A 72,089-nucleotide genomic window follows, 5' to 3' on the forward strand; every position below is an offset into this window, starting at 1 on the left:
TTCTCACAGGTCGAGGGGATCGACTATGATGAGACATTTGCTCCTATTGCAAGGCACTCATCTATCAAATCGATGTTGGCACTATCAGCACAGATGGGTTGGAAGATCCATTAGATGGATGTGAAGACTACATTCCTCAATGGCAAGATTGAGGAACAGGTGTACATAGAGCAGCCAAAAGGTTTTGAGACCTTCGATCATGAGTCACATGTGTGCCGACTCAAGAGAGCTTTGTATGGGCTGAAGCAAGCACCTCGTGCTTGGTACACCAGGATCGACAACTACTTCATCGGGATGGGCTTCACAAAGAGTGAATAGGATGCAAACTTGTACCACATCATGGTGGAAGGTAAGAAGTTGATCATTTTTCTTTATGTTGATGATCTGATATTGACAGGTGATGATCAGTTGATCATGTCTTGCAAGGATGACCTTGCAAGAGAGTTCGAGATGAAAGACATGGGTCTCATGCACTACTTTCTAGGCATGGAAGTGTGGCAGAATGATGGGAAAGTGTTTTTGTCTCAAGGCAAGTATGCCAATGAGATACTCAGGAGATTCCACATGGAGAAGTGCAAGCCCATGCAGACTCCTCTAGCAGGTAATTGGAGGAAGGAGGATGCTACTTCAGGAGAAGTAGTAGAAGCTACTGTGTACAGGCAGCTTGTGGGTTCACTGATGTACTTAGTGAACACACGACTAGATTTGTGCTATGCAGTGAACCAGCTGAGTCAAGCTATGGTTCAGCCTACCAAGCTATTTTGGAAGGCAGCGAAGCATGTTTTGAGATACCTCAGAGGCACATCTCAGTATGGATTATGGTACAGACGGTTAGAGGGAGTGAAGCTACAGGGCTTCACAGATGCAGATTGGGTAGGGAGTCCATCATATTGAAAGAGCACATCAGGAGGAATTTTCAACCTTGGTTCAGCTGCAGTTTCTTGGTACAGCAGGAAACAGAGGTTAGTTGCACTCAGCTTAGCAGAGACTGAATACATAGCTGCAAGACAGGCAACATGTGAGGCCATTTGGAAGAAGAAAATTCTAGTTGGCTTGTTTGATCAAAGGATGGATCCAACTGCGATCTATTGTGATAATCAGAGTTGTATCAAACTCTATGAGAATCCAGTATTTCATGACAGGTCCAAGCATATCGACATTCGATATCATCATCTCAGAGATTGTGTGGCGAGGAGGATCATGTTGTTGCAGTATATTTCGATTGAGGAGCAAGATGCTGACATTTTGACTAAGGCATTGTCAAAGTGTAAATTCGAGTTCCATAGAGACAGGATCGAGGTGGCAGATAATCCCTTTCTTGTTGAGAGGGAGTGTTGAAAATAACAATAAGAAATGCTAAAAATAACATTGCTATAGATAGTATTTCAGGATATATTCCAATTTTGATTTGTCCTTGAATTAAAATTGAGAATCAAAATTTGAATTTAGTCTCACCAGCTGTTTGAAAAATAATTAATTAATTCATCTTGAGTTAATTAGTTGGAGAAATTCAAACATGAAGTCTTTGTGAAGTCATGCAACAATTATCCCTTTGATTGAGGAAGTTATCCCTTAATTAAGGAGATAAGGATGAGTTGTATTTGAGTTGTAATTAGTTAGCTCAGTTAACTGAGTTAAGTCTAGTTAAATTAGTTCCAAACAGTTTGTGGAACTGATTGTGAGTTCAGTCAGTTAATGCATGCATGCATGCAACTAGTGTACTCCAGATAATTGAATATTCTCTCATAAATAACTCATGCATGTCAGTTCAGACAAAGACCCAGTTGAGATTAAAGTCAGGGACAATGTACTATCCATTGCAAGAATTTTCCTATGAGAAAATCTTGCATGTAGAAAGAATTCATTCCTTGAGGATTGCGCAGTTTTACAATGTGTAAGAGCAGAGTTCCGACTGGTTGAAGGTGAATCCCCAGAGGAACAACACAAGGAAATAACAGGCTTGGAGGACAAAGGAGAAGGCATATGTGTTGTCTATTCTGTCTATGAGCAGCAGTGAGGGATTGTAGTGAGAGCTGGATAGCTGTGAGAGCTAAAGCTTTGTGTAATCCCGAGATATTTCCAGTTGTATGATAATACTCATAGAGGGGTTTTTAGTTGAGGATTTCCCCAGAGTATTCTTTTGTGTTTCATGTGTGATTGATTCTTCTTCTTTGTTATATGTGTTCTGTTTGATCTTGCTCAACAATTTATTAAGCTTCTGTAAGTTTGATTGTAAAAGTAGATTAAGTATTTTGCTTTAGTACATTGCATAATCAGTTTAATCTATAGTGAGAATTTCTACATGCATACCATTTATTTCTTACCCTTCACTGCAAAACCTTCAGGTTGCTTCATGTAGATCTCCTCTTCCAGATCCCCGTGAAGAAATGTTGTCTTCACATCCATCTGTTCTACCTCAAAATCAAAAGCAACAGAAACAGATAAAAGTAATCTAATAGAAGCTACCTTGGCAACAGGAGAAAAAATATCACCAAAATCAATTCCTGGCACCTGGGAATAACCTTTTACTACCAACCAAGCTTTGTATTTCTCCACCTTTCCTTCTGCATTTGTCTTCTTCATGAACACCCATTTGTTGCCAATGGGTTTCCTTCTAGCCAACAACTCCACCAGATCCCAAGCCTCATTTTTGTGCAAAGACGCCATTTCATCAACCATGGCCTCTTTCCAGAGTTTTCCATCCTCTAAATCTACTACTTCCTTCATAGTTCTGGGATCATCATCGGAAATAGATAAAGAAAAATTTGAACAGAAAGCAGATGGACTATACCTTTCTGGCCGCCTTCTTTCTCGAACTGATCTTCTCACACTTGGAGTTTGTGGCTCTTCATCTTCTGATTCCTCCTCTGTTGTAGAGTCTGATTCTTCCTCCTTAGGCTCAAACTGTATCTTCTCAGGTTCCTTTAGTTGGACTTCATGTTTAATAACATCTTTTACCTCTCTAAACACCACATCTCGGTTGTACACAACCTTCCTTGTTACTGGGTTCCAAATTTTATAACCCTTTAGACCATCCTTATACCCAATAAAGATGCACTTTTCAGATTTACTATCAAACTTGGTTCGTTTCTCCTTTGGAACATGTACATATGCATCACATCCAAATACCCTCAGATGTGAAAGAGAGGGTTTCTTACTAGTCCATACCTCTTGTGGAGTCTTATCCTCCAACGCTGATGAAGGTGATCTGTTGACCAGGTAACATGATGTCTCCACTGCCTCTGCCCAAAATTCTTGTCCTAACTCGACACCACTGAGCATGCTTCTTGCCCTTTCCATCAATGTCTTGTTCATTCTTTCTGCAACTCCATTTTGCTCAGGTGTGTATGGAGTAGTCTTCTGCTGTGCTATACGACACTTCTTACAGAATTCTTCAAATTCCATGCTGCAAAACTTTCCACCATTATCTGTCCTCAACACCTTTATCTTCTTCTCTGTCTGGTTTTCCACCAAAGCCTTAAATTCTTTAAACCTATCAAAGAATTCAGATTTATTCTTAAGGAAATATATCCATGTATTCCTTGAGAAGTCATCTATAAATGATACACAGTACACAGACTTACCCAATGATGGAACCTTCACAAGTCCAAACACATCACTGTGCATAAGTTCTAATATCTGTTTCGCCCTCTTACCACCAGAGGGGAAACTCACCCGATTCTTCTTCCCATATACACAATTTTCACAGAAATCAAAATCTAGAGAGTTATTACTCATACCTTCTACCATACCTTTACCATGAAGTATTCGAAGGCCCTTCTCTCCAATTTGTCCAAGCCTTTGATGCCACGACATGGTCTTTTCTCCAGATACTTTTTGCTCCACTTTCAGGAACCACAGAACTATTGCACCCATCAATAACAATGCTACCTTGCAACTTGTACAGAGTTCCAATTCGAACTCCTCACATCAATACCAGTGCCCCCCAAACCATCTTGCAGGTATCCTTCTCGAACACTGTTTTTACATTTGCATCATCTAGCTTGCTTATAGAAATCAGATTTCTGGCTAATGTAGGAATATGCAGAACACCTGGAAGTGTTCTAACCCTTCCACCTTGCAAATTCAACTTTACTTTTCCGCGACCAATGATTCTAGCCTTCTTGTCATCCCCCAAGAAGACATCACCACCATCATATTTATCATACTCGCAAAACCACTCTCTATGGGGAGTGAAGTGAAAGGATGCACCTAAGTCAATTAACCATGCCTCATGATCTACATGTGTACTTGAAGAAGCCAAGTACACATCCCCACCTTCATCTGAGGTGGTTTTCACCTCTACAGAAGGAGAATCATTAGATCCCTTTCCTTTATCAGGAGCTTTAGATTTATAGTCCCTTTTGTAGTGCTCTTCCTTTCCGCTTTTCCAGCACACCACCTTTACAGGTTTTCCTAGAGATGTAGATCTCCCACTCGATAAATTATTTTTGTTTCTGTTCTGGGACAGTCCTCATATAGATAAGGCATCACCATTCTAGCTCTCCATATTTTTCTGTCTCATCTCCTTTGTCAGCAAGGATGAGACTATTTCATCAAGCTGTACGACAGTTGCATTGCTACCTATTGTAATAACCAGACTATCCCACGAATCTAGTAGAGAACAAAACAAACTGATGCACTTATCTTCATCTAAAATTTTAATATCAAAAGATAATAACTGACTTACCACAGTATTAAATGCGTTCAGATGCTTTGTCACCGAGTCTCCATCTTTCATCCTCATGTTATACATCTTTTTCCACGGGAACAATTTATTCACCAGAGACTTAGATTGGTACAAAGTCCCTAACTTGTCCCACAAAGCCTTCGTCGTAGCTTCCCCTAATACATTCAGCAATACCGAATCTGAGACACACAATCGTATTGTGCTCTTTGCCTTCCGATCCAACTTCTTCCATTCTTCATCGGACATTCCCATTGGTTTAGTACTTGGATCTACCGTGATCCATTGAACTTTATCCACCAACAAATCCTCCATCTTGAGTTTCCATAACTCAAAACTCTGACCATTAAATTTCTTGATCTCTATCTTTCCACTGCTCGCCATCTTCTTTCACCACCAGAATCGATCCCATAGATCTCCCACTGAAGAGGGTCTACCACAAGCCTGAGTGAAACCCCTCAATAATAAAGGCATCCCCTTGAAGCCAAAACAACTCTGATACAAAATGTAGGTTTTAACCCTGTACAGAAATTACCTGCATACGAATTCTAAAACACAGAAAATAAACAATGTGAGAGCATAACACATAAAACACATATACACAGAGATTTTCCCCTGGATCCCAAAACAGGGACTACCAGCTTGATTTTTCATTATGTTCCTTTCAATGTTACAATATATATTTATACATGCTAAAGCATCCAATACCATGGACCGAAAACCATCACGTCCAAAACCATGTGCAAAAAACATGCACAAAACCATAGGTAGGTCCGCCCAACCTAATATAGGGTCTAAGACCAAAATTTTCCGAGGCACTGCCCTGGACCCCATAGAGGGGGGTTACCTGCACCCCTCAAACCCCCTGTGACCCCCCCGCTATGCAATTAGCGCAACGAAGGGGGGGATCTACCCCTCCTCGTTAACTACGTGGGCTACTCGTGGAAAGAATATAACACAACCCAACACTAGATACTGCCAACATATAGGGGTTATCCTCGATGTGAATTTCTAATTAGACCTCACACCATTTGGAGTAGGAGCCCCATCCGTAGTATCGACCCGGCCACCATAACACAAAGGTTCATCTTGGTTTCAATCGATAACATAAGAGGTTATATACATAAACCTTGAATAAGCAAGTAAGTTGACATTGTGAAACACCGATTGCAATGTGTAAAAGGAGACCTTCATGAGGGGGGAGACAAAAAGTGAGCCTCTAGAAGGAATTAATAGTACTAACCTAAGAGAGACACACGAGAAAATAAATATTCGTTACTTATCTAGTGAAATAGTTCACTTAGACATGAAAATAGTTAAACCACATACAACACACCTTCAACAAGATAAGTACCGAGGCAACCAAAATAGTTCAATTTCCGTAGTACATATGAACAAAACATATATAGTAAACATCCAAAGAATATTCCTAAGACATTCATAATACATGCATGAAAATGTGTTGGCTCATCGAGCTTCAATTATAAGGTGAAAGATCCAAGTGCACAGTTACAATAGTGAGACGCTAGTTCCAATAATGGAACATTAAGTCACTTCTTGCTTCTCCAGAGAATAATTTTCTCTCTTATGCCAAGTAGAGAAGCGAAGACTCACTCTCCAAAGCTTAAGATTACAAAAGCCTTTTGCTTGAGTTATGAGGTTGCTTTTATAACAAGGGGGATGACCTTTCATATCCCCATGACTCTCGAGTTACCGTCATGACTCTTGGACTTCAATTATGACCTTTGGAATTCTACGAAATTCTTGAACTTCTAAATGACTTTTTGAATTATCCTAAAGACATTGTCCATATATGACTAAGTGACTCTTCATGTTCCACATATGACTCTTGTGCTTCCACACATTACATTTTGTCCTTTCTTAAGAATACATCATTACATTTCACATGATGTGGCATGGCACATGAACATAAATTGACCACTATGATGACACTTGTACAAGTTACAACTTGAAAATGATGACATGGACTTCCCGATGAGGTGGAAATGCCAAGTTGTCTTCCTTGTTGCTTCATCTTGCATTCTTGATGATAGATATGATCTATGCTTTATCTTCATGAAATATCCATTTTGTTGCTTATATTCACCCTCCAAAGGGTCTTGGATCAACATTGGAATCCTCTAAGTCATCATGCAATGTCTTCTTTCTATTTCAGTCCATGATCTGCTTCATGCTTCCATGATAGCTCTCTTTTGTTCTTCTTCTCCGCAGGTGTTTCTTTATGCTTTCTCCTTGCTATCTTCTCTTTAGTGTCACCTTGTCATGTTGATATTGTACTCTTGTGAATGAAAATCATTCATGATGAGGAAAAATCAATTTAAAACATCTATCCTATCACTACCTAGCTCATGGAATGATATTTTCATGATACGCCTGTGAGAGGGTTAAAAGAAGAAGCTTTGATTAGGAGGGCGCAATTAAACTCATCAAGGTTCATAAGAGGCCTTCAAGGTGTGCTTGTGCACTCAAGCAAGAGAGAGAGAGCTCACGGGGTGCAAGGGTGCACTCCAAAGAGATGAAGGAGTGAGGCTTCATGCCTCTAGGACTTCAAGGTGTACTCATGCACTCAAATAGACAAAGAGGGCGCAAGGGCAGACTCCAAAGAGACAAAGGAGTGAAGCTTTGGGCCTTCAGGCCTTTAAGGTGTGCCCATGTGCTCAAGTAGGGTGAATTTGTGTATACCAAAGGGATTAAGGGAAAAAATTCAAGCCTTCGAGGTGTGCGCATGTGCTCAAAGAGGACACAATTCTTCGTGTCGAAAGAGTGCACTCAAGCTTCAGGCTTTGTGACTACACCATGCGCTCAAAGGGAAGGATGAAGCTTCGTGCTTTGTGAGTGTGAAATATGCTCTAAGGCTTCATGCTTCGTGAGTGCAACATGCGCTCTATGAGGGCACATTTATTCATGCCAAAAGAGTGTGCTCATAGTCTCGAAGTGCGCTTGTGGTTTTAAAGTGTGCTCAGGTTCTCAGAGTGCACTTTTTAGGGAAAGAAGGTCCTTGTTTGTCCAAAGTGTGATTTTTAAGGGAGAGAAGGTCCTTGTCCTTCTGAAGTGTTCTTTTTAAATAGTGTTTGAAGTGCACTTCGTTGTTTCAAAGTGTGCTTCATTGTTTTGAAGTGTGCTCAGGCTTGGAAGGGCATGATTCTCTCCAACAATGTCTACTTGCTCATCTGGAATGTGATTTTCACTGAAGGAGGTAGCACAAGGTTAGGTGACTTTCCCTTAGGAAGTACTAATGCACTATGAGAGGGAGGAGACATTAGAAAAGGGTTAGTGCACAAGTATGGGAGGAAAGATACATCAATAATGATCATGATTAAGTTACGCCTATCACCGAGTAAGAAGTTTATTGCCTTAATAACTTGCATTGGGCTAAAGGACCAAGAAAATCTCTCACACTGACTAAGTGTGGGACCAACAGAGTAGAAGAAATAAATGCATATTAACACGACTCAAACATAGGTCACACACAAATGCCATCAACACAAGCCAATGGAATGCACAAGACTCGTGAATAATAGTCACACATTAAAACAACAACAAAGCGACACCTATTTCTAAGTGCAATAGTTGAAACGACTCATTACAACACTTAGAAGTTAAGACAAATTTGGCGACTATGACCAAAAGGTGCACTAAGTTGTAGGAATGTGTCTAATGCACATTCTAGTGATATGTAAGACAATTTAATGCAAAAGAGTGTGCCATAACTAACTTCGGTGATACACAAAGGTGCAACAGACACATGAGTGAAAAAAACAAAAGTGACACATGTGGCAGGAGGAAAACATGAAGACGACACTTGCAAAATGAAAATGACCTTAAAATAAACACATGCCAGAGAGAAGATAACATGAAAATGACACTTATTTAAGTAAAATCAAGTCAAAAAAAAAACTGCAAATGTGAAAGAGAAAATGTGCAACAGACGGCAGTTCAGAAAAATCACTGAAATAAAAGTACAAACACAACTACAGTGAGGGAGACCATCAACGAAAGTGTGCACTGACTGTCAATATGAATTGAACATAACCCCAGCATTGTATTGAAGGATGATGCTATGCCTATTCAAGCTAACATAAAGGAAGTGTTCTCATGAACTCATCGAAGACTGAGCATGTGTGTGCAAGTGACTTTGGAAGTTAAAACTTGGAAGAAGACTTGAACACTTTACAAAACATCGATTGACCATGGAACGAAAAATTGTAGGATCCTCAATAGGCTTCAAAATTCAAGCGTGGGAAAATTTTTGGAGGGTGTTGATCGCAGCATCAACAAAACCTTTCTATTGAGTAATGTTGATTAATAAGTGGGTTTGTAGATGTGTATGTGGAATTATAAGTTAGCAATACAAATTGGTACTGACAACTTATTGAAAATAGGGGATAGGGTGAGAAAGAGCTACAAGTGAGTTCTTATCAGATAGCAAGACCAACTCTACTCTACATGGAACCTAATTCCAATAAAGGTGAAGTTATCAAGTTTGTGTGAATCCTTGGTTTATCTTAATTTCAAGATCATTTGGAATCAGAAGCTCGAGAGGACAATGTTCAAGTGAGCATATAGTGATAGGATGGAGTATGAGCTCCAATCCATTTGAAGAGATATTCTACAATTACAACTTAGGTATAATTAGAATACCTCTAGTCTTATAACCACAATGGATATGATGATTGAAATTTGGACTCAAATGTGTCGAATTGAAGATGAAATTGCTCATTTGTGAAGACACGTGGAAGAAATCTGATAAGGAAGCCATGTGACAACTCCATTAAATATTTTAGTAATTATCTATGTATGATTTCTAGATACATCCCTAATTTGAACATAATGGGGCCCTCTAAAAAGCCAATCTTCTTGCCTAAAGAAGAATATTGTAAAATCAAAATCTAATTACTATGGAATATAAATTCTGTGACTACCAAGACATTTTCAGAAGATTTACTAATGAAATAGATATGAAATATGTAATGTTATTTTCATTTTAATTTCAGATATTAAATGGGAAGAAGATAGTGATTTGTATAAACCTAAACTCTCTAAATTTTAGAATTTATAATAAAAAGGTTTTCTATTATAATTTATTATATACTCTAAATTCTTATTAATGATAAATAAAATTATAACTTTTAATAAAAAATTTATAAAAATATATTTATTAATTTAATTTATAAAAATAAAATACAAACACAAATTAAAAATTTAAAAATATATTTATTAATTTAAATTATATAAATAAAATACAAATTTAGAATAGTGGCTATATACATGTAACCATGATTGCATGTAGTATAGGGGAGATATATACACGTTGGTCTAATGTAAGAAAAATAGTATGTCAACATTTTTAAATATTGAATTTATATTATAAGTTGCATTGGTCAATGCTAAACTAATAATGGTCAACGAGCAAATTGATGGCTAGAGTCATGCCTTTGCAAGGGCTAATAATGATTTTGTAACCATATTTAAAGTTAATCAATAAGCACATAAAAACTTAACACTTACAGCATAACATGATTCTTAACCACAAATATTTATCCCCACTTTACCATAGATATCATTAACTCAAAAATAGGCTTTGTTACAATACCATGGCCCAATACCATGGCATGTCAATACCACATGCCCAAAAACCATAACTCATTTCACAATCAAAATATTTTATTTTAATTTAATTTTATAACACTTTTTAATTAAATCTAATGAAAAATGAAAAATAAGATTTTTTTTTTTTTTTTATATATATAGAAATGTGAAATTTATACAATCCTAGCCTAGATCCATCTTAACTCAAATCTATCAAGCGTTGAGAGAGATCAAATCTCTTTTCATGTAAAAATATTATATAGCCGAAAGCTTCATAAATATAACCAAAAAAATTATTGCAATATGAAAAATGCCTTACTAATGCACACATTTACCTCATTAATCATGTATAAAAAGGTTATGGGTCAACTTTTACTTAAGAAAAAAAGGAATTATAAGTGAATGTTATAAACAAGGCCGCATAACTAGTGTTACCTGTGGCTTAGTTTACTTATTGAACTTTGAAAAGTATGGACCAACTGCCACATTTGAACAAAGGCTACATTATAGATACTCTCACTTAGTTTAAATATATTTAAATTAAAGTAAAAAACAATAAAGACATACATTGGAATCAAAATCCTGGGATCATACTTTCAACAAAAAAATGTTTCTACTTTATTATAAAGAGAATATTGAAAAATGGTAAAAATATATTGTTATCTTGCATTGGAAATCTGCCAATGCAAATATATCTAAACTAGCACAACCACATTTATATTAATATAAATGTGGTTGATAAACGCCCATAGGCATATAATATAATAATTTATATTAATATTAATATAAATATTATTAATAATATGAATAATATTTTTTTTTTCTAAAGCAAGAGTGTTTTTTTCCTCATTCATTAACTAAAAAGTTAGATCTATGTTACAAATCCCGACATTAATGCCTACAGGAGCAGTCAGTGTCAGCCATGCTTAAAAAATCGGGCCTCGGGCCTGCAAAACTCTAAGATCGCCTACGACCGTAGGATCAGATTCTAAAGATCACGCGGTCGAGGGATAAAATCGGGAACTCAAAAAGCCCATAGTTTAACAAACACCATGGACCTGAAGGGAAATTAAACCCATTTCAAGAGTTCTATTGGGTCCGCCCAGGGAGATAACTCTCGAGCTACTTTGACGTCCAAAACCCATGAGACACCCCAGGATCGCAATACGCTCGGAGGATAATGCTACCAACAAGCTCGATGAACTTTGGCTGTAGATCTTCACTCGCCAGATCCAACAGTTGAGGAGAATATCAGGCGGAGAAGAAGCACGAGGAAAACTCGCCCGATATAGGCGGTTTTCTCTCTCCGCCCGCCTCCACGTGGTGATTGATGAATGGCATCAGAGGCAAACCATGAAAAACCGCTTGGGGACGCCCGATAAACCACTAAACCGCTTAACCTTTGTTTTCTTTGAAAAAGAAAACCGTTCTTTCTCCGCATCCTTCCGTCCATCTGAAATCTCCCCTCACGCCGATGCTGAGGTCTTCTGCTTGATGAACCCTTGTCCTCCATTAGCTTAATTGCCCAATTGTTGCTTCTCCTTCATACTGTGATAATGTTCATTGTCTGTGCATGCCAGACTGTGGCATTCCTCACGCAATTTCCCTACAGGTGCTAGCTCCCACCTATATATAATGTGATCTTTTTTATAGAGCACCCCTTCATTTGCCAACCAGTCCGCTAATCTGTTGGCATTTTTGCGCACATGAACGAAACTTAGGGTTCTCAGTATTCTTAGATGTGATTGAATATGATGATAGACCTGCAAAAGTCGCCAGTGGTTTGAGACTTTCTCTGGTGCTGACCCATTTGCTATTTTTTTAATTGAATTAATAGTTAATTCAGAGTCAGACTCTATATTGAATGATGTTATTGAGAGTTTGCCTTCCTTCCACATATCCAGTCTGCTCCTTAGACACGAGAGTTGGAAGAAGGGGTTTGAGTCTGTTAACAATAACTTTAGAGATGATTTTGTATATTACATTACAAAGGGCTATGGGTCTGAATCAATCTGGAGTCATTGCTTCATCTTGTTTAGGAATTAGGGCTATGAAGGAGGCATTTAGCACTTTTAGGATTATTTTTGAAATTCTTGAATCCTCCACCACCTCCAGTATGCCCTATTTGACTATTTCCCAGCCTGCCTTGAAGAAGTCTACGTTGAAACCATTCGGTCCAGGATCTTTCCCATTGTGCATCTCTTTAATTACTTCTTTTACCTCCTCTTCCATCATTGGCCTGTTGAGATTATAATTATCTTCCCTGGTCACCAGTTTTGGAATGTGCTGCATAAATATTTTAATAAATAGAGATCTGTCTAAGATAGGCTCCTCTGCAATATTTTGAAAATGTTGTAACATAACGGATTCCATATCTTTGTGCGTGCTCAGCTCTTTCCCTTGAGGATCTATGAGCTTTGTAATCCAATTATGAGCCCGTTGTTCCATGGTTGATTTGTGGAAAAACCTTGTATTTCTTTCTCCTTCTTTAAGCCATTGTACTTTTGATTTCGGCTTCTAGAAGATTTCTTCCTGCAGGGAAATTATTAAGGAATTTAGACTTCTGTGATCCATAACTTGTTTAGATAATCTTCGGCAAAATCACATAATCAATTGTTTGTCGACGCGTTTCGAACCAACCAGTGTGGTTCATCGTCAGGACAAGATGAAGATCAAATCGAGCTAAGCCTGATTTGATCTTCATCTTGTCCTGACGATGAACCACACTGGTTGGTTCGAAACGCGTCGACAAACGATTGATTATGTGATTTTGCCGAAGATTATCTAAACAAGATTTCTTCCTGCTGACATTTGATGTCCCATTCCTGTTGGAGGGAGTCAGCATGTAATATCCTATCCTCAGTGAAACCTTCCTTGATGAGAATTTAGTTAATTTATTGTAACTTTTGCTCCACTTCTCTTTTGGCTTTAAAAATGTTGCCAAACTCACTTTTGTTCCATTCTTTGAGTTTGACCTTTATGTGTTTGAGTCTTTGTTGCAGAAGGAACATTTTCGTGCCTTGAATGGGCAAATCTTCCTTCCACCATTTACCAGTATTGGTGATGAAATCAGGGTGAGTAAGCGAAACATTTTCGAACCTGAAAGGTTTGTTCCTCGGAGTGCCAATAAAAGAAGCTTCTAGCTGAATAGGCCAGTGGTCCGATCCTCCAAAAGGAAGGATAAAAGCATTCAAGTTAGGTCCAGAGAGGAAGAGGCTCTCTGAGATAATGAATCTATCTAGTTTCAAGGAAACTTGGGAAGCTCCTCCCCTCTTATTGTTCCATGTGTAGGTTCCATATGTTGTTTCCAAGTCCACTAGCCTCATGTTGTTTAGGAAGTTCTGGAATCCAATAAAGTCTCTTCCTATTGCTATAGTTCCTCCTTTTTTTTTTTTTTTTTTTTTTTTTTTTTTTTTTTTTTCTGTGAGAGATTTCATCATGTTGAAATATCCACCCAGAATCCTGGGCATTACTGGGTATCTCTCTCTTAGCTCCTCTAGTGAAGTGAGAAGCTTGAGTTTGTCTTCAGGTTTTTGAGGACCATAGACATTTGTGACCATATAGATTTCCTTGTCACCCAAAGGTTGGATAACCATTGAAAGGTGGTTCCTGGATGCTTCAACATCTAGAATGCTAAGTTTTTGAGGATTCCAAAGAGTAAGAATCCCACCCGCTGTGTTATTGGATTTGACTTCTAGGTGCTCATAATTACTAAGCCATTTTCTATGTATCTCCCAGACTTTATCTATGGAACATTTTGTTTCCTGTATAAACACCATATCTGGGTTTTCTTCTTTTATTCTGTTGCTGAGATTCCGTTGTTTCCTTTTACTTCCTAGACCCCTAATATTCCAGGTTGTGAGCTTCATAATGATGGGTTTTTAAATGAGTAACTGGTGAGATCTTGCATCTTACCTGAGTTGAGCATGAGTTTCCCACACTCTGTTAGCAGCTCATTTTGTCTCTTCTTGCCTCTTTTCTTGCCTGGGTGCTTGGCCAAGTGTCCTAATGCTTCCTCCATTGATTTGAATCCTCTGTGCTCCTGGCTATCATGGATTCTTTTAACTCCAGAGGTTTTTGTTTGAGATCTCCAGAGGAAGAGCTGTTGTGCTATGTCCAACTCCTCTTGTGGTAGGGAGTCTATCCCTTTGTTGGTTCCCTAATCTAAGATTTTTTCTAGATCAAGATTCTCCCTCTCAAGAATCTCCTGTAGTTCGTGGTCCTCTATCCCAACTTCACTTGGGGTCATCTCCTAGTCCTTGCTTAGTTCCACGTTGCTTGGCATGGTCTCCCTTTGTTCGCTGTTTTCCTGTATTATTTCCATGCTGTCCTCCTTTTCCTTCTCTATAGGATGGTTGTCTGGTGTATCGACCTTTCCAATGTTCCCCCCTTCTTCTTCTAAAATCTCAAAACTGTTGCGACTTGATATCTTATTTTCACTAGGTTTCTTTTGGTACTTTCTTCCCACTCCTTTTCCTCTTCCTCCCATCTTGGTAAATCCTTCAGGATCTTTGCTTGTGTTGGTTCTCGGATTATCCTCCCTTTTGTTTTGTGGGCAGTCTTTAAATAGGTGCCCATGTTCATGAAATTTCCGACATCTAAATGGGACATGTTCATAGTCGCCTATACCCATTCCTCATCATATACTTCTAGGGAAATTTCGTTCAGGAGTGCTCCCGATAGATCCATTTCCACACATATTCTTGCGAAGGAGGTATATTTACCTCGCAGAGTTGCCTCTGATAATTTTAGAAAATGTCCTAATTTATTTCCTATTGATTTTAAGGATTCGAGCAGCCAATAATCTAGAGGTAAGGAGTATATTCTTATCCATACCAGGACCGATGTGAACGTTTCACACTCTGGGACAAAGTTCATCACCCAGGGTCGCATGTATAGGCTTGCAACAGCATAGAAATGGATTCCTCCTTCGAACACTCTATCTTTGTCCTCTAGGCTAGTGAAAACCATTATGAAGAAGCCCTTGGACCCTAGATGTAGATTTATTTCTCCCTTTGGTTTCCAAGTGTTTCTTATCCATGTGTTCAGATTCTTCTCTATAGGCCATATACCCATAAACTTGCATATAATAGCATACGTCACCATATAATCTCTGTGCACCTGCAGTGCAGGATGATTCAGAACCACCCGGGGTTTGATGGTTGACTTAGGTTTGCAGGGTCCTGTTGCAGATTGGTACTCATTTCTCTAACTATTGTCCCCTGGTCTCTCCTCCCTTCTGACCACTCCGTGAGTTTCTTCCTGTTCATCGGATTTGCTGCTTTCCGGGTTTTTTGAGTCTGTCTTCTTTTTTCCTGCCTCCAAGGGTTTCCTGAGTCCATTCAAACTCGTTTCCTTGCTTCTATTTGATACGACATTACTATAGGAGGGAGTGGAACTCCCTCCTCCTGTCCCCTCCATTGTTACCAGCTCGCTCCTCTTGTTGCTTCCTGATCTAAACCCTAGCTCCTTCCCGTCTCATGGATAATGTTTTTTCAATAAACCTAGTCAATAATATGAATAATATTAATAAAAATAACAACTTAAAATAATTTCGAAATTAATAATAGCATACATAAGCAAATGTTATAAAAATAATTGAACACAATTTAATAAAACATTTTATGAAATCAAATAAAATATATTAATAAAAACTAATAACCTAAATATATAACATTATTTATTATAGAAAAATATGATAAAATAAACAATGAGAAATTTTTGTCCACTGAAGATGCAGATCATGGCACAAGCTTAAATAGAGATCACGTCTGCATTGAGAAAGCCCATGTCATTTCCAAGGTTAGTCATTTCCATCATCGTAAATTCAAGGAAGCCTTGGAAATCGAAAAAATGCCCAATAATTTAAATAGAGACGATGGTTGGAATATTAGCAGAAGTTGGGTCCCTGTCCTGTCCTCCTTGTTTGTTTCTGTTTGTGGATTATTTTGTTTTTTAGGGTTTGACATTTCTATTTATGAATTTTTTGTTTCTACATAGGTATTTGCATTTAATGTTAATACTCTTTTGATCCGTTTTCTCACCTTTAAGTAAAAAATTTGTCCTCCCTTTTGATTACTTTGTTTTAATTTTAGTCTCATTTAATTATTATTTTTGTTATAGGATCTTGACTCATCTCTCTCTCTCTCTCTATATATATATATAGAAAGATTGAGAACCATAAATATTAATAAGAAACAAATAATCCAAGTCAACCAAAGATATGGAACAAAGTATATATATATATATATATATATATATATATATATATATATATATATATATATATATATATATAATTATAATATTATTATTTTTAAACTAGCCGTTATAGGATTTTTTTCCCAGGGAAAAAAGCATAATTTTCATTATAGTGGAAAATTACATGTTGTAGATGCCATTGACATATGCAGAACGAGTTACCAAAGTCATCAATAATCAGAAAAGTATATAATAGTCTTGTTATCGGGAAAAGTGTCTATTCGGAACGACCCTATCCCACTAAGGTGTGACAGTGACCTTAGAAACAAACAGAGAAAACTACTTTTGTATTCTTCTTTATGAACTATAAACAAAGAGAAATAGGATGAACCAACCTGTGTCTTGCGCTAGTCCTTTGATCCAATCTCTCTCCTCTTTGACAGCTTCCAGCTACCTGCTCCCTTACTTGCCCAACTTCACCAAGTACCTGCAAGATCACAGAAGAAGGAAACTATACAAAGACATGGGTTCATACTCATAAAAAGCTTAGGATCAGATTTAAGCTAAACATATAAATGTAACAAACATCAATGATACACAAGCATGTAGGAGAAACTCAAATAGTTTTATTGATATAACAAGGAGATCCAGGAGGAGTTACAACCGATGATTCCTGATCCAGCATCAACCTCCCAGCAGAGAAGCCCCTCTTCACCTCCAACAAAGCATAAATCACCCAATACTCTGATATCAATCTCAAAACCAACAACAATTCTTTGCAATGTACAATATTCCAGCCTCTGGATCTCTGGGATGAGGGATCCATATATAGATGTATGCAAAGAGGATGAGTCAGCTCATGAATTGATTAGTGGCTTCTCTCTGTCAGTTCTTGCTTCCACTTGGAGACTGAGAGCCTCTTACTCATCCCTGGTCGAATTTAGTGAGGCAAGTGTCATTGGAGAAGATTCTGGAAGATTCCATTGTCTCTCCACCTCGTGGAATGACTCTGCCACTTGTCATTTCCCGCTCAACGCACCTTGGTAGTGCATTTAGGTGCGTTGCAACGCACCTAGCTAGTGTATTTGGGTGCTTTGCAACGCAGCTATCCAGTGGAGCAGCTGAAATGATCCTGATTTGACTAGTTCTGAGCAGTTTCTGGTGGAGAACTTCTGGGAGAAGCTGTAATTTGTTGACCTTGTTCCTTTAGGAGTTAGAACAACACTTTTAGGGACTTAGGAGCCCTTGGTATATGGACATTTCATGCTTAGAGCTGGAAGGCACAAAAATGTCTATAACAGTTTCCCCCTAAAGTATGAGGCCGTTTATCGGGTGAAATGCTTTATTAGGAGGATCCGAAGTTCTTTCAATGCTGGGAGGAGACCTGTAATAAGATACAATACAATACATTATCTTCATACTGTTTTCATGATCTAGTTGAGGCGGGCATTCCCATGCTCAGTTTTATAAATTCATTTTCATGTGCATAGGACAGACAATCGTCTGATGGTAGACTGATGATTCTGATAGAGTCATCATCCTTTTGGTAGGATGATTATCTGTGCCGCAATGCTGTACATTTCAATGTCTTTATTTTCCTGAATATATATCGCAGCCCGGATGGATGAAACTAGATCCGGGGTCTTCAATCTCGTCCGATCTTCACTCGAAGTACAAGTCGATCCATGTGAGAAATGTTTTGAAGTCGAACATGGAAAGACATCACTTGATTACCAGTCAATGATGTAAACTGTTAACAAGCGCGAGAGGAATCACCGATAATGATAATGACCCTCAAGGTACTGCAGTACAATTCACGTGGTGTGAATAAATGACTTGGCGTCGAACACCACGCAAAATCTTTCGGTCGAAGGTCATTGATGTATACCTGTCGCCGGAAGTGAGAAACTTGCCATTAAGGCATGCAAGCTTCAAAGTACTGAATGGGGTGTTCCTAGATCAACTTCTTGGATAATGAGCTGATGTTGACAAGAAGCGATCCGTCAAAGGAGGGCGTTAATGAATCCCACATCAATGACATGGAACGGGGCAAATGATTTTGATGGAGGTGAAAATGATCTGATGATATATGGTTCAGGATGGCGGTCATGAAGGAATGAAGTATAATGTATGGTAGTGGATGGGACACAGGTGACTTCTCTGGATGACTTCTCTTGAACATGTCGGCGACACTTATGTGATGGATTGGTAGCATTTACCCCAAATGTGGATGGTATGGCATGACCATGGTGATGTGACCGGTGAATGAAACAACCCAACCCGACTCAGGCACGGAGTGGAAGTGTCATGTTCAAGAGCGACTTGCTACCAACAAAGTTTCTTTGAGTTTTCTTCCCAATTTTTCCCCAGTCATTGCTAACCAGTACCTCTTTATTTTTGTCAAGCTTGAGGAGGATAACATATTCTTGTTCTATAATTTGCCCTTCGGGCAAACCCATCGCTATGTTTTAACGAGCCTAGCGATAGTGAAACTCGTTCTCGCCTAAAGACAAGTTTGTCGCTATTTAATCTTTTTAACGAGTCTAACGACAAAGATAACTCAATCCTTTTCATTTTTAGAGAGTCTGAAAAGGTACGTAAAGGTAACTCTGAAATTCCTTTTTCGTCATCTAATCCCTTAAGTCCGAAAAAGTATAAAACAATACAGAAGGGATGAATTTTCGATCGTTTTAACGAGCCGAACAAAACAAGCGCTCGATCTTTTTGTGCAATAATCCCTCAGGTCCAAAAAGATTAAAATCTAGAGGAGGGATAGCACTTCCTGTCGCTTTAACGAGCTGGAAGGCCAAAACTCGACAATCTTTTCATATTTTACGAGTAAGTTGAAAAGAGCTTAAAGAAGACTCATCTTTTGAGGAACGAGTGATAAAATGGGTAGCAGCTGATTCCAGGTAAGGGTTGGAATTTTCCAATCACGGCAGTGTCACAAGGATGGCTAGTGAAATCACTCTTCGCAGCTGTTCCTCAAAATGGGTAAACAATCAAATGGAGGTGAATGATCGGCCAATGGAAAAGTGGAGGTGACGGTGCAAACACGACCAAGGCTTTAATGGCTGAAATGCTTCATTCACGGTGGTTATTTACCGGGGAATAGTTCATTTTTTAACGAGCTTAAACGCCGATGGAAACATTTGCTCAGATCTTATGTTTATTTTTTAACGAGCTTGAACTATGTGCTAAAACTACTCGATTAGATGGTCTTGTTTTGATTTTTACTATAGATAGCTTTGTCCTTCCAAAGATCGTACTGTATTTTCAACTGCTTCATCAAACTAGTTAGAAATGAACAACATTTGCTTTGAAAACGAGATTAAAACGCTAATATTTTACTTTGAACTACGTAAAAGTAATTAAAAAGTGTTTTTTACCTCTCATTTTACCATTTCATTTGAACTTGGTTTGTTGGAGCTTTGGAGGTGTTTTCCCCCTCGATTTTCATCAGTTGATTTCGGGAGATTCTGTGGACGATTCTTGGTGCCGTCTGGACCAGGTAGGAGCTAAACCTGAGCTCTTTCATTTCATGGTTTCCATTTTGCATTTTGTGCCTTATTACCTGCTTTTATGAATCCCTGGGGTTTGAGGGATTCGTTTTGCCATCAACGCACCCTCAGTGCATCGAAACCTGCGTTGAATGCTGGCCTATATGAAGGCAGTTTGACATTCAATGCACCTGGAACACTGCTGCAGGTGCGTTGGGCGCAGAAAGGGAAATTGTTGCACAATTTTTCATGGAATTTTTGCCTGTTTCTCACGAAAATCAGGATCTAACTCCTCTCTTGTTGGTTTTTCAGAGATCTTGGAGCAAGATGACTCTTACATGGCGAGAACGTGAGCATGAAGAAGAGGACATGATTGCCCTACATGATCCAGTTACAGTGAACGCGTTGCGGAACTGTGGTTTGCTGAAGTTCTTCCGTATCTCTAGCATGAGATAGCAGATTAACTTACTGCAGTATTTGCTCGACGCTTGGGATCCTATCAACCAGGTTTTCCAAATTAGGGGCAAATCTATCCCCTTGACTGTAGTAGACATCTATTTCTTGACTGGCTTGTCGAGGCGGGGTGCCCCCATCTCTTTGTCAGGTTCGGCCTGAGGAGGCGATTCCGTGAGAGATTACGTCCGCCGGTATTGCAGAGAAGGATCTCAGCCGAGTAAAGACGGAAAGATCATCATCCGTGATGTCACTGACAGGTCTCTTAGGACTATCCTGTTTACTTTTGGTAGGATGGCCGGTAGTGCGTCTCTTCATGTGGCCAACAGATCCTATATGCAGCATGCCTTGGAATGCCTTCAACCGAAGGTGTTCAACTGGTGCGACGCAGTACTTCTTGTGATGAAGGAACAGTTGACCAAGATAAAGAATGGGAGGTTGAAGAACTTTGGGTACGGTTCTATTTTGACCGCCTTTGCCTTGGAGAAGATACCACTGATGCAGCCGCAGTACATTGCACTTGACTTACCTTCTCCTACCAAACCACGTATGCAGAGATGGGTTGACCATATGTCTAGGCATGCTGGCCAATCTCAGATTTCATTTTCTGATACCTTCTTCAGGTGGTTTGATCGTCAGGAGATGGTTTATGCCGAGTATCCATATGCTGGCATGGGCTTCCGGGGTGATCCAGATTTAGTACTGCCGGATGGCGAGCAGTGGGGTGCTATTGGTAAAATCTCTGACCATATTGCTGTTTACTGTTTTTTGTTTATAATGTCCTTGTGCTTTGTTCTATCAAGACTCTAATAAAACTCACGTGTACATGCAGATGTTGGTCTTGTTCGTCCAGTAGTTTGCCTGAGAGTACCAACTGCTGCCCCAGCAGGAGAGGCCGCCGGAAGAGCTATTCTTCGCGACCTCGATGTGGCCGAGACTCTCACAGCTTTGCAAGAACAGGTTGAGGGCCTCACTCTCGGTATACCAGATGTGAGGACTGACGAGCTACCTTTGCAGTTACAACGGCATACTACTGGTGTGCCCAGACGATGGACTCGTCTCCTACGCATGATCGCACAGGCTGTGACTTGCTATCACGAGCATCATTAGACTAGGGTGCCCCATAGCATGTTGAGTTTTTGGGTCGCGTGACCGATTTTGTCTTGGTTACAGAACATTATATGTAAACCATAAACAACTATATATATTTTTGATTTTCGGAGTTTTTTCCTGGTTGAGTTATATGATCCACAAAACATTGATGACGTGTTTCTTTTTATAAATGTTGCAAATGTCTATCTAACACATAGTTTGCTAATGCGTTGGTTAATGTGTTTAAGTTTCTGGAAATATGTTGGTATTGAATAAGATCAAATTGTCTTTCCAAAATATTAACCCTTAGGAACATGCGATAAATAGCTGGGTTTCGGACGAAATATATACCATTGAGTTGTAGTATTACGAGTTGTGAGTCTAGCCTGACTATTAGTCGGCGTATACCATGAGTGATGGCATCAGAGAGAAGTTCTATCAACGCGCTATAATCAGCTCGTTGATCGACGAATACATACACCTCTGAAACTTACTAACTCGCCGCTTGGATCAAAAATGGCCCAGGCTGCGGAGGACAGGTTCCACGAACTACGACTCGCTCCATCGGCATATCCAACACATGGCTCCAATGGGTTTGACATCTGCAATAAATGTAAAAAGGCGGATTACTCGACCAAAACAAACACTTTAGAGAAAACAAAAATATAACAAAAGCATACTGGTTACTACTATGCGTAGTAACGCTTGAGGTACAACCCATTACAAGGTTGTGCCAGTGGAATTCCGTCATAATCCACCAACTCGTAGGCTCCCTTTGCTAACACCCGTTTAACAATATAGGGGCCCATCCATAAAGACTTAAATTTACCTGCTCCCAATTTGTCGGATTCTTGGTCGTAAAGCAAGACCAAGTCACCTTTTGAGAAGACACGGGGTTTGACATTTTTGTCGAACTGCGCCTTGACTCATTTCTTATGGGCTTCGTTGGCCAAAGCGGCGTCACAACGGGTTTCATCCAATTGGATTAATTCCAAGAAACGAGCCTCTTCTTCTGAATTTCCGGGGAGGAGATCAATTGCGAGTTTGAGAGACGAGATTTCACACTGGACTGGTAAGACTGCTTCCAGGCCATATACCAGTTGGAAGGGTGTGAACTCGGTTGCATTCCTTACCGATGTTCGGTAAGCCCACAAAGCTGAGTACAGGATTAGGTGCCATCTTCTTTTGTGAACTCCGATCATCCTTTGCAGCATGCGTTTCAGGACCTTGTTGATCGCTTCAACTTGTCCGTTGGCCTGTGGATAATATGGAGTAGAGCTGTCGTGAGACATCCCTAGTTTGGCAGCTAATTCAACCATCATGTGATTGCGAAAATGCGATCCATGATCTGTGACTATAGCTTGTGGTACGCCGAATCTGGCGACTACATGATTGAAAAAGAAGAGGGTAGCTGTTTCACCAGTATTATCTAATGTAGGCATCGCCTCGGCCCATTTGGTAAAATAGTCAACTGTGACTATGATATACCCATGCCCCCCGGTCGAGGTGAGGTTATATGTCATGAAATCGATGCCCCATTTGGCGAATGGCCCAACAGCAACTATTGGCTGTAGAGGTGCGGGTGGATTTCTGGTTTTGCTATCATAAATTTGACAAGCATGGCAACTTCTGATTGCGGTTATGCAATCTTTGAACATTGTTGGCCAGAAGTATCCTGCTCGTAAGATTTTTTGTGCTGTAGCATATCCAGATTGATGCCCCCCACACGCACCTGAATGACACTCATTCAGGACTTTTTCGGCCTCCTCATGGGTGAGGCACCTTCTCAGAACCGTATCAATACCACGATGGTAAAGTGTATCATCGACGATCAGGTAGTCTTTTGCTTGGTATCGTATACGTTTTTGTTCAGAGTGGGAGGTGTTTGGCCTAAATTTTTGGGTTTGGAGATAAATGATTATATCCCCATACCACTCATTGCTTGTAGATATCAGAAACAAACGTTCATCCACGATTGATTCTTCGGATGTTTCATCGTTGGACGACGATGGGAGATCGCATAATAATTCTGCGAAAACTAAAGCTTTCTTTGACTTGGATTTCACAAATTCTAGATCAAACTCTTGAAGGATTGCTATCCATTTTGAATATTTGCCCCCCAGCAACTGTCGCGAGAATATATAAGTCATGGGGTTGCAATCTGACAGAATGGTAGTCTTCCGAAAGAGGACATAGTGTCGAAATCTTTGTATCGCTTGAACAGCTGCAAGCGCTAGTTTTTCAACATAAGAATATTTGCTTTCTGTATCATTTAAGTTCTTACTTAAATAATAAATAGGATGTTCAATTCCATCGACTTCTTGAACTAAAACCATTGCGATAGTCGTATCTGCTGCAGCCAGATACAGGTTAAAATCTCTTTGATAATCAGGGGCATACATTAATGATGCTTTCATTAGGGAATCTTTTAAATCATCAAAGGAAGCTTGTGCAAACTGATCCCAGACAAAGGGTACTTCCTTTTTCAAGAGACGAGTATAACCTTTAGCAAGTTCAGCATAATTTGGAATGAACCTCCTTAGAAAGTTTGCTTTCCCTTGTAGTTTCTGAATTTGAAGCAAATTTGAAGGTGGAGGCAAATTTATGATTGCCTGGACCTTACACGGGTCGAGATGAATCCCATCCTTGGAGACTACAAAGCCAAGTAAACGACCAGAACTGACGCAAAATACACATTTGTGCGGATTGAGTCGTATCTTGTAGTGTTGGCAACGTAGAAAAATCACTCTTAAATGCTGCGGATGATCAGTCCGCTTTCGCGAATGAGCCAGAAGGTCATCAAGGTATGGTTGAACGATGTTTTTGATGTCATGGAAGGCATAATTCATTGCCCTCTGAAACGTCGCCCCTGCGTTCTTTAAACCAAAGGGTAATTTTTGATATGCGAATGTGCCCCACGGACAAATGAATGTAGTCTTTGACTGGTCCTATGGGCGGATATTTATTTGATTATACCCAGAAAATCCATCCATGAATGAAAAGATTTCGCATCCGGAGCATTCATCAATTATCTGGTCAATGAAGGGTGTAGGGTAGTTGTCTTTTGGACAAGCTTGATTTACATCCCTATAATCGACGCACACTCTAATTGTCCCCTGTTTTTTCATAACAGGGACAATATTCGATACCCAATCAGTTAGAGGAACCGGGTAGATGAAACCAGCATGGAGAAGTTTTTCAACTTCTGCCTTAATGGCAGCGGCTTTCTTGGGGTGCACCTGCCTTAGCCGTTGTTGTACTGGTTTGACATCCGGATACATCTTAATTTCGTGTTCAACGATACTCGAGTCGATGCCTGGCATTTCACTGTATGACCAAGCAAAGACATCTCTGAATTCGCGAAAAAGAGCGTTATATATTTCCAGTTCTGAAGGAGAACAACATTTGCCGACATAAATATTCTCTACAACATCTGTTTTGGTCGAGATATTTATGGCTATAGTCTCTTCAATGTTGGATAAGTTTCGCTCGGAATCCACCGTATTTACAGTATTTGATAGAAAATCAACTACTGAAGGATGGAAAAGGTCATTTTGAGTATCTTCTTCATAATCCGAAAGAAGAGAACGATGGTGGGAATCATTCCATGGTGCTCCTTCAATTACCATAGCTTGGAGAATTCCTTCGTCGGTGCCATGCACTTGCGACCAAGGATCTGAAGGAGTACCATATTCTCTAGACCTATCTATCCAAACGCTTGATGAGCGTTGATTTGGGTTTGCCTCCCATGCCAGAAACATTGATTGCTATAATATTTCTATTGGGCTCGGGGGCAAAACCATTGCATGATCCATGTTGATATCGTTCTCTGAGATCTTTGTGGAAGATATCATGTTGCAGGTTCCTATTGATGCTACTTCCGCCAGATTGATTGGAGGTGGAAGAGCGAAAGTTCCCATTAGTATAGGATCTTTTAGTAGGCCTACTCCGATATTCTGAAGCGAATGGGGGCTTCCATGGATCATGGGAATGCTTCCTGTAACTTGAGAACCATTGGGGAGGAAGTTTTGTTGATCGACGATTGTAATCCCTCCCTGAAAGGGAAATGCAATCTTTCTAAAATAGGTCGATACAACAGATGCCATGGCATATATCCATGGTCGTCCTAGTAGGATGTTGTAATCAAGATTCCCATCGATGACTTCAACATCTATTTCTACTGTTTTCCCTCCTAGTTCAACTTTCAAGTTATTTAGGATACCGTATGGGGTATATGTCCTTCCGTCGAATGCTCTTAATGTCATCGCAGACCGTGACAAGGTTGGAGATCCTAAAGTTTTCCAACAACTCATCGACATAATACATGTAGATGCCCCCTCATCAATAATCGTTCGGTGAACAGTTTTGTTGAGGGCTTTCACTTGAACAAGGAAAGCTAATTGAGCTGGTAACTGAGGATCGTACCCTTTGTGGTCGAAGGATACAAGATTGGAATCCTTTGGATCAATCCCACCAATGCCGATAACAAAGCCTACCTTTGGGATGGGCAATTTTGTATTACTTCAAGAGTCGACATAGCGGATGGCGATTGGGCCAAATCTTCCACTATGTTATAATGCTACGCCGCTCTAGTGCGGGGATTAAATGTCGACTTGTGTACTACTCCCTTTGGCGGTTTTATTGTCAATTCAGGGATGGCGGGTGGTACAACTTCTGTCGAAGTTGTTGTCGAACTACTTGGTTGATCTTTATCCTTGTTGTTCGACAGCTGCGGATTCCCGTAATCTTTGTTCCTTGTCGAAATCAAAGCATCATTCTGCTGTTTTGAAATCGACAACATTAGCACTTGAGACGGGGAAGCATTTCCACTTTCAACCAGATTTGTTCCTGGATTTGGAAACGGATCAGTTAACACTGCTGAGGTTTTCGAACTTTTAAAGAATCTCTTAAGCTCAGCTTTGTATGGACATTCTCTCGTCCAATGATCCTCATCGCATATATGACACCCTGTAGGGGGTTTCCTATTTCCAGGAGGGTTTGAAGAAGATTTTTCAGGAGATGATTCATCCTGTTTCTTCTTCTTCCCTTTGCCTTTCTTCTTGCTTCCTGGTTGTTTGGTTTCTTTGCCTTTATCTGTTGACACGACATTTACTTCCGAAGCAAGAAGTTCGTCTTTTGCATTTTGACCTGAAATCTTACGGGCCTTCTTGGATGTAGCCTTTGTCGATTTCGTGTCCGTTGTGCCAATCACGCCATCGCCGGCATGAGACTCATTGTTTGATTTAGGAGGAGGAGGAATTGAGAATTCCGGTCTAGGGGCGTCAGGTATTTTGTCGTAGAGCGTGCCGGACTGAGTGTAAATCAAGTCCAGATATTGTGCACGAGCGATCACTTGCTCTTCTGTTACGACTCCCCCCTTTGCCACATCTTCCGTGATGGAAGGCAGTAATGACTTGATAAACCATTCAGACAATAGCTGATCGGGAACGTACGTTTTTACCATCCTACGACGACGTCGCCACTCATGTATATGATCAGATATGTGAGTGGCCGTTGTCTGTTTGAAGTTGGTAAGAAGTTCTGTTCCTGTTTCATACCTTATTGGTAATTAAAAATGGGTTAAAAAGGTTGTGGCTAAGGTACTGAAGTTGTCGAACGAAGCTCTAGGCAATTCAATGTACCATTTTGCCGCTGGACCCGTTAACGTCCTCTGAAAGAGGCGAAGTCTTATCGAATCATCATTTAGGGTGTTTGATGAACAACATAGATGAAAGGTCATCACATGATTCGATGGATCTTCACCCGGATTTCCATTAAATTTATGAATATCTGATGGAAGTTTATGCGGAATCGCTGGCCACCAAGGGGCGTAAGCAATTGGATCGTTTGTTAACCGGTTTAAATCAGGTAACTCTAAAGTTGCCACGAATGGTAACTGTTGATTCAGGTTAGGTGAAGCATACCCAGGATACGATGTAATCGCCTGAGCAGTTGGTATTTGCATACCGACATAATGCATTTGATGCTGGTATGTTTGATAAGGTTGGTGGACTTGACCATTATAAAATGGTTGGTTTTGACCATTTTGAATGTACGGCTGTCCACTATTCGCAAAGATTTGCTGCTCAGTACCTTGGTATACTTGTTGGAATTGCGGTTGTTGGTATTGCACCAGCCATGGTTGTGAAGCCATGTGCTGTTGCCCGATACTAACCGTTTGACCAAGGTGAGGGGTAATCGTACCCGTCTGGGCCTGTGTCGCCCCACTAGTCGGCGATTGTGTTTGAGTCGCAGGGTCAAGGGGCTGTTGCATTACAACCTGAGAAACCTGAGGTTGGCATACAACAGGCATCGCCTGAACGTGCGACACTGTCGCAATAGCTGGCGTAGTCGGTATGTTCGACACAGGTACGCATTGTTGCATCAAATACACAACTCTTGGTTGTTGAGGTAGTATAGGTACCCAACCACTTGAGGTGATTCCAGTATAACCTGAATGCTGTTGTGAACTCCCGTATGGATATCCTCCCGGAGGGGATAATGAAAGGGCATACTACCCCCCATATGGTGGTAATCCAGAACTCAAGGGAATTGTTTGCCCTTGGGGACCGGACTGCCCAAATTGACCTCCAAATGGATCAATTTGTCGAGACTCAACATAAGAGTTTCCAGATATTATTCCGGATGTACAAACAGGAATGGACCAGACTGTCGAAATAGCTGCTGGTTGGGCTCCTTCTAGCGGTTGTGAGCTAGTCGGGACAGATGGTATGCCGGCGAACATTGTCGGAGTGACAACAGGGAGTTCTGCCGTCGTTGTGTCAGAAGACACAATCCTAGATGTTGACGGTTGTTCAGACATTTGTAGTCTATCCAAAAGATTACCTAGCGATTCTACAGGGAATTCTGCTGGTGGTAGACTAACTTCTGATGTCGAAGGATATAGAGTGATCCCGACTCCAAAGTGCGTTGGAGTACTTGTTTGAGGATCTTCTACAATTTCTTCTATCGCAATCAGACCAGGTGGAAGGGGAAGACCGTCAGGTCCGTAAAATATTTCTGGTGCCGAAGAAGCAGCGACAGATGTTTGAAGGGCAAGACTCTCTGAACCGGTTATAGGTGGAACTGATTCAGTAACACAAGTGCTTACTCTCAAACTAGGATCAATACCACTGTCTTTCTGTGGCTGTTGAACTTCTTCTGTTGAGGCAGGGATTCCAGAAATGTTTGGAGTAACCAGAGTCTCTGATGTCGTTGGAACACTTGTTCTAACTTTGATAGGAGACTTGGAACCGATTAAACGAGTTCGCTTTGTCCGTATTGGTTTCGCTTTCGGAGACAAAGACGGTTGACTCGTAAGCCTCCGCGAACGACAGGGTTTCAATTGACTTTCTTCCACGATTGCAGATTACTCGATCAACTAAAATAAAGGGAAGGTATGTTTCCGAATTAAATGAATTTTAGACGCTTTTGACACAACTTGTTTTTTCAGTTTTAAAGAGTCGAGAAAAAACAAAAGATGACTCTAGTCTCCTTCGATTTTTAATGAGCCTGAAGTGACAAGTGCTCAGATGGACCTTTTCCGTTAAGGAGTCTGAAAAGGAACGAAAGGGACTGCTCTGGAGGTCTAGGTAGAGGGAGTACCAAACCAATCGCAAAACTGCAGAATACTTTTTACGGTACGGCAGTCAATCTTCCCGAATGCTGTGTTCGGTGCATTGCGATCAGTAGGGCAGCCGACACGGCTTCCTATGGATAAAAGGTTTTAAGCCTATAGGGGTCTCCCAATATATACTCGACGGTACGTGGGAGCACAAGTCCGTACTGACACTTATCATCTCAAAGTGGAGGAATCACCCAACCATCAGTGAGGACAACAGTTACCAGGCTTTACGACGCCGGAATACGTCTCTAGCCTAGACCTCTAAATGTTGTGCGTTAAGTTCCAAAGTGTTGTTAAGTTCATTGAGTTTATTTTAAGTTGATCTTTCTTATGAAGTTTTCCTTTTGGGATCACCACGAGATGTAGATGTAATTCCTAAAATGCAATCTAAAGATGATAAACAAACTTTTATCTCTTTTCAGCAATGAAAATCCTAGCTACAAGGGAAAAGAAAGACACAATCTTTTCGCAAAGAGCAAAGAGCACACTGTAAATGCACTTTTCCTAAATCAAGCCAAACAGATTGTCAATATGCAAATGCACATGCATGTGTTTTGTTTTTCACTTTCTTAATATTGATGCCTAAAAAGAAAGTTGTTGTACAAATCTGAATTCGCTTTCAAGTGAAAAACACAAACAAGCTTCTTTTCGAAATCAAAAGGTAGAGACGATTACGACACTTTATGATTTTGAAATAAACACTCGTTTCGACACTAGAAATTCACAAATTCAAACCAAAGGCAAAAGTAAAAGCATAATCAACTGTCAACAGCAAATAAACTTTCTCCTATGATCAAAATCGACACTTGCGACAGATCTAAATCAAAGGACGACAGTATGACTATTCTACTTTTGCAATGGAAAACTGTAAATGACATAACAAACACACAAAAACATCTACAGTTTCTTTTATACAACTGAGGCGTAATATCAACAAAGAAAAGGGGTTTTTAAACAGACACACACACTGATCACAGGCTGCAAAAATCAGAGACAAAACTGGAAAAATTGAGCAAAGAACCTCAGCTGCACATGGCTAGGCTGATCAACGCACCTGCTACACAGAGAAACTGGATTGCAACGCAGGTTGCCCTCTCGGGAACTGCGCTGAAATGTAGGAGCTCTTCATAGTACCTGCACTGGGGCAGAAATGAGAATTCTATCCGGGTTCTGGGTCACGGTTTGCAGTTTAATCTATGGTTTTTGGCCGAGTAAAAGCAATCAGTAATGCACAATCAGAGGGTAGATCTAATGAAGGTTTAAGAGCTATCACAAAGGGCAATCAGATCATTTGTGAATCAGCTGTTCAAATCATAAACAGATCCAATGAATGGATTGAAGTAGCAGATGTCTACTTTGCATTTGTTAATGGCAAATGCAGTTCGATTTGCTACTTCTAAGTTTATGAAACAAACAACAAGAGAAACACAAACAAACTAACTAGACAATCGTCCCCAGCGGAGTCGCCATTTTGTTATCGGGAAAAGTGTCTATTCAGAATGACCCTATCCCACTAAGGTGTGACAGTGACCTTAGAAACAAATAGAGAAAACTACTTTTGTATTCTTCTTTATGAACTATAAACAAAGAGAAATAGGATGAACCAACCTGTGTCTTGCGCTACTCCTTTGATCCAATCTCTCTCCTCTTTAACAGCTTCCAGCTACCTGCTCCCTTACTTGCCCAGCTTCACCAAGTACCTACAAGGTCACAGAAGAAGGAAACTATACAAAGACATGGGTTCATACTCATAAAAAGCTTAGGATCAGATTTAAGCTAAACATACAAATGTAACAAACATCAATGATACACAAGCATGTAGGAGAAACTCACATAGTTTTATTGATATAACAAGAAGATCCAGGAGGAGTTACAACCGATGATTCCTGATCCAACATCAACCTCCCAGCAGAGAAGCCCCTCTTCACCTCCAACAAAGCATAAATCACCCAATGCTCTGATATCAATCTCAAAACCAACAACAATTCTTTGCAATGTACAATATTCCAGCCTCTGGATCTCTGGGATGAGGGATCCATATATAGATGTATGCAAAGAGGATGAGTCAGCTCATGAATTGATTAGTGGCTTCTCTTTGTCAGTTCTTGCTTCCACTTGGAGACTGAGAGCCTCTTACTCATCCCTGGTCGAATTCAGTGAGGCAAGTGTCATTGGAGAAGATTCTGGAAGCTTCAATTGTCTCTCCACCTCGTGGAATGACTCTGCCACTTGTCATTTCCCGCTCAACGCACCCTGGTAGTGCATTTAGGTGCATTGCAACGCACCTAGCTAGTGTATTTGGGTGCTTTGCAACGCAGCTATCTAGTGGAGCAGCTGAAATGATCCTGATTTGACTAGTTCTGAGCAGTTTCTGGGGGAGAACTTCTGGGAGAAGCTGTAATTTGTTGACCTTGTTCCTTTAGGAGTTAGAACAACACTTTTAGGGACTTAGGAGCCCTTGGTATATGGACATTTCATGCTTAGAGATGTAAGGCACAAAAATGTCTATAACAAGTCTGTACAATAAACCCAGAAGTGGGTGAACCATCATGTGTCTGTAAGCATATACATATATTTACAAAATTGCAAAATTTAGTCAAAAAGTCACCATCAGTGAGTCTCTGTTCAGTTCTAAAAAATAAAACTATAATAAGTTAGGGCCTATCAGCCCTCTGCAAGTCCTGATCAAAATAAGGCATGTGGTAAAACTGGTAGATCTGCTCCTGTCTCTCCTCACGGATCAACCATTCCCCTCTGGGATGGTGCGTTGCCTCTTTAGAAAGCTTATCCGCAAGTTGGTTGCGCTCCCTGTAAATATGAGAACATGAAATCTGATCAAATTGAGATTTTAACAACAATGCATCATCCAATATGTTCCTGAGTGAATGAACATGGCATGTAGTAATGCAGTTGAACCAATTAATGACAATCTTAGAGTCCCCAAAAACTTGTAAATGTCGACAGTTTTTGTATAATGCAAAGTATAAAAGATGTCGAAGCGATAGGAGCTCAGCAAAATTGTTTGTGCCAGCACCCAAACCCATGCAAATACTGAAAATATGTGTCTCAGATAAGTGTAGTAAAATTCCCCCCCCACACCCTTGGTCTTGTGTAGAGCCGTCAAAGTAGGCCCATGTGTGAGCTTGATCTATGGCCTTGTTGAGGGCCCTGAAATCGGCTCAGCAACAAGGGGGATACCCACCCAGTCGGGAACCTGGTTGGTGGCTCTGTGTCCGTTTGGTGTAGCGGGTCCGACTGGGGATAACGGGACCAGCTTCCCGATCTAAGGGGTGTGTGTGTGTAGAGTTTGGTGATGTGTGTGTGTGTAGAATATGATAATGAAAATCTGGAATTATTTCTAAGCTAATTTAATTCTAAACTCTGATACTGAATTTTATACTACTTTAATCTATCAAGAACAACACATCTAATCTACGCTAACCCGGGATAGAACTTTTTCCATTATGCGATCTAGAAAGATTTCACACAATAACTGGTAATGAAGATTATTCAGCTATTATGAGAATATAAATCAATTAAGATGAACCATCCTGCATAAAAAGTTAAGCAAAACGGTTGTGAACAACATATCGCATAATCAGTTATTCATGTATTAAGCACAAATCAATGACTCCATCGTACAAAAGTGCCAAATGGTAGTCCACTCATTCATACATTAACATATAAACAACATCAGCCGTATATTACTCTAAGAATGCAAGCAGAAATTCGTCAAGAGATAAAAGTACCATTTATGACTGATTTTATACTCACAGACCTTAAGCAATAACGATCTATTTCTACTTACTTCTAATGCCTACTAAGAGTACAGAAGTGCAACATCAGTAACAGGTATTAAAATGCAAACATAAATAAATCTCGATCCGTCCATTCATCAAAAACCCCCTCCGAGGGTGCAAAAGTGCATGTTCTGAGGACAAGTTTTTTGACAAATTTCCGGACCCTTCTGCAATGCAATGAGAAGGGTTAAATACTACTAACCGGCTAATTTTAATTACACAAATTTAGGGAACGACTTCAAATGACCGCCCTTTTACTAAAACAAATTTATTTCTAAAAATTGAATCTAATTTCTAACCATTTCTGTATCTGCTCCTTGGTGCTGTAAGCGATGCGCTGTTTGCCGTGAAAGAGTCGGCTGCTTGTCCTTTCCTTTTGTTCGAGCTTGAAAATTAGAAATAACAAGAGATGGCACCTCTTTCTGACAAACTAGAAGATATTTTTGAAAGTGTTCTTCTGGAGGAGTGTCTTCACGGCGTGTATACTTAGTACAACTCAGATTTCTTTCAAACTGATTGTGCTGTTGCTATTTCGGTTTCCGGCCGTGCGAATGACTCAATGAGCTGGGGATTTTGTTGCCTGAACGATTTTCTCAATTGAAACTTGTTTCCATTCTTTGTTCCAGGCTTTTCTGAGACGTCTTTCCCCTTAAGCGTTTTTCTTTTTGCTTTACCCAATTTGGGACTCAAGATCTTTCATAAACGCTTTGCTTTTGTGCGCCTTTGACTCTGAGTCCTGGATAGCCTATTTCCATCAGCATTTGTTGAGTGATATTCTGGAATCCGCAATCCTGCTGTATGCGGTATCCATCTGCGAAGTCATCTCATCTCTGTTCTTCTAGCTCTGGCGCTTTTCCTTAGATGTTTCCTGCATATAGATTTATATCAGTTGCTGACTTATAGTTCACGTAAATGAAAAGAGACGGAAGAAAATATTGACATGAAAGCAATTAAGTTCTAATGAATGCATAATCATGTCACCCATTATGACTTGACTCTTCGAAAAACGCGACATAATCATCTTTGGATACACAGGCGTACAATCATTAATTTCCCGTAAGGTGCGCGCCTAATATTGGGCTCACAGATCATGCCAAGGAATGCCTGCGATGAATGGCTTCTGTGATTTGCATCGCAGCGTCGAAGATTGCGATGTAAATAAGTGGTATCGCAGCAATTGATGGTCTCATTCGTCGCAAACCATAGATCGCAGGTCGCAGCTTTGCATGGTCGCAAATCGCATATCGCAAGATCGCAAGGTTTTCGCTTTGTCACTTTGTGCTGCTTATGCGACATTGCGACGTCGCATATCGGCCGTCGGCGGTTCTTTAGGTTTTCCCTTTTTGAGCGCTTTTAATGCACGCGGTGCGATGAGTTCTCGCGTCGCTCCCTTTCAGTGTATTTATGCGCTTTGGGAGAGCGCCTCTTTTTCCTTTGCGACGCGATATAGCTCTTAGGAAGTTAATACAAAAGATTTTTCAAACAAAAATATTTTTTGGATTTTTGGTTAAGGGTCCCCCTTTGCTTGATGTTATTACTAATATCAAACAAAGAGGGGGGTTGTTGGTGACCACAACAATGGCGATTCACTGTGAAGAACCAGTTATCTCTGCATTTCTATTGACCGTTCACTTCCGAAACAACAAATTTTTTTATATGTCTAAATTTTGTTATGGACAGATAGAGTAGATTACCCCTCACCTTGTCGACGATATTTTGTCTCAACTCTTTTTATATCCCAATTGCTTGCTTCCTCAGGTTTTTTCTTGCATTCGCATCAGACATTACTTGGTCTTGATAAAAGATAAAATAAGGTCTTCTCTGCGTACTGGCTTAAAAGTATGCTCATTTGTCGTAGGTAGAGCCTCTGCTGCCCGCAAGCGTCCATAGCCTCGACAGGGTTACCATGTTATCCAGCAATGATCCTTTTTCCTGTTTGAGGTTATTCGCAACATTCCAGAGAAAAATCCTTTTTGACACACTTTTCCTTTTTTAATTCTCTAAAGAACAATGTCTTGGTTTGGTGGCCAAATTATGACACAGTCATTCACTTGATTTACACTTTTGCTGAACAAGCCGGCTCGTGATGAGACCTCTTGTCTTTTGATTGCAACAATCTTAAGTCGTTGCCCTGTTTTGATAGACAGTCTTTGGCAAAGTCAGCAAGTTATAATATCTGTGATCATGATAAGCCGGCTCGTGATGAGACCTCTTATTCTTTGAGATATAGTGTTTTCCTTGGATTGTTTCTCTGAATGCTGTAATTTCCTTTTAGCAGGGAGGAAGTCATTGTTTTTCCTTAAGAAAGCTCTGGACGACAATAATAGAGTTTTTGAAAACAACAGCTTTGCAGAGAATGCTTATTTTATTATTGATGATACCTTTCATGGTGCTGATACAAAACAATTCTTTTACCAAAGGTTGCTTTTGTCAAAGTTTTTTTTTTTTTTAGAGGTTGAAACAAGTATCGTAGTCAAAGTGAAGTTAACTCTATTTGTCAATAATAAAATTCAGATTTTTCAAAAATTTTGCTATTTGTACAAGCGAAATCAAAATCTGATAGAGAATTGGCGTGCTCTTTCATGAATCCTTTTTAAATGATCATTTACAACGGGTTTTATTCATAAAAAGAGAAAAACAAAACAAAATAAAAACTAAAAACTCAATCTATCCTACAAAAATTAGAAGAATTCTCTTCTATGGAAAGTATAATTTAAGAATTAGTCCATTAACAGGTAAAGAATCTCTCCTACCTGCCAGATCCTGCAACACGAATGTAGATGGGCCTACGACTTCTACAATCTAAAAAGGGCCAAGCCACAGCTTTTGAAATTTCGTATGTTTGCCTTTTCTTCATGAGCCTTATCCCATTTCAAAACTAAATCACCCATCTGAAAGTTTTTTCTGGTTATGATGCTTGAGTCAAAAGAAGATTTTATTAGCGCTTGGTGATGAGCATGGGTTTTCCTAGCTTGTTCTCTTTGTTCTTCTAGTTTGATTATTTCCATTTGTCTTAATTGTAAAGAGGAAGTAGATACTTCATCGATATATTGCACTAAAGACAAAGAGGGAATGACTAGGTGAGTCGGAAGAACCACTTCTCTCCCATAAACTAAATTAAAGGGAGAAGTGCCGATTGAAGCTTTCTTTGTGATTCTATCAGCCCATAAAGCATTTACCAGCTCTTTGTGCCAATTCTTTTGGTTTTGGTCGACTGTTCTTTTGATAATCCTGATTAGGTTCTTGTTTGTTGACTCAACCAATCCATTACCTTGCGGATAGTAGTTTGCAGAATATTTCAGTTTGAACCCTCTTTTAAGTGCAAACTCAGTCATAGTATTTCCAGAAAAATATGAAGCGTTATCAAACATTAATGCTGTTGGCAATCCAAACCTAGTGATGATAAATTGATCTATGAATTCAATAATATTTTCAGAATGAACTGTCTTGAGAGGAACTGCTTCTACCCATTTGGTAAAATAATCAGTTGCCGTAAGGATATACTTATGCTGCTTAGAAGAGTGAGGAACGATCTCACCTATTATGTCCAAGCCCCATTGACTGAATGGTTGGTCGATGATGACTGGTTGTAGCGGCATGGACGGTTTCCTTTGTTTTCCCGCAGCAGTCTGGCAGACTTGGCATTTCCTTACGTGATTGTATGAGTCTTTGAACAGCGTGGGCCAATAATATCCTGCACGCAAGATTTTATGTGCAGTCGCATCTCCGGCATAGTGCCCACCCGCTGGTCCATCGTGGAGTTCCTGCAAAACCTTTTCGGCTTCAGTTTTCTCAAGACACCTAAGAAGCACAAAATCGTAATTCCTTTTAAACAAGACATCATTTATGAGCTAGTATTGTTTAGCTTTTAATCTCAGAGCTCTTTTCTTGGTATGATCCAGACGCGATGGAGCATACCCGTTCTTAAGAAAATAAATGGTGTCAGCATATGATGATTCTGCATCGTTTAAGCTTACCTCATACGCGTGTACCCCTTCAGATGAGTTCTCCGGGATTTGCGATGCTCCGGCTAGCATCTTGCAGAAGCCTTGACCTCTTACGATGTTTGCTGGTTTGATCTCAAGATCATATTCTTGTAAAGCGGTAATCCAATTAGCTCTCTTTTTGCCCACGTCTTTCTGCACAAAAAGGTTTCTTACCGCCGGAAACGGTACTACGACTTTAGTGTGGGCTTTAAGCAAGAAAGGTCTGAAATATTTGATCGCTTTGAAAACAGCATATGCTTGTTTCTCTACGTCTGAGTAATTAATTTCATCACCTTGTAAGTTCGAGCTAAAGAATGCGATTGGAGCTTCCGCTTTCTCTTGATTGGCTTGGGTCAAAATCGCGACATAGGATTTCTCTGAGGCAAAAGTGTACAAGATAAAAGATTCCAAAAAATTTGGGGTGGCCAAAGATGGAGCATTGATGATAGCTTGTTTGATTAAGTTGAACGCTTCGTGCTCATCTAGACCCCATTTGAAATTTGAATTCTTTTTTATCATATTTTGTAAGGGAGAAATAATACGTGAAAAATCCGGGACAAATCTTTTGACAAAATTGATCTGTCCAAGGAAGGATTGCATGGCTTTCTTGTTATGGGGTATGGATATTTCGGAAATTTCCTTGATTCTGTCGGGTTCTATGTGAATACCAGATTTCGACACTATGAATCTGAGCAATTTCCCTTCGCTTAATGCAAAGAAAGATTTCTTTGGGTTGAGCGAAATCCCATACCTCAAGCATCTTTGAAATATTTGCTTCAAATCTTTGAGATGGTTGTTTCGTTTTTTGGGGTACACTATTATATCATCCAGGTAAATCACTACTGATCTATTGACTAACCCTTTAAACGCGATGTCCATGGCTCTCTCAAAAGGTAGCTCCGACATTGATCAGACCAAATGGCATCTTCCGATATGCATAAGTGCCCCATTTGGTTCGGAACGTAGTTTTTAACTGATCATCGGGATGCACCAGTACTTGATTGTATCCTGAAAATCCATCCAGGAATGACATTAATTCTGAACCTGCTACTGCCTGTAATATTTGCTCCATAGGTGGGAGGGGAAAGTTATCTTTCTGACAGGTTTTGTTGAGATTTCGGAAATCGATACAGATTCTAATGTCTCCGTTTTTCTTCCTAACGGGCACCATATTGGATACCCATTTAGAATGCCTTACGGGGAAGATTATTCTGGCTCTCAACAACTTATTAAGCTAAGTTTTTATCTGATTTTCTAGGTTAGGGTGTATTTTTCTGAGCTTCTGCTGGACAGGTTTTTCATTGTTAATCATAGGGATAACATGTTGAATGATAGAAGTGTTGTATGTCTTTAGCTCATCGTAATTCCAGGCAAAAACGTTTTTGTATTGTCTCAGAAGACGGATATATGCTGATTTCTCTTCAGGGGCTAGGCCGTGACCTAGGTTAACGTTTTGTGGCTTCTGATCAGTCCCTAGGTTTACTAATTCATAGTTCAGGGTAGAACTGCAAAGTTTAGCATTGGCAGACCTTTTAAACCGACTTTTCAAATCATATAAATCTTCTAACTTGACCACCGATTTCGGTATAGCATTGTCAGAGCCATTTTGTTGTATTTGGTGATCATGATGGTCTTCGTCGATTATCTGATTTGAGTAGGATCCTTCAGAAGTAAGGAAATTTACGATGTCAGGATCGTCGTTGAACACTCTCCAATTGGTGATATTGTCAGGGATGGATGGTCTAAAGATTAATTCTATTGAAAACCTATCAGGACTAAAATCTTCGGAAGGGATAAGTCTAGAGGCTACGTTAGCTAACAGGTCTGCGCTCGCGTTTTGAATTCTTGGAATTGACGAGATGTTGAATGCTACAAAATGTGCAGTGAGATCTTGAACTAATGATTGATAATGCTTTAAATGACTTGACAGGCAATGTATGGTGTTACGTACCTGTTTTATGATGATCTCCGAATCTCCAAAGACTTGATGATACTTAACGTTTAATCCAATTGCTTTGTATAGGCCTTGAACCAAGGCTTCGTACTCCGCTGTGTTGTTCGTGCAATCGAACTCAAGTCTGCATGTGAGCATAATCTTGTTCCCGTCTGGGTTAATCAGAACGCATCCTGCTCCCGCTCCCTCATTGGACTTAGATCCGTCAAAATATAATTTCCAAAATAAAGATGTATTTACAGAATTATCTAAAAAACTAAAACATTTTGAGTCATCAGTTTGGGAGAAATTTTCAACTTGGGATAAAATTGAATTCTCTAAGTATGGTGAAATATGAGCATTGAAATTACCTAGGAAAGAATCTATTGTGTAATTGCCTACAATGCTGCTATTGTATGTTATGGCTTCATTTTCTCCTTCCAGTTCTGTCACTATGTATTTTTGGTGCAACTCTCGTTCAACCTTTATCTGATTTGGTTTACCATTGTATGGTAACCACATGTGCGACCAATCGGTTGAAAAATATCCGTGGAGTTTTTCCGACCAATCCCTGCTAAGAATCAAACCATAGAACTCAGGGATATCAGCTACTAGAATGTCGATAACCTGACACACTTTTGGGTTAGACGACAATCTTATGGTCACCTGATTGAGTTCACCAATCACTTCGACTTGGGATCGATCAAGTTGAACTATACGTACCGCGGATTTTTGAGGTTGCACATTCAATTTGGCACATATTGACCTGGGTAAAATATTCGTTGAAGCACCAGAATCGACCAAGCAATTGTGCACGTTTTTATTGAAGATTTCATATGTGAGAAGAAAAGGAGGAGTATGAGATCTCGATCTTCCTCCAATCAAGGCGATGTCATTTGGATCAATTTTATTGATCGTGTTGGTTGGAGGCCTTCCCAAATTGTGGGAAGCTACAGCTGTAGGTAAAGGTGTAGTAGGCACAACATGTAATTCTTTCATCATTATTTTCTGCTGGTGTTTCATGTAGAAATTTTTTCTACAAATCATCTAGCTTTGATACCATGTAGAAATTTTGAATAATTTAACACATATTCAATGGAGATTATCCTGATCATGTACTAATGCGGAAAACATACACATTACATAAGCTCCTCTACGTTGATCAAGAATATAGCAGCATCAATAACAATAAAACATCAAGAGCATTCACACATTAACACAGTATGTATCACGGGGAAAGCATCTCGCTAAAAAACCCCACACTATCTGTATATTAATGATTGAGTCATGTAACATTACACAGCATAATACTTCTCACAAGTATCTCCACCTCTGTTACACACAATACAGCTCAGATCTGATCTCCAAATCTCTTCCACTGCTTGCCTGCCTCCACTGCTCAATACCTGCTCAAGAACTGATGAGAATTGCTTCCCAAACTCGATTTTCACCTGCAAAATAGTCACTCACTCTTTGTGGATGTGAGCAAAGGCTAAAATGTGGGCCAAATACGTGAGCAAACTCATTGGCATACTCAATCCTTTGATTGTGCAAGATCTGGTGCACAACTATAGTCACAACTGATAGCAATCTGATTCTCTACCACCTGTCCCTGTTGAACTGAACATGCACTGACATGCAACTGAGTTAACTGATGTATTCTTTAGTTGTATTATGAGTTAATAATTAGTTTAACAACTCATCATTAGTCTATCTGCAGTTAGACTAACTACAACCAGTTTAACTAAGTTAAACTGAACACAACTCCATCAACTGTACCTCCAGTCCACTAAACTCAACTCACTTGAGTTCTAACTGAAGTCATGCATGCAACAACTCAACTGACTCATAAGAAAAACGAATTTCCTTCTGACAGCTGCATGTGCCACTTCCGTAGCTCAAACTGAAGTGCTCCAAGAGAATAAGATTAAGTTTATAGTCCAAATATTATTGTGAGATAATAATATTTGACTTTTCTATTTTTGACAGCCAGTCTAAAAATAGACTTGATCACTCACACTGTGATCACTCACACTTTCATCAAAAATAGAAGTCCATCTATTTTCCCAACTTGATCAATCATCCATAAACATAGACATGATCCATATGTCTAAAAATAGACATAGTCTAAAAATAGACTTGCGCCAAAAATAGCCTGCAGGCCCACTTAGTGAAGGCGACTCTTTTCACTAAGCTCCATCATCTTGTTGCAATCTCAACACTCCCTCTCGACAAGATATGGATTATCAGCAACCCCTATCCTGCCTCGGTGGTACTCGAATTTGCTCCTGGTGAGAGCCTTCGTCAGAATATCAGCATCCTGATCCTCCGTTGGAATGTACGAAAGTAACATGATCCTCCGCTGCACACAATCTCTGATATGATGGTACTTGATGTGCTTGGACCCGAAAAACCCGACCAAGATCATCCTCATCCACACAGATCTCTGCTTCCTGCTGTACCAAGAAACTACTGTCGATCTGATACTGAAGACCCCTCCTGATGTGCTCTTTCTATCCATTGGGCTCCCTGCCCAATCTGCATCCGTGAAGCCACATAGCTTCACCTCATCCTCCTGTCTGTACCAAGATCCATATCCCGATGTGCCTCTCAAGTGGCTCAATACATGCTTGCCCGCCTTCCAGAAGAGCTTGGTAGGCTTAACCATAGCTTGTGAAAGCTGGTTAACTGCATAGCATATATCAGGTCGTGTATTGACCAAATACATCAGCGACCCCACCAACTGTCGATAAACAGTGGCATCCACTTCTTCTCCCGAAGTGACATCCTCCTTCCTCCAACCTCCAGGAAGAGGAGTATCAACAGGCTTGCAGCCATGCATGTTGAACTTCTCCAGTATCTCCCGAGCATACTTGCCCTGAGAAACAAACAGTCCACCACTGCGCTGCCATATTTCCAATCCTAGGAAATAGTGAAGGAGGCCCAAATCCTTCATCTCAAACTCTGTAGCAAGATCCTTCTTGCATGACAGTATCAACAGCTCATCACCCGTTAGAATCAAATCATCAACATACAGTACAATGATAAGCAACTTACCCTCCACCACAATCTGGTATAGGTTCGGATCCGCCTCGCTCTTGGAGAATCCAAGTCCTGTGAAATAGCTGATTATCCGTGTGTACCAAGCACGTGGTGCTTGCTTCAACCCATACAGCGCTCTCTTGAGCCTGCACACATGCGACTCGCTGCTGAAGACTTCAAAGCCTTCGGGTTGCTCAATGTACACCTCCTCCTCAATGACTCCGTTGAGGAACGCAGTCTTCACATCCATCTGATGAATGTGCCATCCCATCTGCGCTGAGAGAGCAAGAATCGTCCGTATGGAAGAATACCTTGCGACAGGTGCAAAGGTCTCCTCATAATCGATCCCCTCAATCTGTGAAAAGCCTCGGGCAACAAATCTTGCCTTGTACTTCTCCACACTCCCGTCAGCTGCCTGCTTAACTTTGTAGATCCATCTCGAACCTACCACTGATTTCCCTTCCGGTCCAGGAACAATCTCCCATGCACTGTTTCTGACAATAGAATCATACTCTTCCACCATGGCGTCTACCCATGCGGGATCCTCCACAGCTTCCTCGAAAGAGGATGGCTCAGTCACAACACACTTGCTCATAAGAGCCATGTATCCAGTGTACCGATCAGGTGACTGTCTCTCCCTGCGTTGGGCTATAGGTGGTCCTACAACTTTCTCTACATCTTGAGCCAGTCGCTCAGCTTCTGTCAAGCGCTTTCGCCCTCTGATGGTTGGCGCTGCATGAGTGGTCTCTTCCACTCCATGAACCTCGTCCTGTGGCTGATCCACGTCCTGAAGCTCATCCTTAGGAACTAATAGCTCCTCATCTGCATGCAAGTGTAGCTCCCTCTCAAGCGAACACTTCATGGCTTTCTCCTCCTGAAATTTTATATCCCGTCGCACAACAGTTTTACCACTATCTGGCAAATACACACGATAGTTGTGGGGCGTATCAGTGTACCCCACAAATATCCCAACCTCTGCAGTCGGTTCCAACTTCTTTCTGGCATCCTTCGTCACATGCATGTAAACGTTAGCACCAAAAATCCTCAAATGAGAAAGATCAGGCTTCTTACCAGAATAAGCCTCCTCGGGTGTACTCATGCCAAGTATCCTATGAGGACAACGGTTCTGCACATAAACTGCTGTATTGCATGCTTCCGCCCACAAGTGAAGGGGTAGGCCCTAATCATGCAACATTGCCCGTGCAGCACCCACAATCGTTCTGTTCTTCCGCTCAGCTACCCCGTTCTGCTGTGGGTTATGGGGAGCTATGAGCTCTCTACGAATCCCTTCTGCCTTGCAGAAATCCTTGAACTCGTCCGAGATGTATTCACCACCATTATCGCTCCTAAGAGCCTTCACCTTCTTCCCCGACTCCTTCTTGACCAGTGCTTTGAATTCACAGAACTTTGAATATGTCTTGCTCTTCTTCTGCATGAAGAAGATCCAACACTTACGAGAGAAATCATCAACAAAAATCACATAATACCTGTGTTTTGCTGTCGAAGCAACTGAGAAAGGTCCACACACGTCTGTGTGAATTCTCTCAAGGATCGTCATGGCGCGACTATCCTTCTCGTGAAAGGTGGCTTTCACAAACTTCCCCAAAGTACACCCCTTGCACTGATCTGACTGCACAAGTGTGCCTTTAGGAAGCCCTGTAGTGATCTGCTGCAGTATCTTCAAGGCTCCATGGTGAAGGTGACCCAATCTCCTGTGCCACAACTCGCCATCATCCCGGCTCACCAATCCTTCTGCCTTGCCTGCCATTGCTGCGCATCCATCTACATGCAACTGATAAAGGTTCCTCACTCGAACCCCTATCTTCCGGGTCTCACCAGTTGTCTTGCTGCGCAGGAAGGCCTTTCCCTCGCTGAAAACAACATCATATCCCTTGTCTTCTAACATCGCCACTGAGATGAGATTCTTCTTCAATCCTGGAACATGCATGACTTCCTTCAATACAAAGGGTTTACCAGACTCCCTCTCAAAGGAAATGGTACCGATACCGGTCGCACTGTATCTACCATCATCGCCCATCTCGATGTGCACTCCAAGATCTTTGTCCTCGAGATCAGAGAACAAATCTCTATCTCCCGTCATGTGAAAAGACGCACCACTGTCTAGAAACCACACTGATCCCATCACACTTGAAACCAAGCATGCGATCAATGAAAAATCAAGCTCAAACTGAGAAGCTAAGGCCTCTCCCCCTGCAGATCCAGCAGCTTGCTTGTTCTTCTTCTTCTGCGGACAATTTGTGGCATAGTGTCCGTGCTGGTGACAGTGAAAACACTTCACCTTGGACATATCCTGCTTCTTGCCTTTCGCACCGGAATGAGAAGCTTTCTTGTTCTTCCCCTTCTTTGCTTTGGCAGCCAAAGCGCAATTCTCTTCATCAGATACCTTTGATGAAGATCCATTCTCACCTTTATTGTTACTGAGTTTATCCTTGAGGTCACTCTTGCTTTGGAATAACATTTGCAATCCGTTGAAAGACATTTTCAACAACACTGCTGCAAATTCGAATTCCACCAGCAACCAACTCAACTGCTTCCGATCAACCCTCGCTTGATATCCTGTAAAAATCTCTTCTACAAATCAAGCTGCTCCGATACCATGTAGAAATTTTTTCTACAAATCATCTAGCTTTGATACCATGTAGAAATTTTGAATAATTTAACACATATTCAATGGAGATTATCCTGATCATGTACTAATGCGGAAAACATACACAATACATAAGCTCCTCTACGTTGATCAAGAATATAGCAACATCAATAACAATAAAACATCAAGAGCATTCACACATTAACACAGTATGTATCACGGGGAAAGCATCTCGCTAAAAAACCCCACACTATCTGTATATTAATGATTGAGTCATGTAACATTACACAGCATAATACTTCTCACAAGTATCTCCACCTCTGTTACACACAATACAGCTCAGATCTGATCTCCAAATCTCTTCCACTGCTTGCCTGCCTCCACTGCTCAATACCTTCTCAAGAACTGATGAGAATTGCTTCCCAAACTCGATTTTCACCTGCAAAATAGTCACTCACTCTTTGTGGACGTGAGCAAAGGCTAAAATGTGGGCCAAATACGTGAGCAAACTCATTGGCATACTCAATCCTTTGATTGTGCAAGATCTGGTGCACAACTATAGTCACAACTGATAGCAATCTGATTCTCTACCACCTGTCCCTGTTGAACTGAACATGCACTGACATGCAACTGAGTTAACTGATGTATTCTTTAGTTGTATTATGAGTTAATAATTAGTTTAACAACTCATCATTAGTCTATCTGCAGTTAGACTAACTACAACCAGTTTAACTAAGTTAAACTGAACACAACTCCATCAACTGTACCTCCAGTCCACTAAACTCAACTCACTTGAGTTCTAACTGAAGTCATGCATGCAACAACTCAACTGACTCATAAGAAAAACGAATTTCCTTCTGACAGCTGCATGTGCCACTTCTGTAGCTCAAACTGAAGTGCTCCAAGAGAATAAGATTAAGTTTATAGTCCAAATATTATTGTGAGATAATAATATTTGACTTTTCTATTTTTGACAGCCAGTCTAAAAATAGACTTGATCACTCACACTGTGATCACTCACACTTTCATCAAAAATAGAAGTCCATCTATTTTCCCAACTTGATCAATCATCCATAAACATAGACATGATCCATATGTCTAAAAATAGACATAGTCTAAAAATAGACTTGCGCCAAAAATAGCCTGCGGGCCCACTTAGTGAAGGCGACTCTTTTCACTAAGCTCCATCATCTTGTTGCAATCTCAACAATTCGTTGAAGCACCAGAATCGACCAAGCAATTGTGCACGTTTTTATTGAAGATTTCATATGTGAGAAGAAAAGGAGGAGTATGAGATCTCGATCTTCCTCCAATCAAGGCGATGTCATTTGGATCAATTTTATTGATCATGTTGGTTGGAGGCCTTCCCAAATTGTGGGAAGCTACAGCTGTAGGTAAAGGTGTAGTAGGCACAACATGTAATTCTTTCATCATTATTTTCTGCTGGTGTTTCAATTTACTCAATTCATACAGAGTGATATTAGCCCTAGTCTTCTTCATGTCATCAATGATGTTATATTCCATTTCATCCGACACTATTAGTGTTCTTGATGGAGGCGTTTGATCAGATTGGACTGGGCTAAGCTGGGTCGCTTTAGCAGTTGTCTTTTTTGTTGTGACCTTTTCTTTTGTTGCAGGGTTTGCGCCCTTTTGTTTTGGGGTAGTTAGGGGAGGATCAAGTTGATTTTTGCTTCTCGTGCTAACAGGAAATGCTTCTTGATCCTCTTCTTGTGGGAGGATGAAGTCCCACATTCCTTGTAGTTCTACAACCTCTTCCTCGTCGGTCTTCCCTTCAGTGGTATTCTCTTCTTCTTCGTCTTCTTCAGATTCAACGTTTGAGACAACACTAGGTGGTTTTACCTCCATGGGAGGATTTCTTTTAAAAGTCCTAAAGGGCTTTTTCAAAGAAGTCTCTGCTACTTGTTTCTTAATATCAATCATCTCATTGGACATGGCTTTCAACACTTTTTGTAATCCTTCCAAATCGAAAGGGTCTCTCGTTTGCTTCTTCTTGGTGTCTTCTTTGAAAGAGATCTTCTTAGATTTGCGTTCTTCTATAGCAGATCTCTTTTCTAGGGCTACCACGCGTTTTTCCACTGCTAACGCTTCTGTCAAGTTGTCGACTAAGGTGAGCTTGTTTGCCCTATCTACGAAGATAGCCAAGTTTGGAGGTAAAGCCGTGATGTACCATTCACATCTTACTTCCTCGCTGGGTTGTGAAGCAGCGGGGATTTTGTTGAGGATCTTATTGAACCGTAAGTTAAAATCTTTAATGGGTTCTCTAGCCTCAGCTTTAAGATTAGATAGGTCATTGATCAATGTCGCCGTGGATCTGTCATCACCAAACTTGGTGAGGAACTAACTTTGAAAAATGTCCCAGCTTGTGATGGATCCAGAAGGTAACGAAAAGTACCATGACCCGGCTGTTCCTTGCATTGTATAAGGAAAAAGCCGGACAACAGCGTCTTCGTTAGTGACTCCGTTGAGATTAACAGAAAGCATGAAATTATTGATATGTTCCTCGGCTAGCATGCCTGCTTTCGGATTGAATTTAGGCAGCCATTTCTCAGGATGGGCCGGTATAGGGCTCAGGGGTGGAGGCATTAAAACCACCCCAGGATTGTTCCATGGAGACTGGGCCATCGTTGAGCTGCTAGTTAATGGAAGTGCAGAAGATGATCCCTGATGCTGAGAAGATGAAGATATTAAGATCTTTGATGTTTGAAGAGGAAGGTTTGTAGAAGATGGGTGAGTGAGTTGGAATGAAAGAGTGGGTGGTTGACTTCGCGGTGAGGGAGTTGATATGGATGAAGTGGATGAAGGAGTCTTATTGTCAGACTCTGGTGGTGTTTTCCTTGCTCTTTTCCTGGTAGGAAGAGGGAGTTCACTTGGTTGTATGCCAAATTTTTCACTCTTTAATCTGGTAAGGGGATGAGCATGGTTGTACTGCGAAGTCACGCTGCTTTTAGATTTATCAGACTTTTGGTTAAAAATAGAGAATCCCTGGAGTTTACGAATTAAAGTTTGAATTTCAGGGGGTTCAATGATAGATTGGTCTGATATATTCGAATATGTAGCAGTGGTAGATACTCGAGTGACTTCAAATTCCGGGTTTAACCGTGTTGGAGAAGTCGAGGGAGTTGATGAGGGTGTATTACTCTCAGAATGGTATTTAGATATTGCTTTAGCTGCCATTCATAGTTCGTGCCCTCCTTCTAGCGCCAAATATGTTGAGGGCCCTGAAATCGGGTCAACAACAAGGGGGATACCCACCCGGTCGGGAACCTGGTTGGCGGCTCCGTGCCCGTTTGGTGTAGCGGGTCCGACTGGGGATAACGGGACCAGCTTCCCAATCTAAGGGGTGTGTGTGTGTAGAGTTTGGTGATGTGTGTGTGTGTAGAATATGATAATGAAAATCTGGAATTATTTCTAAGCTAATTTAATTCTAAACTCTGAGACTGAATTTTATACTACTTTAATCTATCAAGAACAACACATCTAATCTACACTAACCCGGGATAGAACTTTTTCCATTATGCGATCTAGAAAGATTTCACACAATAACTGGTAATGAAGATTATTCAGCTATTATGAGAATATAAATCAATTAAGATGAACCATCCTGCAAAAAAGTTAAGCAAAACGGTTGTGAACAACATATCGCATAATCAGTTATTCATGTATTAAGCACAAATCAATGACTCCACCGTACAAAAGTGCCAAATGGTAGTCCACTCATTCATACATTAACATATAAACAACATCAGCTGTATATTACTCTAAGAATGCAAGCAGAAATTCGTCAAGAGATAAAAGTACCATTTATGACTGATTTTATACTCACAGACCTTAAACAATAACGATCTATTTCTACTTACTTCTAATGCCTACTAAGAGTACAGAAGTGCAACATCAGTAGCAGGTATTAAAATGCAAACATAAATAAATCTCGATCCGTCCATTCATCAAAAACCCCCTCCGAGGGTGCAAAAGTGCATGTTCTGAGGACAAGTTTTTTGACAAATTTCCGGACCCTTCTCCAATGCAACGAGAAGGGTTAAATACTACTAACCGGCTAATTTTAATTACAAAAATTTAGGGAACGGCTTCAAATGACCGCCCTTTTACTAAAACAAATTTATTTCTAAAAACTGAATCTAATTTCTAACCATTTCTGTATCTGCTCCTTAGTGCTATAAGCGATGCGCTGTTTGCCGTGAAAGAGTCGCCTGCTTGTCCTTTCCTTTTGTTCGAGCTTGAAAATTAGAAATAAAAAGAGCTGGCACCTCTTTCTGACAAACTAGAAGATATTTTTGAAAGTGTTCTTCTGGAGGAGTGTCTTCACGGCGTGTATACTTAGTACAACTCAGATTTCTTTCAAACTGATTGTGCTGTTGCTATTTCGGTTTCCGGCCGTGCGAATGACTCAATGAGCTGGGGATTTTGTTGCCTGAACGATTTTATCAATTGAAACTTGTTTCCATTCTTTGTTCCAGGCTTTTCTGAGACGTCTTTCCCCTTAAGCGTTTTTCTTTTTGCTTTACCCAATTTGGGACTCAAGATCTTTCATAAACGCTTTGCTTTTGTGCGCCTTTGACTCTGAGTCCTGGATAGCCTATTTCCATCAGCATTTGTTGAGTGATATTCTGGAATCCGCGGTCCTGCTGTATGCGGTATCCATCTGCGAAGTCATCTCCTCTTTGTTCTTCTAGCTATGGCGCTTTTCCTTAGATGTTTCCTGCATATAGATTTATATCAGTTGCTGACTTATAGTTCACGTAAATGAAAAGAGACGGAAGAAAAGATTGACATGAAAGAAATTAAGTTCTAATGAATGCATAATCATGTCACCCATTATGACTTGACTCTTCGAAAAACGCGACATAATCATCTTTGGATACACAGGCGTACAATCATTAATTTCCCGTAAGGTGCGCGCCTAATATTGGGCTCACAGATCATGCCGAGGAATGCCTGCGATGAATGGCTTCTGCGATTTGCATCGCAGCATCGAAGATTGCGATGTAAATAAGTGGTATCACAACAATTGATGGTCTCATTCGTCGCAAACCATAGATAGCAGGTCGCAGCTTTGCATGGTCGCAAATCGCATATCGCAAGATCACAAGGTTTTCGCTTTGTCACTTTGTGCTGCTTATGCGACATTGCGACGTGCGACGTCGCATATCGGCCGTCGGTGGTTCTTTAGGTTTTCCCTTTTTGAGCGCTTTTAATGCACGCGATGCGATGAGTTCTCGCGTTGCTCCCTTTCAGTGTATTTATGCGCTTTGGGAGAGCGCCTCTTTTTCCTTTGCGACGCGATATAGCTCTTAGGAAGTTAATACAAAAGATTTTTCAAACAAAAATATTTTTTGGATTTTTGGTTAAGGGTCCCCCTTTGCTTGATGTTATTACTAATATCAAACAAATAGGGGGGTTGTTGGTGACCACAACAGGCCTCTAGAGTGATAGTACAGATTGAGACAACCTATTCATCATCCATAATTTCTTTGTAAGTGTTACATATTTTCAGGATAATGAGAGGCCATCGAATTTGTTTGTTGTGAAAAATGATGTTGTTTCTGCATATCCATATATTCCAGCACATGATTAAAGGGATATTTCGGGCTTTCATGGTGGGTGCTTCGATCCACCAGCTGTTCCAGGCATTCAGAATACTATCTCCCTCCCATCGTTGATTTATATTAAGCACATGCATCACCTGTTCCCAGATCTGTTGCGTGATGGTGCAAGATAGGAACAAATGGTTGTTCGATTCCTCCTCCCTGCGACATAGTACACACCAGGATGGACCCTGGAAGGAACATTTTCTAAGATTTGTTCCTGTTGGAGTCTTGTCCATGATTATATTCCACATCAGGAGATGAGTGCATGACGGTCCTTTCAACTTCCATAGCCAACACCACCAGCTTTCCAATGAGATGGGCTTATGGGCAGCATGTATGATAGGATAACCATCTTTTGGTGAATAAGTCCCCTTCATCACAAGAGCCCATATTAGTTCATCCTCATCGTCCCTGAGCCTCACATGAGATTCCTTTAAGGCATCGGTGTATTGCCTCCATGTCCTGCTCTAGTGATCCAGTATGCCAAGGTCTTCAGTCGATAGCCAAGCTTGTTGAAAGATGGATGTATTCAAATGGTCCCCGATCTGTGCTATGGAAATCACACCTCTGTGGTTTAGGAATTCTATCATATCTAGTGAAAGGTTGTATAGGTTGCCACAACCAATCCATGGGTCAGCCCCAATGCGGACAGCCAAACCATTGCCAATATGCCAAGTAAGACCACTTCTTATAATGGGAAGGGTGTGTATGACAACTTTCCAGATCACTGATATTCCTTGCTTGTTCCAAGCAGGTAGCCAAATCCATTCCATAATAGAGTGAGGCCAGATATATTTGTAGGTGACCACCTCTAACCATAGGCTATTGTTCTTCAGGAGGAGCCAGCCTAATTTGGCCGCAAGTGCCTGTGCAAATGCAGAGAGATTCTTGAGGCCCCATCCCCCCCATTTTTTGGGGACTACAATTCTACTCCATTTAACCCAAGCAAAGGGTTTCCCTTCCTTTTTCCCCTCCATAAGAAATGACAGCATAATCTTTGTATCCAGGATAATATACCTTGAGGAATCCAGGCTAGAGACATCCAGTAGACCGGGGTGGCTTCAAGAACAGATTTTATGAGCACCAGACGACCTACTCTAGATAGTAATCGATGACTCCAATTGTTCAATCTTCTTTCCACCTTGGCGACTAACCAGGTCCAATCAACAATTTTGTATCCATGAGATTTAATCCTGAAGCCCAGATATTTCAATCCATCCTCCAACTGTGTTCTCTGGAAGGGAAATTTAAGGTGAGCATGACAGGTTTCTTGAGGGGTACAAGCAGAAAGGGTGATGGTGGATTTGGGCCTGTTAATTTCCATCCCTGTTGCAGAGCAGAATAAATGCAACACCTCAGAGAGAGTGTTATTGTCTTGTATGCCACCATTGAGGAAAATCAAAATATCATCCACAAATAGCAAGTGCAAAAGAGTGCATTGATCCGTGATCTTGAGTCCCTTAAGCCTCCCAGACCTTTTTTCCAATAAGATCAACCTACTTAAACCTTCCATAACAATTAGGAAGAGCAACGGGGATAGTGGGCAACCCTGTCTGATACCTCTTTCCGCATGGAAAAAATTGGAGGTTGATCCATTAATTAGGGTACCGAAAGAAATAGATGTGATGCAGCACATGATCCATCGAATGAAAAGAATAGGGAAGCCCAGGTGAGTAAGAATCATCCTTATGAAAAGCCAACTGACACGATCAAAGGCCTTTGAGAGATCTATTTTGAGGATGGCACCTTTCAGCTTCTTTTGTTTGATGGAATGGAGGACCTCCTGGGTTGTGCCTATGGCCTCATGTATCTGACGATTATGGAGAAAGGCAAATTGTTCGGAGGATATATTGTCAGATAGGATCGGCTTGATACGATTGGCAATAATCTTGGCAATAATTTTATAAAGGCAATTGCAGAGTGAGATGGGCTGGAAGTCGCTAAAAGATAGAGGGGAGTCCGATTTGGGGATCAGTGCTATGTAGGTAGAGTTTATGGCCTCATACATTCTACCCATAGATCGGCATTCTTCAATCACCTTGAGTAGGTCTGGGCCAATAATGTCGAAAAATGTTAGGTAGAATTCCACGGACCATCCATCTAGCCCCAGACTTTTATCCTTCTTGAACCACTTCAGGGTGCCCTCCAGTTCCCCCATGGTAATTGGTTTGATAAGGTCCTCCTCAGTGTCTGGCTCCACAAATCTAGGGAAGTGCCCCGCAATACGAATTATGTATGCAAGTGTTGCACCAGGTGGTGCTTTGAATAACTGCTTGAAGTATGTGTTTCCCATCTGAGACAACTGATTATAAGTATTGGCAGTCTGCCCCTGTTCCGTGGGCATCTGCCAAATAGTATTGCATGCCCTCCTTCCATTGGCAAATTTATGAAAGAACTTAGTGTTGCCATCCCCAGCTTGTAGCCATATTGCTTTGCTCTTGAGCCTCCATGTCTCTTCCCGATCTAATAGAATCTTGGTTTTTTGGGCTTCCAATCCTATTAAGAAAAGTTTAGCTTCAATAGAGGTAAACCCTCTGCCTTGGTCATCCGTTAACAAATCCATCTCAATATCACTGAGGGTCTGCTCCTCCCTAGCCTTTTTCCCCTTTTCCCAGTCAATAGATAGTCTTTTAAGGTTTACCAGATTACGACAGAAGCCTTCGGCTAAACCTTGATCAGTTGTTAGGGGATGATCTCTCCAATATTCTGATACTAACCTGAGATATTCAAGATCCTTTAACTAGGTTGCATTAAACTTAAAGGGTGCCCTGGGTTTTTTTGTGTGGAGCTAGCCAATTCCAGGTAGATAGGGGAATGGTTAGAGATCCCTCCTGATCCCACCCACTGTTTGTAATTTGTGAGGGTTGTTATTAGATCTTCATGAATGAGAAACCGATCCAATCTCCTACCTAGTGCTGTGTCTCCTGTCCTTCTGTTGTGCCAAGTAGGCATCTTTTTGTTCATGGGGATATCAATGAGGCGATGTTGCTCCAATAGCAATCCCAGCTGATCCGAGAGTGGATCCAACTATGAATGATGGCCCCAAGATTCTTCATGACCAATGGTGAAATTTAGATCTCCACCCATTATAGTAGTGTGATCAATCAGGGGGTTTTCGAGAATCTTATGCTAGAAGTCCAGTTTGCTATGATTAGGTGCATATATATTCATAATTCGGAGATTCCTGCCCAGTTCAGCAAAAAAGATATCCATACCCAGGAACCCATGACCACCCCAAGCAGAGATGATCTTGATGGTTCAAGGATTAACCCCAAGAGAAATACCCTTGGATCGCCCGACGACATCCAAAGCCTGAAAAATCCATCCAGGCAGTATGTTTTGTAGGGTCCTAACAATCTGCTCGACCATACCAAGGGTCTCCTATAGGAAAATGATATCACAAGGCTCACAGCCCATGAGCCTCTTAAGAGAATTTTTTTTGGAAGGGCTAGCTAAACCCCTACAATTAAAGGATACCCACTTCATGGGGGAACACTTACAAGGGTGTCCTGTGTTCAAAGTACCCTTTCAATAGTGTCTTGTCTACCCTGTACCACATTTGCCCCAACAATCTTGATGGCTTTGGACATCTTAGAGGGCCTCCTCCGAGAGGGTTTGGGGTCAGCTTTAGTGGATGAGATTCCTAATCCCAATGATTCAGGAAGGGCCTGAAGGCGAGGGCGAAGGTTATATGAATGGGATCCCAAAGCAGATGGGGAAACAGGGGGATCGCGAAACCCAAGAGTGTGTACAACCGGTGGCGTAGTGGAGAAGATGGTCAGAGGGGGGTCAATGGCACAAGTGATGGGAGTGGTGACCATGCAAGGAGAAGATGCAGTAGATGCTAGAGAAAAAATAAAATTACTAATATTCAAAGTAAAGGAAAGAGGGGAAGAAACTGTACCCGAAGATGGAGTAGCCGCCGCAGCAGACCGAGACCTAGTCATGGGCGGGGAGATAGGTAGAACCTGGGTAGAGCACGTTGGCCGAACAATGTCCCCAGTCGCTACCATTGGACTATCCGAACCTAAGGGTTGCTCATCCCCAATCTCGTCTTCAAACTGCAGTTTTTCTTGCCCTTGGATGTGGGTGGGAGAAGATGGCGAGATAAGCGAGCAATCTTTGTATAGATGCCCCACCTTGTGGCATCTTCTGCACTTGAAGGGTATGCCTTCATAATCCAGGTTTTTCCTGCGCAAGTAATGCCTCCAATGGAGGGTGATCTTCTCCTCTAGACCTTCCCGTGTATCCAAGTGGACTAGAATGCAAGCCAACGTCATGTTGCTTGTTGATTCATAGATCTAGTCATGCTCCAAATAGGTTTCCAGTGCATTACTAATGTGCTTGAAGACATCCGGAGACCAAAATTTCATAGGCATCCCAGGTAATCAAACCCATATCAGCCTAGCACCAAGTTTTTCCCTTTCAGGGTCAAATAAGGGATCCCACCTTTCAGCAGAACCGATGCATATTCAATATGCCAAAACCTCGAGAGAATCCAGTCTGTGTACTCCTCCCTGTGGACCCTGAGTGCGAGCCACCCCCACGTGAGGACTCAGATGCTGGGTAGTTCTTTGAACAACGACCCCCAAATCTCCATGGTCCAAAGGCGAAGCCGCTCCACTGAGTAATTCTGCCCACGTACATGACCCACCAAGACTTTGCTCGCAATGTCCACCACTTCGCCCATCGTGAGGTCTTCCCCCAAAGAGAGGTTGATGTCCTTGTCAATAGCCTTCAAACACCACCCTTTCTTGACCTTATTAGATCTGCAAGCCGTCAGATAGACAAAGAATGGGCCTCGAATACGCTAGTTAACTGTCTGCAGAGTAGGGGGTAGATTTAGGGTTAGGAACAGGCATGCTCAAATAGCCTGAAGGGATGGGGGTACTGAGAGGGGGATAGTTAGGGTTTGGTACGGAGCTTCCGACTGGAGAGGAGAAAAGGGGGATAGGAGACCCGAGATGTGAGATTCCTGAGAAAATGGGGGTGCTGGATGGTGCAGAAGAGTGGGGAAGGTCAGGCAACAAGGAGTCGAAAGAGGGGGAAGGGTGTAGGTAAGTTTCGATGAGGCTTAGGGTTGTCGAGGAAAGCAGGGGGTAGTCCAGGCCAGATGCGGCATCGAGGTCAAAAAAGGGTGGCAGGTGGGGCACAGATGGCCAGGACGGTGCAGAGTAGGGTTTAGAGCAAACAAAGGGCAGAAATGTGATCCAAAGGAGCCAAAACCTGACACGGCGTGAGGGCGAGTCCAAATCTCTTCGTGGGGATTAGGGTCCGCAGTGTAATCAACAACGTCTTCTTCCATGCCTACCGTCTGGATGGAGGCCAGAGCGGTTACGGTCACGTGCAAAAGATGGGTTGACCACAAACCAATAATGCCAAGTTGCCCGCAAGTTGTAGATAGGCTCGGTGAAGGCAAGGCACCCATGAGTGTTAACCTAAACCACAAGGAGCAACATTGCGCAGTCGCATGGCCTCCATTGACCTATAGGATTATTATTTGATCTTAATAATCATTATTAAAAGAGTATTTTTCATAAACTAGCCGTTATAATAAATAAATAATAATAATAATAATAATAATTTTACCCTCACTTTTGATTGCTTTGTTTTAATTTTAGACTCCTTTAATCATTATTTTTGTTATAGGATCTCGACTCATTAATCAGGTCTTGACTCCTATTTATTTATTTTATTTTCTTTATTATTATTGTTATTTTATTTATTTTTACTCTATTCCCTGTATTTGATTAACTTTGATTTGTTTGTTTCTTATTAATGTTTAAGTTTTTCGATATATATATATATGTGTGTGTGTGTGTGTGTGTGTGTGTGTGATAATATTATTATTTTTAAACTAGTCGTTATAGAAATATTATATGATCTTAATAATAATTATTAAAATATTAATTTTCATAAACTAGCAATTAAATTATCTTTTGTTCTCTACATCACCCTCTATTTAAGTTTGTGCCACGATTTGCATCTTCATTTGGTCCTGATGATGAACCACACTAGCTGGTTTGAAACACGTCAACGAAATTTTCTCCTATGTGATTTCTACAGAAAAAACTCTTCTTAATGTAATATGGATCATAGAAGACTGAATTGAGAAATCAAATTAACAATGAAATAATAATAATAATAAATAATAACCAAAATAGAAATACAAAACCATATCATTAACCAAAATAATGTGGGTAATAAAAAATATAAAATAATGTTGCTAATTAAAAATCTAAAATAATGTTCATAATTGACACTATTAATAATAATACTATTTTTGAAAATGCAAAATATTATTATTCAAAATACTATTAATATAATAAAAGATAAAACAATATAAATTAAAGAAATGAAAGTATAATATAATTACACGAAAATAATCTTAGAAAATTAAAAAAAACAAATACTGAAGAGTAAGTATAAGCATAGGAAAAAGTAAATACATTGAAAAGAACATAAATTTCGACATCAACAATGTTATGAAACCAGCTCAAGAAAAGATAGAAAAGATAGATCAACGCCTTAGAATTTAGCCTCTTCGAGGGGGCAACCTCCTTTACATTACATAAATGAACAATTCTTGGATGATTCAAATGACAAAACCTCCTTTCTATATATAGGAGTCTAAGGAGTCACAATATAACCCAGCCGACCTAACAATAATAATATAAAGCCACAAAAATAACAATAGAGGGATTCTATGGGGCACAGTAATTACAATATGGGGATAATAGGGGCACAACAATATTAATAAGGGATGCAACTACAATAGTAATGGGGTAATTACTAGTATTATAGGGACCTAACATGCCCCTCTCCTTCAAAAAAAGTGTTGTCCTCAACACTTGAGTAGTTATGGATGCTTCTGTATAAAATTCTCATCCTCCCATATGGAATCTTCAGCGGATAAGTTCTTCCACTTGATAAGATACTCTGAAATTGATCAATTTCGTAACTGTCGAGTTCTTGTTTCTGTGACTGCTTCCGGTTCCAATATAATTTTTCCTTCCTCATCAAGTTCTGGCAATATTGTTTGAACTGGGAGCTTGTCGCCTATAACCTTCTTTAAACATGAAACATGGAAAACTGGGTGCAATCGAGAAGCTTCAGGAAGCCAAAATTTGTATGCCATAGTACCAATCTTTTGCAACACCTTGTACGGACCATAATACTTTGGTGATAATTTATTATCCTTCTTAGCTTGCTTGAGGGACATTTGCTTATATGGTTGTAGCCGTAGGAATACCCAATCACCTACATCAAAACTTCTTTCGCTGTGATGTTGATCTGCCTGTTGTTTCATTCTATTCTGTGCCAACACGAGGTTATCCTTTAAGAGTTGGAGGACTTGTTGTTGATGTTAGATGTGATGTTCCACTGCTTGAACCTTAGAATTTTCTCTTAAATATGATGTGATGGATGGTGGCTGATATCCATAAAGTGCCATAAATGGGGTCATTTTTGTTGCTGTATGGAAGGAAGTGTTATACCACCATTAAGCCAGAGGCAACCATTTGACCCATTGTGTCTATTTATCATATACAAAGCAACGAATATATCCTTCCAAACATTTGTTTACTATCTCAGTTTGCCCATAAGATTGAGGATGATAAGATGAGCTATGAGCTAACTGAGTACCAAGACAAGAAAATAATTCTGTCCAAAAATTTCCAGTGAAAATGGGATCTCTATCACTTACAATAATCTTTGGGTTTCCATGTAGCTTTTGAATTGTTTCCATAAATGCAGTAGAAGCTATACTTGCTTTAAATGGATGTGATAATGCACAAAAGTGTGCATACTTGGTAAGTCTGTCAACTACCACCATGATGACACTCTTTCCCTCAGACTTGGGTAAACCTGTGATAAAATCCATTGAAACCTCCTCCCAACGTTGGCTTGGAATGGATAAAGGTTGTAATAGACCCGATGTCTTAATTGTTTCAACTTTATTTTGTTGGCAAACCAAACATTCCGCCACAAATTTTTGAATATCCGATTTAAGGCCATCCCAAAAAAATTCCTTCTTAACCCTGTGGTAAGTTTTTAAAAATCCTGGGTGCCCTCCTAAGGGAGAAGTGTGAAATTCCATAAGAATCTTTTGTTTTAGTTGGGAATTCTTACAGAGGTATAAGCGATCTTTGTACCATAAAGAATCATTTTGCCAGCTAAATGTATCAGATGTACTGGAATATTGTTGTAACTTTCGAATAAGTTCCCATACTTCTTCGTCATTCTTCCATTCCTCCCTTGCTTCGTTTATCCAATCTGGTTGGATAATAGAAATGGCGCACAACAATGCTTCCACATCCTCATCCTTTCTTAAGAGTGCATTTTCCACCACATTTTTCTTCCCTTTTTTGTAGATGATTTCAAAGTCATAACCCAACATCTTTGTGACCCACTTTTGTTGCTCTTCAGAGGATAATATTTGTTCTAAAAAGTATTTAAGGCTGTCATGATCCGTTTTTACCTTGAAGTGTCTTCCCATTAGGTAGGGTCACCATTTCTTAAGTGCATGGAGTATTGCCAACATTTCCTTCTCATAAATAGCTTTGTGTAAAAACTTTCCCTTGATTGGATGACTTTCAAAAGCAATGGGTCTTTCATCTTGCATTAAAACAGCACCAATTCCATTTCCTGAAGCATCGCATTCCACAATAAAGGTTTTTGTGAAGTCCGGTGTAGCTAAGACCGGTGCTTGGCACATTGCCTCTTTAAGATGTTCGAAGGCCTTTGTTGCTTCTGGAGTCCATGAAAATGCATCTTTCTTCAATAATGTTGTTAGAGGTGCTGCTATTCTCCCATAATTCTTAACAAACTTGCGATAATACCCTGTCAACTCGAGAAATCCTCGCAGATGCTTTATGGATGTGGGGATTTTCCATTCCTTAATGGCTTTAATTTTGCTAGGGTCTACCTTAACTCCTTCATGAGATACAATATGACCCAGATATTCCACCTCTTGTACTCCAAAGAAACATTTGGATCTTTTTGCATATAATTGTTTCTCCTCCAATAGTTGTAACACCCTGTCAACATGTTCAACATGACCCTTCCAAGACTTGCTGTAGATTAGTATATCATCAAAAAATACTAACACAAATTTTCTAAGGAATGGTTTGAAAATGGAATTCATCAAACCTTGAAATGTTGAAGGTGCATTGGTAAGGCCAAAAGGCATGACCAAAAATTCATAATGACCCTCATGAGTTCTAAATGTTGTTTTCGGAATGTCTTCAGTCTTCATTCTGATTTGATGATGTCCTGAACGAAGATCCAACTTGGTGAAGTAAATTGATCCATGCAATTCATCCAGTAATTCATCAATGACGGGAATGGGAAACTTATCTTTAATAGTGAGCTTGTTGAGCTCCCTATAATCCAGACACATGCGCCATGATCCATCCTTCTTGTGCACTAATACTACTAGAGCAGAGAAAGAACTTTGACTCGGTTGAATTATACCAGCCTCTAGCATTTCTGCAACCATACGTTCAATTTCACTCTTTTGGGCATAGGGATATCCGTACGGCCTGATGTTTGGAGGAACACTTCCTGGAATCAAATGAATAACATGATCATGATCACGAATAGGTGGGATACCTTTGGGAGTCTCAAATACCTTGGAATGATTGTCCAAGACTTTTTGGAGATCTGGAGAAATAGATGATTGCAATGTGGAAACATCTAGCGAACATAATTGTGCAATTACACCCCTTTGTTCCCTTTTTAGAAGCTTTGTCATACCATTAGAGCTAATTATCTTTCCCGATTTCCCTGCAATACCCCTTAATTCAACTTCCTTTCCTTCCATGGAAAATTTCATGAAAAGTTCTTGAAAATTGAAAGCTATTGTACCCAAGGATTGTAGCCATTGTACTCCTAGTACAACATCAGCACCTCCCATTGGAATGGAAAGCATTGGGCTAGTCAATACATATTCTCCCATCGATAGCTTGATATTATGGCACTTTCCAGAGAAATTTATTGCTCCTCCATTTGTAACCATCACTTGACACTCTGGTGCTGGGTATAAGAAGCAATTCAATTCTTTTGCTACCTTACAATGAATAAAATTGTGGGTACTTCCTGAATCAATCAACACTAGTACCTTTTTCTTCTTGATTTGTCCTTCTATCTTGATGGTTTGAGGAGTGGTAATTCCCGCCAATGCATTACAAGATATGGTCGGATTCATTTCTTTATCTAGGCTTTGTTCCTGGAGTATATCCTCTTCTTTTGACCTTTCTTGCTCCTTTTCTTCTTCCTCTTCATAATCTATGTAGAATAATTTCTTCTCAGCACATTTATGACCTTCAGTGTATTTGCTATCACAACTATAACAAAGCCCTTTTGCTCTTTTTTCTTCCAATTGTTGTGGTGTCAACCTTATAGGTTGTGGAAGAGTAGGAGCAACCACACTTCCATCTTTATAGTTGTGAGTGGTATGCTTCCTGGTTGCCATAATTTTGCTTTCCATTTCTCTTGCTATCCTGAATGCCTTCTCTAATGAATCAGGTTCCCAAAGGCAAACATCATGTTGGATATTATCCTTTAAAGTCCCTATGAACACATCAATCCTATGCTCCTCTGGAATATCTTTTACCCTTATGTTCAATTTTTGGAACTCCTCAATGTGCTCCATTATTGAACCCTTTTGTTTGAGACTTATCAATTGGCTAAAAAAAGTGTTGCTTTTTGTATCCTCATAATGTGCTATCAATTCTTCCGTAAAAATTGCCCAAGTGATAAATTGTTTACGAAAGTAAAGCCATTGATACCATACAAACTGATTTGGTTCCAAATATAAAGTTGCAATACGTACCTTTTGTGTGTTTTTCACATTATTGAGATCGAAAAATTGCTCCATTTGTAATATCCATGTTGCGGGATCCTTTCCATCAAACTTCCTCATATCGATTTTTGGAATATGGTGGGTTTTCGACCCGACATTAGAGTCTAATAAATCATGATTAATATTTCTTTTGTTCGCATCATGAGTTTCCTTTACTACCTTTTCACCATTGGCAAGTATTTCTTGTAGAAAATTTGTCAAATCTGTCTTCAAATCTGCCATGTCTGTCTTCAAATTTGTGTTCAAATCTATCTTCAAGTTGTCCATCTTAGCTTCCATGCCATTCATATTAGCTTCCACGCCATTTATCTTAGCTTCTGTTAGCTTTTGTGACAGTGACATTTGTTGCACTTGTTCTTGTAATTTTGATATATCATGTATCATTTCTTCCTCTTCTTCATGAATCATGCTAGAGCTTTCAGGTTCCTTACTAGGTGTTTTCATTTTCTTTCCTCGAGGCATCAATTACCGATAACAATGCTCTGCTATGCCCATTGAATTCCTTCAAAATAAATTTTCAAACCAAGCTTAAGCAAAAATTTAAGAAAATCTACACACCTTTTTTCACTTTGTAGGAGCTCGATATTGCCTCTGATGTATCTCTGTACTTTCCGATCATCTAGTTCTGAATTTATGACCTGTAGTAGCACCCCAAATTGGATTCTCCAAGGAAGAGTTATGCGAAATCTCCCACAGTGACTTGATTACAGACTAGTTCAATAGAGCGAACTTGTACGACGTGCCATGAGTCACTGTTTCGACCTTTGGATCTGAAAAATGCATACAAGAAACTACAGTCCATCCTCTTTCTATACCTTCTGACGAAATTTCAATCCGATCCCTAGAGAGAAAGTTATGACGATTTTCTCTAGGTCACCTGTTTGGAATGTAATTCAGGAGTCTGCAAAAAGACCAACTTCTTCAGATCATATCTCTGCAAATATAATGCGAAAAGCTCTGAAATTTGGACCCGAGGTTCAATTCGATTTCTTCTAAAATGGGTTTTTTTTTGCAACTTCTTAAACATCGCAGAAAAAATTTATAGCGAAAATGCCACGATGACCTCTCTGGAGCAGCGAAACCCTAGAATCCAAAGCTCTGATACCAAATGTTATGAAACCAGCTCAAGAAAAGATAGAAAAGATAGATCAACGCCTTAGAATTTAGCGTCTTCGAGGGGGAAACCTCCTTTACATTACATAAATGAACAATTCTTGGATGATTCAAATGACAAAACCTCCTTTATATATATAGGAGTCTAAGGAGTCACAATATAACCCAGCCGACCTAACAATAATAATATAAAGCCACAAAAATAACAATAGAGGGATTCTATGGGGCACATTAATAACAATATGGGGATAATAGGGGCACAACAATATTAATAAGGGATGCAACTACAATAATAATGGGGTAATTACTAGTATTATAGGGACCCAACAAACAACAATTGTTGTGAATCACTAACAAGCATTGATGATAGTTAAGAAAGGATAATTCTGACAAACTCAGTTGCAATGTGACAAAAAAATGAGATGAAATTTTAAACATTACAAGACCAATGAAAACAATGCAAATTTTACTAACATTAAAAGAAATAACAATAACAATAACAACACATTCCACAACAAAATTCAACTCTCAATACTCGACCAGAACATAATTATTAGATAGCAACCTCTTCCAAAACACACCCAGAGCAATGGCAAAAGCAACACCAGTTCAAATCAACAGGATAATGATAACGATAATTCACACTTTCAAGCCAGTCACTTGTCGTCTTCCTCCCTAATTCTCTTTGGTGCAAATGATATAAAGTTTGAACATCTTGTTTAATTCCACTCAAAACACGAATATGCTCATCGACAAAATCAGGATAGAAGCCATGTCTTCTATCAAACCTTGCGCGAATAAAGGTAACAAAACTAATGGTTTTCGTAATAGAATTAATCTCTCCGATGTAATAATTACCATCATTGTTCTCCATATCTGTGAATCATTAACAAAAACATAAATTAAAATTAGTATATTGAAAGAAAACAAATTAACAGAAAGAAAACTATTGATTTATGAGTTTGGTTATTTCATAGTCAAGCATAAATATAAAAGGATTCAAAAGAACGAGAGAAAAAAATGAAAACAACTACAATAAGGCAATCAAACAACAATTGCTCTGAAATAGTCAACTTACTTACTTCAGTAACCAACAATTCTATTCAAATCAACAAAAAGTAAAACAAAGAACTTATGAGGGTGCATACAAATAATTGCAAAAAATAATAACAACTAAAGGGAAGCAATCTTCTTTTTTCTTAAACAGATGGATACAAATAATTAGAACGAAGAAGAAAAAGTACAAAAAGTAAAATTCATGAATAGTAAATTGTATTGAAGATAAATACTCCAAAAATGATATTGACTTTAATCGATTCTCATCTTTCTTTCTAAGTGTAACATATGCACTATCTTTCATTTTTACATAACGTTGAAAAGAAAAAGGCAGTGAACCAGGTGCAAAGAAAATATTTTTGAAATATCCAAGTGCACCATTAACCAGAACAACTTCAACCCACAAATTACACATTAACATCACACGCTCTCCAAAACATAGCAGTACTTCATGCTCCAATATATCATCATCAGTATCACTTATTTATGTTCTTCTACTGATTTTTGCAACACATCTCGCAATAGGAGAATTTAACTCTTTAAGAATTTTTTGATTATGCAAATTCACGAGATTATTCATCGCAAATAAGTGAACAGAAGAATCAAACAAAATCCTTTCCTATCAATCCAAGCAACTATCAACACGGGTCATAAGAAAATCCCAATCAGCAAGAGAAGGCTCTACATTTCTAATATTGGTTAAAAATATTGCAAAAATATGCTTGTCTCGGATCATCTCCTTGCTGCCTATAAATTTTGTCCAGAGCCACTACAATGTTGAAGATTTCCCACAAAACTTTCCCAGTTTTTCTACCTACATACAAGGGTTTATCCTTAACAGGAGGCAATTGGGAAAGGTCACCCACAAGAATGATGGACCTACCACCAAAAGGACAATCCTTGTTTTCAGGAAAGGCTTCTCGCAAACAAGAACCTATTTTTATATATAGCCTTGGACCTATAAAGCTCATCTCATCAATCAATATATATATCAAATGTGCCTCATTTCTTCTTGGAACACTACCAAATCTTGCCGACACAGTGGCTTCATATCTTTTATAGGAATTGTTATCACCCCAAGAAACTCACCTAGGTTGTATATCAGTGATGCTCGATAACATTACAAACTCAACAAAATGTTAGATAAAATGATGGATGAATGAAAGAAATGCTATATATTCAAGCCAGATAACCACTCCTACGATGATTGACCCTAGACATGGGTGAACACCCCTAGACTACAAGGCTTTTAACCACCAATTACTCATAGTTTGAGGATAAGTTGATGATGAAGAAGACTGACCACACCAGCAGATGCACAGGACCCTGTGATGGCCAGCTGCAACTAATTAAAAGGTCTGTAAATCTATTTTCTAATACACAGATAGGATGACAACTCTCTGGTATTAGGACCACAGAAACCTGCATGCAAATTCAATGATACAGCAAAATTATAACGCAGAGGTGGGATGACAACCCCTATGCTGCTAAAAATCAACAACACGTGAAATAATGCATGACAGGCACAACCTGGGACATAGAAGAAGTGAAAAATGAGCAATTGACAACAAAAGAAGCTTGTATTAGTTGGAAACGAAGACCAAAAGCTGCAGGTTACACAATAGTTACAGTCTCCAGAAGTTGAAGATTACAACACACTAACACTCATCAAACTGATTACATCATTTTTCTGAGTATATACAGAATCATTTTACAAAAATCTCTGCTAGGGTATGCGTGGAGGTGTCTTAATTGACCACCAACCGCATTTACAAACTGTTATGGGCCTCTGATACATTCTGACTGTTTTAATGAAAAAATGGACATTCTCTGATATTTTGGTGTCCTTTCTGAGCATATGGGATATAACATGTATAATGCTCCATAACTGATTTATATCTAAATCTACTCTAAGTCGTCCCTCTTTTCCTTGACTGTGTTGTCTTTTAATGCAGGTAGTTGAGAATTTAATGCACAGAGTACAGGGAGTTGATGGCTTGCTTTCTCCTTTGCGCATGCAGAACAGGCCGAAAATCACTGAAGAATACACTGAAAAACACGTTGAAAACGAACAGGGGCCTAGATGAAACACTGGCCATTGGATGGATTACGTGGACGATCAAGATTTGCTATCAGGAGGCAATGGGAAGGCACAAAGGCGCAACTCGAACATGAGCCGTTAGATTAAAGAAATGGACGGCGGAGATTTGATCATAGGGGCTTAACAAGAAAATTGAGCGGAGAGGGATGCGGGCCGTCGGATCAAGAGATGGGAGATCGGATGGTCAACAGGCGGTTAAGGTAATCGGTAGTTAACGCGCGGGGAGCCGTACCGAGAGGGCGGTAAACGGTCTCCCCGCACCGCTTTCGGGCTATGGCAGTTTTCGTACAAACAGGTGCAATGGAATAACATGAAGACACGTGGCTGGCGGAATACCACTTCCCCGCGGATTATATAACGTGCAGGTTGACGAGGCAGGGTTTGTGTACAACGTTGGATCAATGGGCGGGATCATCGGACGACCGAGAGTAAACGCACGTGTTTAGAGTTTGATGTGATAGGCGAGGAGTGGGCCCGGGCTTATTAAAGCTTAGGGTTATGGGTTTTAATGATTTTAAAACAAAAAATGCCCGGGGTGAATAAAATAAGGGGTTTAGGCGAGGTTTCAAACGGGTTATAAACAGATTATGAGGGTTTTGATGCAAAAACAGTGGTAAAAGGGGTTTAAAGGAAAACAAGGGAAATTTATGAGGAATGAGGAAACGAAAGTAACAGAGTAAGGGGAATAAGGCACATGAAGAGAAATGATAAATAAACAACTGCCAACCCACTGCAACACAAACCAACGCTGTTTAATTCTGATTTAATCCCTCAAATGCTGCAAACTGTAGCAGAGCTAACATTGGCTCCTTCTAGGGATGAGATCCTCCCTGTGAGGTCTCAAGAACCTGCAGACCAATGTCTTTCCAGCTGAAAACATATTAACCAAGATTCCTAGTGTTCCATTGGGCATAGAGTCTACTTTGCCTGCAAAACTGATAAAAACAAAATATTTACAACTTTTAAGGCCGAATACCTTAAACTACATAAACTTTCAGAAAATGCCCATTGACTGGGCCATCAAAAACTGTCTCTCCTCCCATACTTTTCAGTATGAAGGTGTTGTTCCCTTGAACCTGTGAAATGATGAAAGGCCCTGTCCAAAAAGCATCAAATTTCCCATGATTTCCTTTCTTTTCCTTCAATGCGTCCCATTTCAAAACCAAGTCATCAATCTAAAACTTATCTGTTTTTGCCTTTTTGTCAAAGGCTTCCTTGATGCTTCTCTGATGTGCTGCAGCTTTTTCAACCAGCTGTTCTCTAATCTGATGCAACTCTATTAAATCAATGATTCTTCTTGCCATGTCTTCTTCTTCATCCTGCTCTTCTTGAAGGAATTTTGCCACAGGGAGAGTTAACTGAATTGGGAATACAGCTTCAGTACCGTACACCAGTTTGAATGGAGAACTCCCTGTGGACTTATTTATGGTCACTCTGTCAGCCCACAGTGCATACTTGAGCTTTGAATCCCAATTCTTTTTATTATGCTCTAACAACTTTTTAATTATCTTGATCAGACTTTTATTAGAGGATTTTGCTAGACCATTTCCTTGTGGATAATAAGAAGTGGAATGAACAAGTTTAATGCCCATTGAATCACACATTTCCACCAGCTCTTTTTCCCTGAAGGCTACTGCATTATCTATTATTAGCTTATGTGGAGAACCAAATCTGCTAAAGATATTCTCTATCAAAAACCTCATGACCACATTGTGATCAACCTTCCTTGTAGGGACTGCTTCAATCCACTTTGTGAAATAACCAGTGGCAACTAATATCCATCTGTGCTGGCCACTGGAATGTGGATTGATTTCACCAATGAAATCCAGACCCCACTGCTGAAAAGGTCCTTTTTCTTGAATTGGTTTTAGGGGCAGAGATTTCAACTGCTCTTTTCCTTCAAATCTTTGGCACCTGTCACAAGATTTAACAAAAACAAATACGTCAGAAAATAAAGTGGGCCAATAGTACCCAACTTTGATAATTTTATGGGTTGTGGTTTTCCAATAATGATGCCCTCCACACATGCTATTATGAAACTGTTGCATAACTTCTTTTGATTGTTATTTATCCAGACACCTTAAAAATATTCCTGATGGATCCCCCCAGTACAACAGATTTTACATAATGCAATATTTTGCTGCTCTAAGTTTTAAAGTTCTTGCTTGGTTTTTACTTAAGCTTGAAGGGATTTCTAGCTTCAACAAGAAATTAATTATTGCAGAATACCAGTTACATGAAGCTAGATTCTCGGCCACTGACTATTTTCTCACCGTTTCAGCCGCATTTTCCTCTTCATTTGTCTGACCGTTTGTTGCAACTGTGCACAAGAAATCAATGTCTAAAGACCTGCAATTTTCCTCAGCTAATAATTTGGCAAGACCCTGACCTCTAACTAGCTTAGTAGGCTTCAGCTCTATATTAAATTCTATCATTTTAGCAATCCACTTCGCCCTCCTTCCATCAGCATCAAGTTGGGTTAAGACATCTTTTATTGCAGCAGAGGGAACATATGCAATTATTTTTGAATGCAAGATATAAACTCTGAAAGCCTTTAAGGATTTAATAAGAGCATATGGCTGTTTTTCTATAATATCATACCTCAGTTCAACATCCCTCAAATTTTTGCTGAAAAATGCCACCAGATGCTCTGAACCTTCTTCATCTTGCTGCAATAGAACAACTGCAATGGTGTCTTCAGAGGCAAATGAAAACAGATGAAACTCCTTACTGTAGTCAGGACTTATTAATGTGGGAGCTTCCATTATAGCTTTCTTAATTGACTCAAATGATTTTCTTGCTTTTTCAGTCCATCTTAACTTTGCTCCTTTCTTCAACATAGAGGTCACATGCTTAACTAATTCAGCAACATTTGGAATAAACCTCCTTACAAAATTTATCTTGTCCAAAAAAGACTGTATATCTTTCTTTGATCTGGGGACAGTCAAAGCCTAAACTGCTTTGAATCTTTCTGGGTCAATCTGGACACCTCCAACAGACACAATATGTCCTAACAACTTGCCTTCATTTAAAGCAAACTGATATTTTTTCGGATTGATTGATATTACAAACCTCTTGCACTTCAAGAACACTTTTTTTAAATGCTGCAAATGATTTTGATGGCTGCTGGAGTAAACTGTTATATCATCAAGGTAGATGAGGACAAATTTATCCTTCTCCCCCACAAATGCTATGTCCATAGCTCTCTAAAAAGTGGCTCCAGCATTCATCAATCCAAATGGCATTTTGGCATACATAAATGTGCCCCAAGGAGTGGTAAATGCAGTCTTTTCTTGATCTTCTGGGTGCACAACAATCTGATTAAAGCCTGAAAATCCATCCAAAAACAACATCACTTTAGCTCCTGAGACCTTCTGCAACAAATGCTCCATCTTGGGCAGAGGATAATTATCTTTCTTTGAGCATTTGTTTAAATTTATGAAATCAACACACAGTCTAATTTCTCCACTCTTCTTCCTTACGACCACTAAATTAGCTACCCATTTAGAATATCTGAGAGGCACTATGATTTTGGTAGCCAACAATTTTTTAATTTCTTTTTCAATCAATGGAAGAAGCATGGGATTTATTGGTCTCAGCTTTTGTTTAAAAGGAATAGTGTCTTTCTCCAGAGGGATTTTATGCTGAATTATATTCTTGTCATATGTTTTCAGATCACTATACTCCCAGGCAAACACATCAACAAATTGCCTTATTAAATTGCAGTATTCAACACTTTGATCAGTGGACAAATGAGTGGACAGATTCACATACTTAGGCTGACCTGTACTTCCTATATCATGCTTACAGATTGCAGCTTGGTCTTCTTTCTGGGCAGCCTTGTAAGGCACATCATTCTGGTCAAACAGTGTCTCAAGAGGAAGTAGGGCCTTAGGAATATGGTTACTAGGAAGCTGGACAATGCTGTCTTTACCAATTTTATTTCTAAGCTGGGATTGGGGTTTTTCTAACAAAGCTTCATTTTCTTGGTCAATTCACCAATGACTTGCAAGAACCTATTTAACTCATTATCATCTTCAAAAACTTTCCAATGGTGGACATTGTCAGGCAAGGATGGTCTATATTTCACTTGGACTTCATACACTAGTCTGGGAGGCATAAAAGGTATAAATAGACTAGCAGAAATAGCAAGGGAATCAACAAGCTAATTTTGGGCTCTAGGAATGTATGAAATACAAAAAAATCAAAAGAGTCTCTGATTCTCCATACCTCATCTCTGTATGCTTTTAGCCTTGGGCGCTTTGCTTGAAATGTTTTATTGACTTGCTATATAACCAAATTAGCATCTCAAAATACCTTTAAATTCTTGATTCCTCTGTCTTTGGCTGCATTAAGGCCTAACAACAAAGCCTCATATTCTGTTATGTTGTTAGTCACTTGAAAAACCAGCTTAAAAGACAACTGAATGCTTTCTTGTTGTGGAGATACTAGCACCACCCCTGCTCCTGCAGTCTCCCTAGAACATGCTCCATCAAAGAACATCTCCCAAATCTGACTTCCTTGCTCCTCAGCCTGAACTGTTGGTTTCCTGAGCTGCATTTCAGCCTTCTGAGATTCTTCTATTTGGAGAATGCATGCTCCAAAATCAGTGTCCACTGCATAAATGGGATGATTTGTAGGATTCTTCTCGTCACTAATGATATATGCCAACTGTGCTTCTCTATATAACCTCCTGCTTTCTCCTCCAAACACTGGGACAGTTGCATAAGATAAATCATTCTGTAATGTCCCACCTAGTCTCTTAATCCACCCTCTGGACAACAGCATGCCAAAATTAGGAGGGACATCTGCTACCACAATATCCATCATCATACTCTTCATGGGCAGTTGAGTTAAGGTAATGGCCAGATCTTTAATCAATCTAAGACATTTCACCTTCCTTGAATCAAAAGAAAATAAATCATGGAAGGGTCTAGTGATATCAAGGCCTAACTCTTCCATGACAACTTTAGAAATTAAATTGTGGCTAGCCCCTGTGTCTGGCAGGCAATTGTGGAGGATTTTGTCATGAATGGTCAATGAGACATAAAAAGATGGACAATTATTATCTGCAGGTTCAATTATGGGGCTAAGCACAATGGTCAGCTTATCATCTTGTAAATTGACAGAGTCCGTGAAGGTTTGTTTGGTTTCTAGCTCAAGGGCTTCTAGGATAGGTTTCCTAAATACTTCACTCTTCACCAACTCAACCAGAGGCATAGATACTTTCAACTTCTGAACTTCTGACTCAAAACTGAAAAAAGAAGAAGATTTATCAGAACTTTTTACCTCTTGAACTGGAGCTTTGAGGATTATTGGATTAGCTACTGGTCTTCTATGCTTGATTTTCTCTGGTTCTGTTTGGACAATAGCTCTTTGGGCAGGATTTTCCTTGGCTTTTTTTGCATTAGGTCTCAGATCATATCTCGGCTGGTCACTGGTTTGTAGAACAACTTCTCTGTCCCACTCCTGACTGTTTTTTTCTTGCAACAATGATTCTTCATATTAAGCCAATGTCAAAAATGCAGCACTGCCTTTATCTTCCATGCAGTGAATTTCATCCTCATCCTCTTCAAATTGTTCCTCCTCCATGACTAAATTTTGAAAAGGAGCCTTAACTTTCTGATCTTCCTTTGATTCTTTACCCCTCTGCATGATCTGTAATTGCTCATCTGCTCTTCTGAATGGATTTTGATTTCTTGGAGCAAATGTGCTATGCTGCCTTGTTTTTGCTGAATTCTACTCAACATTTAGCTTAGAAATTTCGGCTGCTAATGACTCTATCATCTTAGTCATTTTATCTAATTTAGGCTCTGAAGATGATGCAAAAGACATAGATGCCTGATTTCTCTGTCTTCTTCTGTCAGCTTGACTCTTTAGTTTCTCTGCAGCCATAATATTGGATTCTACTTCTAGAGCTGCATCCTGCATGTCTGCCAGCGTAGCACATCTTCTTTCTCTCAATAACAGGTAGAAATCGAAGTCAAAAGCATTGACATAAGTGAGTTTGGCAGAGGTAGGAGTAGGCTTCACCTCAGCTGGAATCTTACTATACATTCTATTGAATCTTTTATTAAAATCAGGTATTGATTCCCCATTTTCCCTCTTCAAATTACCAAACTCTGTATGGTAATATAGCAAGTCCTTCTTATCTTCCCATTGCTTCAAAAATGCATCATCTAATACTTCAATATCTGTTATAGATCTCTGGGGAAATTCTCTAAACCACTTCCTAGCCTCTCCATCAAGGCTCTAGACAAAAACTCTCATCCACACATCATTCTCACTTATATCTAAATTATCAACATAACGGTAAAAGGCTTCTAAGTGTTCTTCTATGATTACTCCCTCTGTGCTAGTGAATTTAGGCATATATTTTTGATATTCTCCCACAGGCATAGGATTTAAAGGAATAGGCAACACCAATGGTCCATATCTAGCAACAACAATTCTTTCTATTCTTGTAGGTGCTTGCTGTCTTGCCATGACTAGAATATTTGGAGGAATAGTAGCAGATGGAGCAGTAGGAAGTAATGTGATGGATGGCAGAGATAAAGGGATGTTTTGGACTGAATGGGAAGCATTGTTTGGACTGAGATTCAAAGGGGAACTATCTGCATAAGGGGCTGAACTAATCTCTGAAGGTTTTTCCTTATTAACAGTGTTGGTTTCTAAATCTTCAAACTGTAAATCTTCAGCAATCGCTTTATCTTTCACAGATGAATGAGACTTCTTAGGCTTACCTGATCCTGATGCCCCTTTCTGTGAAGATTTCTTCAATTTACCATACTT

The sequence above is a fragment of the Pinus tabuliformis genome, chromosome J, assembly GCF_031772625.1.
Source record: "Pinus tabuliformis cultivar Carrire ecotype Pingquan chromosome J, CPIR1, whole genome shotgun sequence".
In the NCBI taxonomy this organism is placed as follows: domain Eukaryota; kingdom Viridiplantae; phylum Streptophyta; class Pinopsida; order Pinales; family Pinaceae; genus Pinus; species Pinus tabuliformis.